General features: G+C 34.5%; 2 protein-coding genes across 3 annotated transcripts; one reads left to right on the top strand and one right to left on the bottom strand.

Moving 5' to 3' along the window:
• The first annotated feature begins 57,100 nt into the window (after positions 1-57,100).
• On the top strand, positions 57,101-59,066 carry LOC133294904 (transcription factor TCP4-like). 2 transcript variants are annotated; one of them, XM_061493669.1, is made up of 2 exons: positions 57,101-58,643; positions 58,725-59,066. In XM_061493669.1, the coding sequence occupies exon 1, from the start codon at positions 57,588-57,590 to the stop codon at positions 58,596-58,598; it is 1,011 nt and encodes a 336-aa protein (XP_061349653.1). In that variant the 5' UTR covers positions 57,101-57,587; the 3' UTR covers positions 58,599-58,643; positions 58,725-59,066. The 2 variants fall into 2 exon arrangements, with proteins under 2 accessions (XP_061349653.1, XP_061349652.1); XM_061493668.1 differs by having other exon boundaries at positions 58,715-59,066.
• Positions 59,067-60,888: 1,822 nt separating this feature from the next.
• On the bottom strand, positions 60,889-62,899 carry LOC133294902 (protein IQ-DOMAIN 10-like). The gene is made up of 5 exons (XM_061493666.1): positions 62,825-62,899; positions 62,372-62,542; positions 61,546-61,773; positions 61,265-61,378; positions 60,889-61,188 (listed from the first exon to the last, which is right to left on the bottom strand). The coding sequence occupies exons 1-5, from the start codon at positions 62,897-62,899 to the stop codon at positions 60,889-60,891; spliced, it is 888 nt and encodes a 295-aa protein (XP_061349650.1).
• Positions 62,900-72,089: the final 9,190 nt, after the last annotated feature.

Here is a 72,089-nt window from a genome sequence, read left to right as displayed (position 1 = left end):
TGATTTGTCTATTAATGATTAAAAACCCGTCACATAATCTCGTTGTGTGAAATGATAGGAGATAATCTATTTCCATAAAATGGTAAACAAACAACTAATTCTCACATAACTACTAACTACTAACAAACAATCACAAGACACTCTGCAAGTTGGTTTCAAGGCACGCAGTTTAAATTAATCGAAGATCTTTGTACTCACGTCCTGTAAAGTGAAAATCATTGAATGGAGTGCAGAACTATAAAATTTTAGGTTTAGGATAACACAGTAGAATTTTGAAAAAGGTTAGATTTAACCTTTATAACGGTATTACCTAAAGAATTAGAATTTTTTTGTTTTGGTGCCCCCATTCCATAATATAGATACGCCTAAGAGTGAACGTTTTGAATACATTCATAATTGGTTATTTGATCATATAATTAAATGACATTAGTTTGGTCTTTTTATGGACAAATTTAATGTTGTTTCAATGACTGATTTGAAGACAATAGTTGAATTCTCCAAAAGAAAAAGAAAAAAGATAAAGACAATAGCTGACATTGATGTATAGTAGTTAATTGCGCCGCAATTGCGCTGAGAGCCGTGCGGTATGGGAGTTGTGGGGCGGAATGCAATAGCGACCATTGCGATTGCATTTGCGGCCAAATCGTAGCCATATTGTTGTCATAAGGCAAAATATTAATTTTGTCCTAAATTTAAAGGTTTAACAGAAAATTTTTAAGGATTTTTTAGTCTATCTGCGTCTTTCTCTGTCACTTCTTCTATCTCAACCTTTAAAAAATATTTTTGTTGTCATTATTTTTTGTCAGATATCCTGCTATTTTCGCAACCACAACCCGCTATAGCATTTTTCGGAGTTGGCCGTGACTTGTCGCAATCCGCATTTGATTTTGCATTGATGAATTATTTTGATGTATTTATAAAGAGGGGTCTTTTGACTCTTCTAGTATAAGACTACAAAGTCTTGCTTTCCATTTTAACCGATGATTTCCGTTAATTTGAAACGGAAATCAACGACTGAGATAGATAGAGAGTAAGACTTTTTTTACTTTTACACCGGAGTCAAAAAAATCCCTCCTTATTTATAAATATAATATCAACTAACGACACATATTTTGAAGACTAAAATGGACATTTGTTAAAAATACTAGAAGCTTTATTCTTTCTGAGATAAAGAGAAATAATCTTATCGAGATTATTTCATTTAAGAAAAAAAAAAACCAAAGTAACTAATCAATAATCATCTCACTCTAAGATAAAGAGCAATATAAAGATTAGTCACTTCAGTCAAATTTCCCTCTAGCATAGTAACACTAGTGATGTTGAGGATCTGGCCCTGCAGGTTGTATTCTCTCCAGTGTTCCACCCAGCATTGACCTCTCACGGAGATACTCTCTATTTGGTACATTGCTGACCAAGTCACGTAAAAGTACTTCACTGTTAATCTTTTTATTCATCATGGTTGAGAACTTAGGGAAAATTCTTGCCTCTGAACTCACAACAAGTAATGGAAGAATAATTAGGAAGAAAAAAAACACTCTTGACATCATTGAAGTAGCCATGGTCTTACAAGAACTCAAATGGCAAGAAAACAAGTAGCTCAAATGCTAAGTATATATATCTATATATCACTGTGAGTGTAGTAACTCAGAAGATAACAAGGGCAACCTATTTATACACATTCATGAGTTTAATTTGAAGAATTCTATTGGAAGGTCGTGTAAGCATGTTAATATAATATCAAAGCAACATAAAATATCTTATATCTCTTTTGGGTTCATTGTGCATCTCTATCAAGATCATTTTGTTTCTATAAGTCACGAATGTACATTTTTCTTTTTTTTATTTGTTTTGGCTAAAACAAATGTACAATGTTTTGGCCATATTGGATTAAGATAATTTAATTGGTTCTTCCTCTCATTAAACATAAATGAAAGTCTAAGCCGACCAAGCCCATTCATATTAGATTGTCCTTTTTCACACTAAACCTTAAATTATGGACTAGATTAATTAGATTGAGTCAACAAAGCATTAGTAAAGGCAAAATTCCCTCTAGTCCACCCCAAATCCTTTGCATCATTGTGTAGGTCATGAAAGCGTTTATGCTCCACGAACAATCACATGGCCACACTTTTATCCAATAAGGAAGATCACATGGCCGCGACAGAAATGGCTCTCACCTACAAGATGTTTATTTGGCTTAAATGTCGTCTTTCCCTTATTGGAATACAAATGTCGTTCGGCATATTTCATAGGATTTGTTTAAGACATAATTCATCTTGGATCAGTTTTGGAAGAAAAATCATTCGATCCAATCTCTTCAGTTTGATGATGTAATTATTCATTTGGTTTGGATTTTTTTTTTTTAAATCCGATTCAATTTTTTTCGGTTTGAATTTGATTGGTTTTCGGTTTTTGAAAAAAGTCTAAAATTTGTTTCATGATTATTGTGTAAATAACATATCTTTTGTATATATTGATTTTGTAATTTTTTTTTTTGAAATACAGAAGTATCATTAAACGATAATATAATTTTGTTGGGACAATGAGGTATGAAACTCTACACAGATAATTTTGCAGATGGGATGAGACTAGGATTTTCTTGAGTTTAGTTGATGGGTTAACGAGTCTTGAGTTTAGAATTTTTTGGACAATGATTGGGGAAATGCCTAAACAGGTAGAGGAGAATTAATATATTGGATCGGTTTTCATTAACCAAACTGAAATCCAATCCAATCCAATTAAAATTTGCGATTTTTTTTTGTTTTTGAATTTTTGATTTATTCGATTATTGATTTTTCAGTTCGGTCACCGCGATTGATTCGGTCAACGAACATCTCTAATAAAAAGCATGGCCCATAAAAAAAAAAAATATTCCCTTTGTTTTTGTTCATGGCATTCATCCCTCGTGTTTTCTAATTAGTGGACAATGGGATGCGGTCCAATGATTAAAAAAACTTAAAATTTGACCTCTTAAGATGTCACACGTAAGCTTTCAACGAAGACAACGGATTTCATAGAATAATTTATTGAAATTCCTTTATTTGAATCTTTCCACTTCTATGTGAGACTTGACATGTTCTTTGATTCAGTTCTTCTGATCCTTATCACCGCACTCAACTTCTTGTCTTATATGTTCTTTTTGTTTTTGGGTTTCTTTTGTGGTGTCCAATTATTTTACGACAACACCGTTTCGGGATTTTTTTATTTTTTTTAATAACCAAAAACCAGATCTAAAGCTGTATTTTCTATAAAGGATTACGAAAATGAGATAAGGTTGCTGAAAAAGAGAGAGATGAGAATATTTGTATTCCATAAATAAATATTGGAATTTAAGTATAACTTATGAAGAATTAAGTTTCATATTTGTTGCTTACCAAAAAAAAACAAGTTTCATATTTGTTAGAAATGGCTAAATAAAGATTACATAAATGGAAGAATTAATAAATTTAATACCTTAAAATTTTGGATTAAAATTTGTCATTACCTAACAATAAATATTAATGGCTATGCATATGTATTTAACTAAAGTATTGTAAAATCTAACATATAATTGAGTGATGAAAAAGATAGTTATTGGTCATATTGCAAATATTGCAGAGCGATGCACGTAATTGATTTAGATGGAATTAGTCTCTCCTACATGAGCAATAAGCAATATATTTAGGTCATTGATTGAGTGATATTGACAAGAATTACCTAACAATAAATATTAGTGGCGATGCATATGTATTTAACTAAAGTATTGTAAAATCTAACATATAATTGAGTGATGAAAAAGATAGTTATTGGTCATATTGCAAATATTGCAGAGCGATGTACGTAAGGGTGTGTTTGGTATAAGGTATTTTTGAAGATGACTGGTAAAGCTATATTGGTAAACGTGAATTGCCATGTTTGGTATAAGTTAACAACATGCCTTTTTCGGGTACCTTCGTTTACCGGTAATCAAATTTACAAAGAAAACTAAAATTTCAAATTACCAAAATATATGTGGTAACTGAGGAATCCAACACCAGGTAAAGTTGAAAAGCATATTGGGAGACAAAAATACACCAGCTCACATCAAAACTTAGGTTTGGTGTTTTGAAAAGTTAAAGGTTAATTTCGTAAGTTCATCATATATTACCAGTAATATTTTACTATTAACCAAACACATACTCAGTAAAATTATTCAATATTTCCAGTAATATTTACGTCTACCAAACAATTTTTTTATACCATTCCCAGTAAACTCAATTCCTCATTATATTACTGAAAATCATGATTCCTGGACACTAAAAAATTTCTCTTGTACCAAACACACCCTAATTGATTTAGATGGAATTAGTCTCTTCTACATGAGCAATAAGAAATATATTTAGGTCATTGATTGAGTGATGTTGACAAGAATTAAGATCACAGAGATGTGTTTTATTATGAGTTTGCAAAAAAATCGAAAGAACTAAACTCCTTTAAGAACCAAGCCGAACCTCATCAAAAGATGTAGGAGCAAAAGAAAACGTAAGAGATCATTGCAGCTTGGAATACAATAAATCATCATAGTTTTTTTTTGTCAGGAATATACCTCTTCTAGCACGGACATTGAGATCCCTTTTGCCCGGTGTTGTGATTCCTTGCAAATGCGACTCCTTGTAGGAAACAACCACAGTGGAATCTCCTCGTAACACAGTGAAATCTCCTTGTTGAAGATGTCTAAGAGATGATAGTATTTTCTAGACTATTCTCATGAAAGGGGAAAGGGAAGAGTGTGTGGGTACTCTAAGCTTTCAATTTTCTGATATGATTGTAATTGTCTTTGACAAGTCATGACTAAAGTAAGATTATTTATATGGGTACCAAGAAAATCCTAACCCTAAGTTTCTCAGGCTCTTCTCATACACTCAAACCTAAATGAGCTTTTGGTAAAAGTGAAACCCCCAACAATCTCCCACTTTCTCTTGAGTACAAACTTGAGCCCAAAATCCAAGACCAAGTAATTCACTAGTCATCGTAAACTAAAATTACATCACCCTTTATCTCAAGCTAACCTAAGGATCTACAATCTATTATTAATCAAGGCTTTTAAAAATAAAAAATAATTATCCAATTCGACACTACTCCACTAAAAGCTTATAGTGGAACTCCAAGATTAATAATACTAATGATATGAATATATATATTCCTCCTTCGTAAAATATCCATAACCAATTGATAAGTTTTCTGTCAACCAATCAATTTTTTATTTTCTTAACTTTAATAGTTTCTCTAAAGAATTATATGCATTAGTAAATGTTTTTAATATCCAAATATCAAAACATATCAAGAGGATATTTCATATTGTTTATCTCACAAATACCGATAATTAACCAAATAATCTCACTCTTGAAATACTGAGTTATTGGCTATTGAATAAAAACTAATTAATTACCTGTTCATAATATACTTAAGATTGAGAGCAATAATCTCACTCTTGTAAACTCACACTGATATTTTACAATGATCCGAACAAATCATCTTATAAAATATTGCATCCTAAATAAAGCGCCTAATTTTATTTAACAGTTGTGAACCTATTCGTCAATTGTAAGAACTTATGATAATTTCATTCATGATATTATCCAAATGACCATATACTCTACAATTTATCTAGACCTTAATGTTTTGTGAAACAATGTGCATATGAACAATGAATACCTCATTTATAAAATTCAAAAAATGATTATATTTATTACATTGTCTTGTTTCAATAGCACAATTAAAATAATATCTCTCACTCAGCATAATGCAAGTTTGTGAATCTTCTAAGACCAAAAGAAGTAACATGCCTCTTGAACACAAGTTCAGGTAAAATCTTAGTGAAAATGTTATAAAAGTTTTACCTCTGATGATATCTTGGTTTAGTATAAATTTCATAGTTCAAGGTCAATTTTCTTGAGTCAATATCTTCTCGGAAAGTTGATTTTACATAACTTATAGTTTCAAGACTCCAACTAGAATATACTAGCATATGATCTCTCATTCTCCGAAGATACTTGACTATGTAACAATTATCTAGTGTACTTCTCCAACGTTGGATTGGTACCGGCTCACTGTTGCGCTAACAACAAGTGCATCGGTCGTACAAGTAATATAATGTTTTAAGTAAGAGATCGTTCCTACGAGGATTAAAGTTCAATCACTAGTTCACTATTTCGACTTAAGTTAGACAATCGAAATTTGATTTGTAACAGGATTTGAATTGAAATTTAAATATTTAAACTAATTAATAGTAAGAATAAAAATAAGAAATTAAAGATTTGAATTTACTTAATAGAAAATAACATAGCTAGGGTTTCGATTTCCTTCAATCTCTCTTTTACGTTTGAGTTCATTCTTTAAATTAATCGTCCTTAATATCAATCCAATCAATTCTTTATAATGTAATTAGGATTCAATCCCTTGACACACCAAGTCTTTACAATCTTGCAAGAACCCTAGTTCCCCGGTTATTCTCCAAGAAAGTAAGCATTGCGTTCAAGAATCTTAAGACTGCGCAAAACCCTATGTCTATCCCCAGAATTATAAAGATTACGATGAAATTGTCAGGTAAGGATCATGCACCAACATTCCTATTGTCATACAATTACCTAGGATCAATCTACAAAATTCAAGCTCATTAGAAGGCATTAATAAAAGACAATTTCATTCATGATAAAAAGGAAAATTAATGTAAAGAATTATTCAAAGCATAATAAAGAAATTGAATTCCATCTAACCCTAACTACTATGAAATATAGCCGGACATAGCAAAATCAAGAAAGAAAGAAAATATAAAAGCTTCCCCAAACTCCATAGTTGATTGGTGAATCTTCAATATTTCCAGTGCATACTCAATCATGAACTAATGTTTCCTCCGCTTTCCTTCTGCCTCCAAGTGCCAAGATTGATCCAAGAATGTAAAAAAGTTACTAATTCTGCCCCAAAATGTGTTTTTATTCATAAGAAATTCGTGCCCTAGGTGGATACATTAAATGGGCCTAAGTTGGGTTTCTGGGGCGCTTAAGCGCACTGTGGGGCGCTTAAGCCTCCTAAGATTTGCATGAATTTTCCACGTAGCGCGCTTAAGCACGCTGATGGGCACTTAAGCGCGCCCTTCGAATCATAACTTCTACTCTTGGTCGCGCTTAAGCCCTGAGTTGGAAGCTTAAGCACCCTCAGGCAGTGGGTATTTGCTCATAATTGGAATTTCTGAAGTATTTGGGGGCTTAAGCCCCAGATTGGAGGCTTAAGCCTCCTCTTCAAGAACTTGATTTTCTTCACGTGGGATCTTCACTTCTTTTGGTTTTGATCTCTATCTATCCAAGCTTGATATTTCCTTCCATTTATCATCAAATTCCTTCAAAATAGCAAATATATATTATGGGAAATATCTATCCAAACTAGGTGGGTCTTCTTTTATATGAGGTAGCTTATCTCATTTTCTCTCACTTTGATTTCTGCACCTCACTTTTTTTTTCTTTTTCTTTTTTCTTGTAATGGTAGGACCCACCTAGTTTCTCTCTACAATATAAGATACCTATCTTATGTAAAAGGAGATTAATAAAACCCATATATTATTTAATCCATAATTCAAAAAGTTCATGCTTTTAAGTCAATAAACCTTAGTTTTCACCTATTTAACTTGATTTTACTTGTAATGTTAGTCTATAAAACAAGATAAACTAAAAGTTTATCAAAAAATTATCAGATTTGAACCTGATTAATCGTAAGATATCAGGGTATTCGGGTTTAAAGACAATGACACATCAAGTTCAATCAAACATTCACAACTCACTAGTCATAGAATCATAACATGAGTTCTCAAAATAAAGAGTAATATCATTCAAATCCACACACCCTTTCACTGGGATTTTTGTTTATTCACTCACACTCAAGTGTTTGAGGGTATATGTCTCACTCTTACTTCACTGAATTAACACTACCATAGGCTTGTTTATATTCTCACTTTCCACAGTCTAATAAGTATATAAAGTTAATCAAGAGGTCTTTATCAAGGTTGTAACGTGGCTTAGGTAAAAGGGAAAGAATCATCTGGATAAGTGGCTTACTGATCAGAATTCAATTTCAAAGAGGAATCAGTATAATTATTCAACATATAGCAAACATATTTTCTTATTTGCTTTCTCCTCTTTTCTTCTTCCACTTACTCATATAACATGAGTCTTTTCTTTTCCTTTCCTTTTCCTTTCTTTTTCTTTTTCTTTTCTGTACAGATACACATTTCAACCTTTTTCTTTTCTACCCTTTTGGCTTTTTTCTCTTTTCACCTTTTCTTTTATACACTAGAGTTTGATTTCTCTATTTGTGTTTCAATTATGCTCAGTTCCTCATTTAAATTTGAAAGTCCATTAGTTACGGTGATGATGTATATGGAATGGTTATTCTCAATTTGCTGTCAACGAATAAACAGGCCTAGGCTCAAAGGGTTTAATCTAAGGATGAACATCCAGGGTGGCTATTTGGCTTTCTGGCTTTTAGAAAGAACTGCCTCTATCATCTCAACAATTGTATACAACAGACCATCTCAAGGAGAAACAAAACAAGTTATAGAGTGATTCAAACAGTAAAGTTCACACACAAAATAAATTCTCTGTTTAGGCTCAAAAGCTTACGGCTAAGGGTGTGAGACTTATTTTCCACTCTTTATCTGATCACTCTAGTTATTCTTCTCTTATTCCAGTGAATTATTAAGCATGCTTGACTGACGCTCATTTATGTATGAAAATAAATTTACATCATCATACTCCTAATCTTAGAAATAAACAATCTCCTGTAATTATTCATTTATGCATACATATCAAGCACAATGGAAATATAAAAAAAAATTCACCATCTTTTGATTTTCACTAAAAATTTAGTGACTGGGGATGGGTGGAGAATTAAAACTAAATTGAAATTTTTTAAAATTTAAAGTAAACTAATATAATTAAAAATCTAATTTAAACTAATACGAAATCAAAATAAAATAAACTAAAATAATATGAAATAATATTGAGAAATCTTCCCTGAATCATTGCATTTGCATATTGGATAATTTCTGTGTAATCATGAATTCCTTCCTTTTGACCATGTGAAATTTGTGGTCTGATGTATCACGTGGTACCTATTCTCAGATTTAAATATTGTTGTCCTCAGCAATTAATTTAAATTTAAAAGAATCCTTAGCGAGAAATCAGAAAAATATAATACTGTATTCTGCACACATGTCAGAAATGAACTACGTCAACATGTCATATATCCAAAAAATACCATGTCAGGATCAGTCTCAATATACATCCCATATCAACATGAACGAACATCAACAAAAATATACATCAAAATAACGAAACAAAATATAGAAGTCTATAAACTGATATGAGGGTCAATCCTCCTCCATATCAGTAGTAGGTGTTGTGTCCTCCTCAGCAGCATCCTGAGGGTCATCAGCTGGGTCCTGTATATCATCAGCAGTAGCATCAGTAGCAAGAATATCAGCAGCAACTCGTGTAGTGTCTGCAGTCATATCAGCATCAACAGTATCTGCATTAGCAGCAGCCCATGTAGAGGCCACGAATGTATCCTCCTCATCTTATCCGGAATACGCTGGATGCTCGAATGACGGTGCAATGATATCTCTCTGCTGACATAAATTCGCCATCCTCGCACATATGTAGTCTTGGAAGGCTATCTGTATGTGCTGTGTGTAACGAGATCTCCTCTGGATGAATCCCTGCTGACGCTGTAAGGTCTGTACTGCGTCCCACAGAGCAGGGATCTCTGACTGTCTCGCCTGCTGAACAGGCTCTGCTGGTGCTGTAGGAGGTGGTGGTGGGCCACCTAAATGATAGATGATGAACGTAACATCTATCTTGGGGCAGACCTGTACAGGCTTAGCCTCTATCGGTATCTAAACCCCTGTCTGTACACACATATACTGAATAAAAGAGCTATGTGCGAGAGTGGCCTTCTGAGATTTGGCATGAGCAAAGTCATAAATGTTATCTGCTAAGATCTCAGGAAGGTCCGTTGAACCTCCATCCATGATGGTGTGAATGAGTGCTGCCCTCTTCACCTGTCATTTCATATGTGTGGGAAGTGGGCATGATGTTACTGATGATGAAGTAAAACCATATTTTAGCCACTGTATTCAGTTGGCTAAGCTGCAGTAGCTTAGGATGGATGTGGTCAGCAGTGGGCTTCCAAGTCTCCCCTGGAAGTGCAATCGTCTCTAGGATAGGGGATGCCTCCTCCATCGGGTCCCAAGTCGCATACTCTGGATCTCGTCTCGTAGGTTCGTGCTCAATGTCCCAAAGCATTTGTCTGTAATCACACCTAACTGGAAGTGTATGGTGTGTTGTCCTGAGGAGCTCCTGTATAGTGTCAGAATCATAATCAATCTCCTTTCCTATGACATAACTCTTGTACTCCCTCCTTGCTCCTTGCTCCAGTGTGTAGGCATTTGCATAAAACTCCTTGCAAATTGCCTCAGAACTATCTGTCTGTAGTAATCCGTATGCTTTCCATCCTCTCCAGACTACGTTGTTGTAGAAGTTTGGATGTTCCCCTTCCTGCAGTTCAAGTTTTCTCTCCCTTACTATCAGTTTAGCTGCAATTATTTTGATGAATCTCTCCTCATGTTCAGAAGATCTGAACCTATGAGTGTCAAAAGTTTGGGAGCTAGATGAAGCTCCTGCAGTTTTTTTTTTCTAGGTCTCTTCCCTGTATTCTTGTCCTTGGGTGCCATGTCCTTGTTTACCGCGAGAGGGAAGAAGATGTGGTTGATTTCGGTGGAGCCGTTGTTCACCGGAGAGGTGTATTGTGGGTACACGGTTCAGAGGAAAAGAACTTCTGGTTCTTGGGAAATTTTGAGTGTAAGGGAAGAGAGGGAAAATTTGGGGTTTTAAAATAAACATTTCTGATAGGGGTGCCCTTAAGCGCCATAATTCGTGCTTAAGTGCGGCCTTCGAATGGAATTTTTTATCATGTTGGGAGCGCTTAAGCTCTATCTAGCGTGCTTTAGCGCGAAAAGGCAGTGAAGAATTGCGTATTTATTTTACCTTCAGCACTTAAGCCCAATATTGGGAGCTTAAGCGCGCACTGCGTATGGAAAATTTTTACTTTTGAAGCGCGCTTAAGCACGAATGAGCGTGCTTAGGCAGTGAGGAATAAGCTAAATTTTTTATTAGGGCGCTTAAGCCTCCCTTTGGGAGCTTAAGCGCGACCATCGAATCCTAATTTTTATTTTTCAGCGCGCTTAAGCGCTGACAGGCACGCTTAAGTTCCCTGTTGCAGTGAGGAATTACCCATTTTTTTTTCAGCGCACTTAAGCCCCATTTTGGGCGCTTAATCGTGCATTTCGAATGCAATTTTTTAACTGTAGAGCGCGCTTAAGCACAAGCGCACTGAGGCAGTGAGGAATGTGATTTTTATAAATTCAGGCGGCTTAAGCTCTCACATGGAAGCTTAAGCCCTCTATACTAAGAAATGTTTTTCTATATTTTTCTATTCCCTGCACTCATCTCACAAGATACTCCCTATGCTCTAAAGTTTTATCATACCAAACTTCGTACCCAAAATAGTAATCAATTAAATTTGCGTACCTGTGTATTTTGTCTTCAAATATATCTGTCAAATTCCCCTCAAAACAACTGATCATCAGCTTCAGTGTTTCTATATTTTTATATTTTATGTAACTTAAAATAACTAAATTAAACTAAATACTGAAAACTTAACATAATGAAAACTAAAAATTGTCGGGTTGCTTACCACAAGTGTTTGTTTTACGTCACGAGTCTGACGTACCTCATTTAAGTCTCTATAAAGGCAATAGTGGTTGTTCCCCTGTCAATTTCTCCTCCAAGATACAGTTTCAATCTTTGCCCGTTAACCTTGAAACTTCTGTCAGAATCAAGTGGGCTGATTTCTACTGTGCCATACGGACGGATCTCCTTAACTAGAAATGGTCCTGACCATCTTGATTTGAGCTTTCCTAGGAAAAGTCTCAACCGGGAATTATATAACAGAACTTGTTGTCCTACCTTGAAATCTCTAGCCGAAATCTTTCTGTCATGCCACTTCTTAGTTTTCTCCTTATAGAGACTCGCGCTCTCATACACGGATAGTCTGAATTCATCCAATTCATCTAGCTGTAAGAGTCTCTTTTCGCTGCCTGCTTTTGTGTCAAAATTTAAGAACTTGACAGCCCACAAAGCCTTGTGTTCCATCTCTACTGGTAAGTGACAAGCTTTCCTAAACAGCATTTGAAATGGGGACATACCTATCGGTGTCTTGAAAGCTATCATGTATGCCCACAGTGCATCATCAAGCTTGCAAGCCCAGTCCTTCTGAGAACTTCCCACTGTTTTCTCAAGGATATTCTTCAACTTTCGGTTTGATATCTCCACTTTTCCACTGGTTTGTGGATGATATGGTGTGGCTATACGATGTTTGACTCCATACTTTGCAAGAACATAATCAACCTGTTTGTTGGAGAAATGTGTGCCTCCATCACTGATCATTGCTCTTGATACTCCATACCTCACAAATAGGTTCTTCTTGATGAAGGTGATTACAACTCTAGCATCATTGGTTGGTAGAGCAGTTGCTTCCACCCACTTAGAGACATAATCCACTGCCACTAAGATATATTTATTCCCGTATGAAGTGGAGAAAGGCCCCATGAAGTCAGTTACCCAAACGTCAAAGATTTCAACTTCTATAATATTGTTCAGCAGCATTTCATGTCTCCGGGATATATTCCCCGTTCTTTGGCAGCGATCGCAGGACTCTACAAATTTGCTTGCATCTTTATATAGAGTAGGCCAATAGAATCCACTCATTAACACTTTTGCATTTGTTCTTTCTCCTGCGAAGTGGCCTCCATAATCAGAACCGTGACAATGCCATAAGACATCTTGCATCTCTTGTTCCAGAATTCATCTTCTTATAACTCCGTCAGAACACTTGTAGAAAAGAAAAGGTTCATCCCACAGATACCTCTTCACATCATGTAGGAACTTTTTCTGTTGTTGCCACGAGAAGTCTTTAGGAATTGTTCCAGCCGCTTTGAAATTTGCAAACCATGGTGGAGTGTCAATAGTAAGAGCTTGCTTGTTCAGAAACCATGGCAATGTGTTGACTGATAAGACTTGCTCATCCAGAAATTCATCTCTGATTATCAACTCTGAACTATCTTGAAGTTCCTTCTCTTGAAGTCTAGAGAGATGATCTGCTACCCGATTTTCTACCCCGTTCTTGTCTCTGATTTCCAGCTCAAACTCTTGGAGTAGAAGCATCCACCTAAGTAATCTTGGCTTAGCATCCTGTTTAGTCAATAAGTATTTCAAAGCTGCGAGATCAGTATACACAATAACTTTATAACCTAACAAGTATGGTCTAAACTTATCAAAAGCATATATAACAGCTAGCAATTCTTTTTCAGTAGTGGTGTAATTCATCTATTCTTCATTAAGAATTTTACTAGCATAATATATAATATGCAACAATTTATCTTTTCTTTGACCTAAGACTACACCTATATCATAATCACTAGCATCACACATCAATTCAAAAGGCAATTCAAAATTTGGTGAAGTGATAATAGGTGTTGTAGTTAATTTCTCTTTTAAAAGATTAAAAGCAAACAAACAGTCATTGTCAAAGTCGAACTCTTCTTCTTTGACAAATAGCTTGCAGAGAGGCTTGGCAATCTTCGAGAAATCCTTGATGAAGCGCCAATAGAACCCTGCATATCCAAGAAAACTACGCACACCATACACATTAGAGGGAGGGGGAAGTTTCTCTATCAATGAAATTTTTACTCTATTAACCTCAATTCCTTTCTCATAAATTTTGTGGCCTAAAACTATGACATCTCTTACCATAAAGTGACATTTTTCCTAGTTGAGTACTAAGTTACTCTCCTGGCATCTCTGCAAAACACAAGCCAGATTAGTTAAGCAAATATCAAAAAATGAATCGAAGACAAAAAAATCATCCATAAATATCTCAATAAAATTTTCAATCATTTCAGAGAAAATGGATAGCATACACCTTTAAGTGGCGGGTGCATTGCACAACCCAAAGGGCATACGTCTGTAAGCAAACACACCGTAAGGGCAGGTGAAAGCTGTCTTCTCTTGATCTTCTGGAGCAACCACTATCTTATTATATATGAAATAGCCGTCAAGGAAATAATAGTATGAATGTCTCGCTAGTCTCTCTAACATTTGATCTAAGAATGGTAGAGGAAAGTGATCTTTTCTCGTAGCGGTATTAAGTCTCCTGTAGTCGACGCACATTCTCCAGCCGGTAATTATTCTTGTGGGAATCATTTCATTATTTTCATTACGTATCACTGTGATCCCACCTTTCTTTGGAACTATTTGTATCAGACTCACCCATGCACTGTCAGAAATTGGATAGATCATGCCAGCATCCAAGAGCTTCACAACTTCTTTCCTCACAACTTCTTTCATAGTTGGATTGAGTCTTCTCTGTGGTTGTCTGACTGGCTTCACATCATTCTCCATCAATATTTTATGAGTGCAAAAGGATGAGTTTATTCCTTTCAAGTCTGTAAGGATGAGTGCAAAAGGATGGGTTCCAATGGTTGACAGATTCACATTGATGATTATTGGGTATGTCTTGCTATCTCCAAGAAATGAAATCTTCAAGGTAGGAGGAAGCTCTTTCAATTAAACCTTAGATGCTCCCTGAGTAACATCATCAACTTTCTTTTCTAATTCTTCAACCACTTGTTCTTCTTCAGTTGCTTCAGTTGTATCATGCAATAGCTCTTCTTCTAATGACTCCAATTCTATCAATGGTTGGAGTATTTCATCAACTGTTTCTAACACCGCATCCTGAATCACATCAATCTTGAAGCAATCTCCTCCGTCAGTAGGGTGTTTCATAGATTCAAGAACATCAATTGTTACAGTTTCTTCATTAACCCGTAACATCAGCTTTCCTTGCTCAACATCAATCATAGCCCTTGCAGTGGCTAAGAAATTTCTTCCCAAGAGTAATGGAATTTCAGCATCCTCTTTCATGTCTAAGATGACAAAATTCGCAGGGAAGATAAACTTATCTATCTTCACCAAGACATCTTCAATTACTCCGTCTGGCCTTCTAATATATCTATCAGCTAACTGTAGTGAGACTTTACCCCAGAGCTTTGCAGATGGAGAGAGGCATTAAATTAATGCTGGCTCCCAAATCACATAGTGCCTTTCCCACATCAATGTTGCCAATTTCTATGGAATGCTAAAGCTTCCAGGATCTTTGAGTTTCAGAGGAAACTTCTTATGCACTCCTCTGTCAGAGTTACTATCTCACATTCTTTCAGCTTACGCATTTTTGAAAGTAGATCTTTCATAAACTTCGCGTAATTTGGCATGTTCTCCAAGGCTTCAGTAAACAGAATATTAATTTGCAACTTCTTGAAAATATCAAAGAACCTGGAGTACTACTGCTTTTGAATTTCTTGTCTAAGCCTCTGTGGATATGGAATTTTTGCATAAGGTGAGAGCTCTAATGGCTTTTCTCTCTTTTCTTGAGCTTTTTTTTTCTCCCATTTGAACTCCTTCTTTTCATGAACCATTTTTTCTGCAGTAGTTTCTTTAGCAATCTCGTTTTCTTTTTCTCCAATATCAGTATTGGTATGAACATCAACTTCAGTTTCCTTCCTTTCCTCATTCTTTTTCTTCTCCACTGGTTGAATCATTATTCCGCTTCTAGTTGTAATGGCTTTGCAATGCTCTTTAGGATTTGGAATAGTATTACTTGGAAAGGTGCCTTGAACTTTTTTAGAAATTTGCCTGGATAGTTTCCCGATATGAGTTTCAAGATTTCTGATTGATGCTTCTTGATTCCTCATTACTGTTCGGGTTTCTTGCATGAATAAAGTTGTCTTATTTTTGAAAGTTTCTGAACCTTGGATGCAATCATTAGTTGTTTTTGAGAGTTGCGTCAGTGCTTTCTCCAACTCAGAAGGACTACCTTGTGAAGGTTGTGGCTATGGAAGAATAGGTGGGTTGAGCTGGTGCTGAGTTGATTTATAATTGAATCCAGGGTAATTTTTTCCACCTTGAATTATATGTATCACCATATGGATTTCCTTGATTTCTCTGAAAGTTTCATGAATTCCTCTGATCATGTCAGATTCCATTCACTAGGGCTGCTTCAGTTCCTCCAAGAGCTCCACAGTTGCTGCTCTCATGCTCCCCTCCACAAAATTCACAAACTGGTGGAGGTGGTTGTGTCTGAATTGTAGATGCTTGAAATTTTTCAAACATGGTTGTGAGGGATGACAATTGTTGAGACATCGCCTTCTGTGTAGCCAACATATCATCATTGCTTTCCAACTGATATATTCCTTTCTTCGGCTGTGTCAGAACACTTGCATTCTCTAGAGAAGCCATAGATCCAACACTTTCTGGAGTATTTGGGGGCTTAAGCCCCAGATTGGAGGTTTAAGCCTCCTCTTCAAGTACTTGATTTTCTTGATTTTCTTCACTTGGGATGTTCACATCTTTTGGTTTTGATATCTATCTATCCAAGCTTGATATTTGCTTCCATTTTTCCTCAAATTCCTTCAAAATAGCAAATACATATTATTTAATCCATAATTCCAAAAGTTCATGCTTTTAAGTCAATAAACTCTAGTTTTCACCTATTTAACTTGATTTTACATGTAATTTTAGTCTATAAAACAAGATAAACTAAATGTTTATCACTCGCTACTCGCACTATGTGATAGATATTTGTGTTGATGCATAACATGACATATATGAGACTACCTATTGCTGAATTATAAGGTATCCTACACATGTATTATTTCTGCTCAGGAGTCTTCAGAGATTACTTCTTAGAAAATGAAATCCATGTCTGAAGAGTATGATTCTCCTTTTAGAATTTCTTATGTTAAATTTTGCAAAAGTTTTGCATTGTAAGAAGCTTGAGATAATGTCAATAACTTATTCTTCCGGTCAAGTAAGAATTCTATACCAATAATATAATCGATTTCTCTTAGGTTCTTCATATCAAAATGCTCACTTGGCCAACTCTTTATGCCTAAGAATATCTCCAATTTTTTTTTTTAATAAGGAGTATATTAACAACATAAAATATGAGAAAAATTATAACCTGATCAAACCTGATATACCATGACTTGTATGCTTGCTTTGAGTTCATGAACTTTTGCAGCTTGAATACCAAGTGTTCATGCCTTCTTTGCTATAAACTCTTGTGGATGCTACATATAAATATCATCTTCTAAGTTCGTTTGCATTTAAAAAAACTGTTTTGATATCCATTTGTCAAATCTTATAATTTAGATTTGCTACAACAACTACTAAGAGAACTTGTATAGACATGACAATTTGTTATTATCAAAAGAAGTATCAAGTCATAAGAAAAATGACCGCTTCAGAATTAGAGATGCTTAAAAAAAATGATATTCATTAATTTGCACATAAAAAAATTTACATAACTTTCTTTTAAGATAAAAAAATTTAGAAAAACACATTTCAACGCACATTCCCTTTACCTATATTTTTTCAAACAAGTAAATGATATAAAGATTTTAAGTATATAAATAGTATTTTAGAAAAAAGAAAAAGAAAAGCATGCAGTAAATCATCATGAGAAAGCTAACTGCCACCTATCTTTCAAGAATCAAAGTGACTTTAACTCAATCTTTTAGGGAGCTGGATGTTTATTATTCTTAAAAAAAATTAGCCTTAGAAAAAAATAATAATAAAGAGGCTTCAAATTTAAATGCAAAATAAATTTACACACACAAATATATTGGTAGGTGAAAAGAAAAACATATGGATTCCCTATAGCAAAATAATGACGATCCTTGTGAGCAAATGAGCGAATTCAATTAGAATACCATTAGGGGGCGTTTGGTTGAGGAAATTTTTTTTGAATACTAGGGAAATGTAATTGATAGGGAAATGGTTGGAAAATGAGTTTGGTAGGAAAATGTAAAAAAAATTGTTTGGTTGGAAAAAATTTTACTGGACAAATTAAGTAAGATTTATAAAGTCTATGTTTGGTTTGAGGTAAAATATAGATGGGGAAATAAGTGACAATTACGAAAATATCCCTGTTTTAAAATTTTTTTGAATCAACGTTTACCTTTTGTTTATTTTTTTTACTAACCCCTCTAATATAAAAATTAAGGAAGTTGCTGGAGAAATATAATATAAATATCCTTTACCTAAAAGTTTAATCTTAACAATGTTCCACATTTTCCAAACTTAGAAAGACGCATAATCAGTATCTTGTAAGCATCCATTGACATCAAACACACCCTAATTTTCTTGTCTTCTTGTAAATCATCAAAGCAGCATATGGTGGACCATAGCTACATAAATATTTGATGAATTGAATTATAGTCCCCGTAGAAGGCACAACTCCAGAACTCCTTGCCTTAACATCTCATCAAACATCAGAAGCGTATCTGCCACTTTCTGGGCTCTGGGAAAAGCAGTAGGTGTATCAAGATTAGGTTTACAATTATCACTCAACATCCCATTATAATACTTCATACATTCATCAAAATCTCCAACTGATATGAAATTGAAAATCATTGCATTATAGGCAGCAGTATCTGGCTGGCAAGTTTTCTCCTTCATATTACAGAAAACCTCAACACCTTCTTCCAATCTACCTGCTCTGCCCAAACCCTCAAGAAAGAAACTAAAAATCGTGCAATCAGGACGAAAGGCATCAACTTCCATTTCCTCCATAATCCTCTCAATCTCATTCACTCTTCCAAACTTAGACCAACCACCAGAAACAGCATTGTATGTAGTAACATTTAAAAGGTATCTTGCCTTTCATTGAATTAAAAATAGAACTTGCAGTGCGAGCGAATGAAGACTTACCAGAGGGTATCAGAGGGTATATTTGGGATGATATGTTGTGGGCCCATGTGACATAGATGGGTTTCTTCAAAAAACCACCCCCTCCTTTGCTTTTCAAACAGTGCCGATGCATAGCTAAATGGGGAAATCGGTGGAATGATATGCATTGTGTTTCCCTGGGCATTGAGGAAGATCTCCTTCAACCAAACGCATGCTTCCCATAATCCTTGATTCATTTGCATGGGGTAATCCAAAAACCCCCCAACCAAACACCACCTTATTTCCACAAAAGCAGAAAGGCACCGTCGCATTGCCCTTATCTGATTTCTGTAGTTGCCATTTCGAGTAAAAAAGATGAAAGACCTAATTATGCATATCTCTTGTAATTTTCAAACAAATATGCTCTTTAATTAAGGATAAAAGCACGATTGTTATGTAAAGATTATGTGTAAAAGCACAGGTTAACGTAAACCTTACATTTGTCATGCTTTTCTCATGTTCATAGATGAAGAAAAGCTTTATAAAAAGAAATAGTGATAGAATCGAATTGTAGGATGGCAATTCGGCACAAACACCAAAGTGTTTTCATTTTGGTAAAATATATGTCAATATATCATATTTTGAAAAGTTTTTTTTTCTGTCACGTTTCATTCTTGCATCGTTTAATCCTATGTGAACCAATAAAACTTAAACGTGACATATATAAATAAAAAAATCGAAAGTGTATTAGGATATCGTTTTTCAAATCAAAGGCTGCATTTTAATTTTTGTGACTGAGAATTCAATTCTTATAAATAAACTCTTAGAGAAGATAAATGGAAGCTAAAATAAGTTAACCGTTCGATATTGGCATTGTTATTTCTATGATTAGAAATAGGATGAGATCATCTTTTCCTGTTTATCCCAAAAAAAAAAAGGATGAGATCTAAACTTGTATGGTTTATGTGAAAAGAGTTATGCTTTATGTTGGTAACAAAAAATATTAATTATTTAATTACATATTTATTATTATCTATTTTTTGAAAATAACATGCAAATTTGGCATGATTCATATTTATGATTACATTTTTTTTAGAATCAGTATTAGTAATAGAGTTTACGATATATATACACACAAAATTTCATTTTTTTATTTAGTCGGTAAGTTTTAAACTAATTTCTAAAAACAAAAAAACCCATAATGATTCATATTTATGGTTTGAGTGGTACATCCATGTAGATCAAATATTCTTATCGAATAGGAATAGCTCACTTGATAATACAGGCTGAGTAGGTGAGTTGACAGTATAGACTGAGTAGGTGAGTCAGTGTATAATAAATGCTGAGTATGTGAGTTGACAATACAGACTAAGTAAGTAGGTGAGGAGAGAACTTGTTTTCGATTTTCATCAAATACATATTAATTTAGGAGGGACAATGAGCTTTAACGATGACTATAAACTCTGATTCAAAATTAGTCTTAAAATGGACTCAAAAATTTAAAGTTTATAAGAATATTAGGATTAACTCGTCTCAAATAAATAATTAGAGTCGATATTTAAAAAAATAAAAATTCTTAGCTGAATTCCTAAAAGACAAATCTAGACTTCACTTCAGTTTATCTAGAATAAAGACGACATTACACAACAAGCATGACGGGAGGCTCATACGCAACTATACTATCTTGAAAATGATGATGGCGAAAGTATAATATAACAGGTGACGGTGTAAGATTCTAATGAATGTTCACATTTCTTAAAGAAAAATAACCTACCCATTGTTACCTTTTAATTTTTTAACGCCCATAAGGTTTGTCATTAATGTTATTCTTACTTACGCCGTCATGGAATAAAAATATAGTTTCCTTTCAATAAAGAATGGATAACAGTTGAAGTTTGATGTATACTAAACAGACTATCTACATAAGAAGAAAAAAAGGCTATCTATTTTCTATAAGGTAGAGTACCCCTAGTTTGGAGCACTATTCCTAAGAGGCGTTTTTTTTAAGAAAAAAATTTTGACGGAAAAGAAAAAAGTGTCCTTCATGTGATAAGTTTTCTGATAACCGACCCACAACTGTTCCCCTCATAATAATAATAATAAAAGACTATCTATTTTCTATAAGGTAGAGTACCCTTAGTTTGGAGCACTATTCCTAAGAGGCATTCTTTTTAAGGAAAATAATTCTGACGGAAAAGAAAAAAGTGTCCTTCATGTGCTAAGTTTTCTGATAACCGACCCACAATGTGCCCCTCATCCTTTTGAGTTATAAAATGATCTGAACTACCTAAATTATTAGCTGACTTTGTTATCCAATTATTAGATTAAGCATATATTTTACGATTTGTTTAATAAATCTTATCCATGGCTTAACTTACCAATCTCTCCCAAGGTTGTCATTTTGTAAAAATGTTCCGGGACTTCAAAGATTAATGTATCCAAAGTAGGGATAAATAATGTCATGCATGACATATGTATCTATACAAGAAGGGCATAGTTCAACTCGAATGAGTTTTTTTAACTTAACTGAATAGTTTAAATCAATTCGGTTTATTTTATCCGAACTAATTTTGTTCTATTCGATGGATAGAGGTGTCCAATTAATGATTATTGAATTGATTTTGGATCTAAGGCTCTCTCAGGTGCTTATGAGAGAAATATATTTGAGGTGAAAAATCATTGTGCACAGAGTTACAGCATTGCCAAAGAGAGTGGTTTGTGCGCACAGCGACAACAAATATGAGAGAGAGAAAGTCCATACCTATAGGCATTATCTCTTATTTATAGAGCTTATCTCTAGATAATGGAATTTTAGACCTTTAATGGCTCTTCGGAGAGCCTGATACTAGGTTCATAGCTGTCGCACTAGGATTAATATCATTTAAATATTCTTTCCTTAATTCTTCTTAATTTTCTCTTTCTCTTGCTCTTTCTTAGGCCTTCTAGAATATGGGTCCGTAACAGTTACCTCCAGCCCGGTAATCTGAGTGTCCGGGCTATCGGGTGTATATTATGTAGTGCTTATAATTATGGGCTTGGCCTTTGTATCCTGGCTTCAGGTGTCGAGTTCTAATTCGGACTGGTCGCGTTTGAAGTTACCTTTATTGTGTTCGATATTACGAACTCGGTCATGTCCTTGGTCTAAGCCTTTGTGTCTGTGGCGTGAGTTTTTGAATCTCCACCTTGGGTATCCTCCTTCGTCCAGATACTTTGGCTGAGGTCTCTGATAACAAAGTGCTGGTTTTAGTGGCTTTGGTCAGCATTTCTTTTTCTAGTCTATCTCTGTTCTAAGATTTGTAGTCAGGGATCATAATTTGGTATCTTTATGCCTTCGCGCTTGGTGCACATTTATTGCAGGTGTCAGGGCATCTTTTCAACTGTCTTATCTCCCTTGATTTGACATTTTTACCCTTGCCTTTTTCAATTCGTCTCTAAACCATTTGATTTTATATGTCTTCCTTCCTTTCTTGACACTTCATTTTCTTCTCTTCGTCTCTCGGGTCTCTGTATTTCTTCAAAGTGTTTATTCTTCTTTGTTTTTAGGTTTTTTTTTCTTGGGTTAGCAGTTTATTTCCCTCGAAGCTTTGTAGTTCGTGAGGGCCACGTTCGTCTGTGCTTCATTTTCCTGTGTTTAGGCAGCTTACCAGTCTTCATTTCTTCTCTAAACAGGTAATCCCTTGGACCCTTTTCTTCTGTCATCGAGCTCTTCATATTTTTATTTTTTCCTGCTTTATGTTCTTCTGAAATCACGTTTTTTAGAGGCGATAACATCTTTTATGGTCTTTAGTGCGTTTCCTGGTATTTTGTATATGAAGTTTTTCATTTCTAGGTTTTGCTATTATTTTGCGTTTCTGGATAGTTTTTTCCTATAAGGGTACGTAATTCATAATATTCTCCCCCTTCTAAAAAAAATCTTCTAAACAAATGTGAGTTACTGAGAGATGAGTATGAGAGGTGCGAGTAGATGAGGTGAAACGTGCAATCAAAGAGGTTTCGACCGTGGTGACGAGGGGGACGAGGATAAGGCCGAGTTTGTACGAAGTCTTGCTCCCAGGCCTAGGTTTTAGCTCTGATGCGTAGACTGGACCGAGGAAGAAAAACAAGCGACTTTGCTCTGTGTTTATCATAGCGGAGGTAGCAAAAAAAAGTCTGTGGTGCTCCCTATTGGCAGATGTCGTGGTTCATATCTCTTGGGCCGAGATACTAGGTTTGCATCTCAGGGTTTACCGATTGCGGCTTCTTCAGCGCGTGTTTCTTCTCCGCCAAATGTATCAGAGTTTGTGGTCCCTTCGAGCTATGTCTCCCTTGATATTACAATGAAGTCCCCAGCTACTCCTTTAGGGCAAGGTCCCCAATCATTGCCTTCCATTTCAGACTCCATAAAAATGAGAAAGGGAACCCGATTCTGGAGACTTCCCTGCTTGCACATTTTTAAGTGTCAAACTTTCTGAGTGCAACTTGAGTTCTCTGCTTCAGTCAACTCTAGTTGATTACATTCACCAGTTAAGACCCTTGAAGCGGGGTTTGGGTCCGGGGGATGCTTCTCACCCTATTAAGATTTTGGATGGGGGTTCTAGTTCGTCCAATAGTAGTTCTTTAAATTCAGGTATATCTGTTGATTTAACTGATCCTGACTCTCCTTGTTCTAGTCGTTGATCGATCTTCCTTCTGCCGGCTTGGTAGCTCGGTTTCCCTAGGTTACTCATGAAGTCCTAACCACTAGGTCAAAGTTGAATTCGTAAGATGTGGCCGGACTTGCAGTTGATAACATAGATGGATACAATATTCTTCCTCTTGCTGAGGACGTGCCCCTTTGTTCAAGGCGAAACTCGGATGAGCCTTCTTTTTTCTTTTTTTATCGAGATCTAGTCACAAAGGTCCGTATTTGGTTCCCCTAACTGATTTTCAGATGGGTGTGATAACTCATCTCCGTATAGCTCCAACTCAACTTTATCTCAATGAGTGGGGTTTTGTTAAGGCTTTCGAGCAGTTTTGTGCATATTTGACTCTACCCTTTGTTGTTTCTTTCATTGTGGCATTTTCCAGCTCTATTTTCTCCAACTCTAAGCACTTATTTGATCAAGCTCTGAATTCCTCTAGCGTTGTCACTAGATTTTTATAAATGGATCTCGCCATCTGAGATGCACCATCCAGTTCAGCTACTACTAGGTGCAAGTGCACACTTTCTTTCAAGCCCGGGACTTACAGTGATGCGTCCTTGAATGACCCAAATATTTCTGGAGATTTTCCCCTTACTTCTGCTTAACAGCTCCTAATGTAAACTCTAACATGATATGTTTCTAGCTAGTAGAGGAATTTTTCTGCAAACTTTTCAATTGATCCAATCGAGTTTGGAGAGATCCTCGAAAACCACGTCATTGCGGCTCTCGTCAGAGTTGATGCAAAGATTCAGGAAATGATTGGCTCGTCAATCCCCTTCACGCACATGTCTACGTTGAAAGCGTCGAGGTTAACCTCGGAATCCTGTATCACGTCATATTTCGGCAAATGTGTCGAGTTCCATCCCTCTGGGTATGGTGCATTCACGATATTGCCAGTGAACGAGCTGTTGTTGTACTGCCCTCTGCGGTACTTTCTTCTATATGCACATCCTTCACCTCGGCCTTGATTTTCCATATCTCGATTGCGCTCCACGTTCTAGACTCCGCCATCCACTCCATCGCGGCCATGGTTGGTACCTCGACCTCAACTACTTTCTATATTTCTGTTTTTGCCGCCGATGTCTCCATTTCTAGCGTGATCTATATCCCATCCATCTTCTCTTCTCTTGTTCCCTTCGCCTCAAACTCGTCTTCTCCTTGCTTCAGGTTACTCCTTTGGAGTAGGCGCTCCTTCAAATCTCGGATTCTTTGGGCGTCCATCTGCCTCTAAGATCTGGTTACAATTCTCGATCTCCTTCATTCACTGTAGAATTGCATTCAGGGTGGTCTGCATTATACTGTGGTCAACATCCGTCGCTGGTGGTGGCTGCACCAGTCTGGGCTGAATAGGAGGGTTCGGTGCTAGTGTGAATGACGTGTCCGAGATGGCATCATTGACATGGACGACGTCGTAGTTGACAACTAGTCTGTTGTTTGGGTTAGGCTCGTGGCAGGTTGCTCCATCAAAATGGGATGGGCAAGTGGTGGCAGAGGTGATGGCATCGATAGTTGCTGATGGCTATTGCTTCTCGTGTTCACTATGTTGGTAGTGAGAATAGGAGTTTACCAATTCCCCACAGACGACACCAATGTTCTGTCCATCAACGACTCATGAATTAATCTTGGATCTAAGTCACTCTCAGGTATCTATGAGGAAGATACCATTGAGGTGACAGATCACTGTGCTCAGAGTAATGGCGTTGCCAAATGGGGTGATGTGTGTGTACAGTGACAACATATATGAGAGAGTAAGTCCATATCTGTAGGTATTACCTCTTATTTATAGAGTTTACCTGTGGATAATGAAATTTTGGATCTTTAGTGACTCTTATGGGGGCTCGATGCTAGGTTCATAGTTGTCGCACTAAGATTAGTATCATTTAAGGATTTTTTTCCCCCTTAATTATTCTTAATTTTCTCTTTCTGTTATTCTTTCTTGGACTTTCTAATATAGGTCCCTAATATGGACCCGTAACAAATTTTATTATTCTCAAATCAATTTTGAATTAGTTCGGAACCTGTTCATAGTTCAAAACTAGTTTTATTTATAATCGATTTCGAACCAGTTTGGTTGTGCATGACAATTTTTCTGGAATCAATTCTTTTTTAATTTCTATTCCCCGGAACATAAATGGATAGGAAACTCGTTTGGTAAAAATGGTTTATTTTTTTGTTCCCGGGATGAACCGGTTTAATTTTTGTGTTGGGGAACAGAAAAAAGAATCAGAAAATTTCTGCTTTTTTGTTCCCGGGCACAAAATGAGAAACACTTATCTCTCTCAATCACTCTCCACGTCTACCATCATCATCACCACCACCATCATCCAGACACGATTGCTGCCACCATCGTCGCTGCTACTATCGTACCATTAGTGCCGTCGTCACCACCACGATGCCACCGCCACCCATCACTACCACCATGTCACTGTTGCCACCACCACTATCATCGTCACCACCACCGCCATCAACCACCACCACCATCATCGCAACCATTGTCGTCACCGCTACCATCACCATCACACGCCACTACCACCCCCCCATCGCCACCACTACCACCACCACGACGCCACCACTACTATCACCACCATTGTCACAACCACCAGCTACCATTGCCGCAGCCACTACCGCAGTCGTCGCTGCCACCAACCACCACCACCATCGTCACAGCCATTAGCACAACCATCGCCACCATTACACCACTCCCTCCACTACCATCACCACATCATCGCCACCACTACCACCACTGCCACCATCACCACCACCATTGTCACCTACCAGCACTACCACCGCCGCAGCCACTACCACCACCACCACCATGATGCCTTCACAACCGCTACCACCATGCCACTGCTATCATTGTTGTCGCCACCAACCACCATACCCTCCACCATTGTGGCAACCACTGCCGTCACCTCCACCACCACCATCCCCACCACTACCACCGCCACCGCCACCGCCACCATTACCACCGCTATCGCTGCAACCACTGCCATAACAACCACCACCATTATCTTCACCACGTCACTGCCACCACCACTACCGTATCGCCGCCGCCGCCACCACAACCACACCATATGGAAAGGAAAGTGATGATCCGAAATTTTTTTATATTTAATAAGGATTATTTTTTATTATATTATTTGTTCTGTTATCAAACACAATTCTCATTCTCGGAATAAAAATAGAACATGTTATCAAACACATTTTTTTTCTCAGAAACTGTTCCAAGGCACAGAAATAGAAAAGAATGTTTCATTTCAGAAACAGTGCTTGGGAATAGAATGGTTGTCATGCACACCCTTTATGTATGGAAATCAATTTTGAACGGTTTCGAATCGATTTTGAAATTCTTTCAGTTTTTCAAATTAGTTCTTTTGCTTTGATTAAATTTTTAAAATGATTTATAAAACTAATTCAATTTTAAAAGTTGGTTTAGAAAAATATAATTATGTTTGGTTCGATTCAATTCGATTATGTTATTTTGCATAATCCTATAAAAAAACATGTTGACCTTCAGAAAAATTAATGATGATTATTGACTAATTGGCCATAAAGTCGAATATATCCATAATACCACTAATGTAAACAGTAGAGTAAACATAATTTATTGATTAATAAACAATGTCACAAACACAATGTCAATCTCATTCTTTATCTCCCAAGCTTTTGTTGATAAAAGGGTCATCTTCCTCTCAGACCCCACGAGGCACTCAGTAATCCAAAGGAATCATTGTTAAAGTTCTCTTTTTAAAAGGAAAACAAATGTATTAGTGGAATTCAACTAAGAGAGCAAAGGGGATCAACTTTAAAGAATTTCATTCGTAATTAATTTTTTGATTCATTCACAGGAAAAGAAATAAACTAGTTTCATTTGAAAACGCACCTGTAGAGAACATGGGAATGGTACAAATGACGGATAAGGCAAAAAGCAAAAAGGGAAAAAAAGAATAGAAAAAAAGATCCAATCAAGGGAGAGAGACAATGAGAGAGGAGGAGGGGGAATCAGAGAAGAATATGAGGAGTAAAAAAAATGTAAAGTATTTATATTATAAAATTTTCACTTTTCTACTCTTCACCTACTCAACACTCAAGACACATAGTGCATATATAAAATTTAGTACATTACAATCCTTTTTTTTTTAAGAAAAAAGAAAAAGAAAAAACCTCATTAACAACAAAATAATCTATTACTAAGGAAATCCCCTGAATTATTATAATTTATTACCCTAAGTACACTCATGAGTCCAATGCACTCTGCCACAGTGCTCCATTTCCTTACCATCACTAATCTCCCACTCACACACGAAAAATTTGAAAATGCATACACAGAGAATCTAGGATCACTCAACACAGCCCTTGTTCTGATTCATCTAATCATCTCAATATAGCCTTGCATGAAAATGGTACATACATGAATAACACACAAAAACATGAATTTTTGTGAGGATTTATGGATCATAATCCTAAAAGAATGCCCATCTAGCTAGGTATAGGTAGCAAGAGCCTAAGAATTTCAGTTTTCTTTTTCTTTTTTTCTTTTTCTTTTTCCTGTTTCTTCATTTTCATATTTTCACGTAAGAGAGGAAGCCTAGTGATGGTGGGGATCTGGACCACCAGGACTCAAACGATTGCTCTCATATTTTGTTCCTGGCAACTGCTTCCTTCTTATGATTTCCTTCAACACTTGTTTGGCACTCTCCGTAAATGCATGGTTTTCTTTACTCCTTGAGTGAGGGGAAGGAAGAGGACGAGCATCATGGCAGAACAAAATTGATGTAAAGAGAAGGACAAAGCATAACATCTTCCAGCTTCCCATAGGAATTGATTTTAACTAATCAATATAAGTCAAAAAGGGTGTAGAGACTATAATCAGTGTTAGTTGAATATATATAGAGGCACTTAGTTTGTCGTTATATTTCAATTGACATATGTAGGAAATAATATATAGTCAAATACTCTTCATTGTGATAAGAAATTGCTTCTTGTGAGAAAGTGCATACATTTTTTTTTTTTTTAGAAATATTCCAATCGGTTCATTGCTTCGTAATTAATCCGATTCGGGGCGAGTCCAGGATTAAGGCTTTAAACTTCTCCCAAAAGTAGTACTGAAGAGATTCGAACACATGCTCTCACCCCCACCTGCTTAGCTCCAAAGTGCATACATATATATACATGTAACCATTGAAAAGTCAATCACTAATAAGTGCTAATTTTTTAAAACCATTGTCATAGCAGAAAGCATTCGTCTCTATAAGGAAAAGAAGAAAATGGCCGTCTCCCTCTGCATAGTTATCCATTTGTCACATTTTCTGCCGCCATAGTTTGACTTTAAGCAAAGTCTCACCGGCCACTCATTGTATCCCATAATTAGTAAGGGATCCCTTGAATGTGAAGAAAAGAATTATTCATAGTTTTTAGGGGATGTTTGCCTAGTGTGACCTTATCATTCCTTGATGTTGAGATACTTAGTTATATATATTCTAATACCATATTATGAACCAACTAAGTTTGATCTATTAAGTGATACATGAATGATTTTATATTAAATTTCTAACAATCATGTTAGATAGCAACTCTGTTGAGGAAATTTATATTGCCAAGCACATTAAACTATTTTTTTTTTTTTTATATATACATACAAGAACATTAAACTTAATTGTGCGAATTTCATATTTTTACACTGTTATTTTTAGCTCACTTTCTTGTTCTTTTTTAATTTCTTAGTTATTGCTATTTTTTTTACTATTATACCTTATTGTCGTATATTAGATGATCTTTGTGATATAATGGTTTTGTGTTGCCTTTGTTATGTTGGGGAATGGGTTGTTTCTGGGATTGTTGTATTAAATTATTGGTATCCCTTCTGGCTCATACATTTTTGGGCCTTATAACAAGGCTTCGAATGTTTAAGATTCATAAAGGGTTTTGACAATGTTATTCATGGACACTTGTTGACTCTCTCGCTTGGTTACTAAATCCGTGGTTTGCCATATTATGACTTGTGTCCCTGTGATAATGTTCTTAGAATTGGTTCCTCATTTTCTTAATGGAGGCAACCTTGATCCTTTAGCTTTTATAAGTCTGGATTCAACTTAAATAACTATGCACTGTAAATTCATCTTAAGGGCTTGTTTGGTACAAGAGAAATTTTTTGATGACCAGGAATCATGATTAATGGGAATTCAGTAGAAATTGAGTTTACTTGCAATCTTACGAAAGATGTGTTTGGTTCGCCAAAATATTACCGGGAATATTGGGTAAAAATTACTTATTTCATATTTGGTTTAGAACGAAATATGACTTGGAATATGAGGTTATTTTACAAAAATAACCCCAAACAATTTTTATTTTTGTAATTGATAGATTGGGTCTAGATTTTTATGTGTATTGGAGTATTTTTGTCTCAAAATTTATTGTTGTGCTTTCCCTTTACTTGGTATTCTGATTGGTATTCCGAATTACCATATTATTTTTGGTAATCTGAATAGTGATTTTTCTTTATAAATCAAATTACCGGTAATCCTTGGATATCCGGGAATCGTAATTTATTCCTTCTATCAAACGTGGTAATTACATTTACCAAAGAAAGATTACCGGTAATCCTCTCCAAAAACTTGAACCAAACACCCCCTAAAGGTTATCCAAAATAGGAATGCATTGTTGTGTTTAATAGAAATACAATTTTCCAAATTTAGAATAACTTTTAGTTGGGAAAAAACTAACAGGCTTGAGTTATTTTTTGCTTTTTTAGTGTTCTATTTCAACAAATTAAAAATTAAAAATACTTTGAAACTGTAAATAATTTTGATTTCTTTATATTTCTTCCAATAATTGCTTTATTTTTAAATTGCGTCCACAGTTTTCATAGTTCGTCACGCTCACTCTCTCTCTCTCTAATAACAATTTGTATTTTCTTTTCAAAAAAATTCATTTTTTTACATTAGTACATGTATTCTTAAAAAAAAGAGAAATAATTTTCTTATGTTGTAGGGAAATAGTTATCTTATGTAATAGAAATAAGATCAAGTGGGACCCATTGATAAGAGGAGAGAAAAAAAAAGTGGGACTCACCTATCTTTTGTGTGTTGGATATTTAGTTATCTCATACAAAATGAGATAAATATAACCTTCTTAAAAAGGGAAAACAATTTGCATATTTACAATACTTGCATTCTTTTAAAAATAAAAAATCATTTGCATAATGTGTCTTTTCCCACTTCTATCCTTTAATTCTTTTCATGAATAATTTTATAAAAAAAAAAATACTTTAAAATATTATTTTCGCTTGCATTCTTTTTAAATGAATAATTGAGAGGCCTTGAGTTAGCATTTTCCTTGACTAATATTTTTAAAAAAATATATATATTAGATTTCACCTTGTACCATAACACAAGTTTGTTCCCATCCTAAATTTAATCTCATTACCCAAACCCTTTGGCATAGTTGGGTATGGAAAAAAAGGATTGGGTAGAGCCGCCCCCGCAAGGGTCCTACGGTGCTCGGTTTGAGATTAGTCTCACCTCCGAAGGGGGTAGGGATACCTTTCAGTTTACTGAAAAAAAAAAAAAAATTAATCTCATTCTCTTTCACTCCATTAGTCATTTCCTGTTCATTTGTACTCATTTGATCTCCCAATCTAGCTCGATAAAGTGATTCTATAAAGTTCGTTGTTCAATATTAATACAAATAAGTTTCATCCATACATACTTGCAAAGCTAGAAAGACACAATTTTTTCTCATTCGCTGTTTAGAAGAGTATAAAATAATATTCTCAAAAAAAAAAAACGAGTATAAAATAAGAAAATTGGTAACACTAATGAACAGAGAGTTAGGTAGTTGCTAATATATTTTAGAGAAAAGTGTCTACTTTGAAAGGGCATATACTTTGATCATTTTAGGAAAGAGATAAATACAAAAAGATAGGATCCATATTTTTATTTTTATTTTTTTGAATACGATCCGCACTTCTTTGTGTTTATCTCTCTCCTAAAATGACCTAAGTATGTGTAGGACACACATTTTTTCCTATATTTTATGTTAACTGCAATTTTTTTCATTTCATGTGAGATTATCGATTGTGATTGACTTTTAAGCAATTGGGCGAGAGGAACACCAACTGAAAATTTTATAAATCACCTACACTTTCCATTGAATGCGTCAGTCGTGACGCCAGAAGAAAAAAATAGAAGGGAAAAGAAGACAGCATAAAGGAATATATAAACCTTGTAAAGGATGAAGTATTCTATCTTTAATGTTTAAAGCCTATTAAACACCTTGTCCATGTCCTAGAATACAAACTGCCAAATCTAAGCACTTTTAGAACAAGAAGGGCAATATAAAATATATAAGATATGTAGCATTGCCACAAGATCAAATTGTCCCCTTTATTTTATTTTATTTTAAATGCTATCTGAGCATGGCTTCCATTGGTATTGTATAATTGTGACTGTTACTTTTGAATTCATTCAAATGGATCATCATGAGATTGAATGGAGAACATCACAAGCATATACTACTATATTGCAAATCGGTGATTGAGAGCCTTACCAACTCTTGTTCATTTCCTGTAGTCATCTGAAGGATCAGTAACAAGTTAGGATCATAGACTAGTGAATTGGGTGATTACTGATTAGTTAGCCGGTTCAATCAGGAAACTATTAAAGTAAATTAAATTTAGCAGCTTAAATTCCTGTTTCAAGTTGCTTCTTTCTATTCTGTTTGCAATATATGTGTAATTGCTCGGTGCCAACAACTATCCAGCAATGTTTATGTGCATTAGTGTATAATATTGTTATGTTCACTGTTTTTTTTTTTTTTTTTTTTTTTATAATCCACAGATATATTCTAGGGGAAGCAATCATATTTGAGTCGGGAATAAATATATCACAGTGGGACTAGCTCTCCCAAAATAAAAATTTTGTATTCACAAAAACTTAAATCCAATACCTTACTTAAGTAGAATCAAATATATACCACTTGAATCAATCATCTTTGATTGTCATGTTCACTGTTGTATATTAACAATGTGTAGAAATTTTATCTGCATAAGACACCAAAGCACACTAGTTTTATACAAAAATCTTTCATTCTTGTACCAAGGGACTTTGGTTTGGATAAAAACATTTTGCTCTTTTACATCATATTCTTTAATCTGCCACCCCCACTTAAAAGATAAAACATCTTTTTATCCCCACTTCCCCTCCACAAATAAACTTCCATGACTACATGACTGACAGAGTGACAGGTCATTCAGGATGACATGTCATCCTTTAGCTGAGTCAGCTGCACACTACATCTTACTTTCCTCTTGTTTCTTTGTCTTGTTGCTGTGAGACTCACTTTGTATAACCATTTGATCACGGTGCAGACGTGAATGTAGTTATATACATAGTTCAGTGCTTCAGAATCAGGATAAGTACCTTCACACTCGAAGAAAGGTTTGTCTGTCATGCTTGAGGGGCCCGATACCGGGTCATTATTACACGTATTCTCAATTTTGGTGCTACGCATTCTTGTTTTTCTTTCCCCCTTAAATAAGATTAAATCATTGAGATCTATCCCTACTCTTAGGTTCTCTCATAAAGTCTTGACTTCGAGTGTGCAATAAGTGATGTGGTTGACACCACACCAAAAATTCATATTTGAGTCTACCAGTTTTCAAATTTGTATAGTGTTTGTGTTGTAAAAAATTGATACGAAAAAATTCATGTCATCTCATGTGTCGATTTGCAAACCTAAAATTGACCTACATTAATCTTCTTATATGTTATTCGTGTTGTGTTGTATCCTAAACAGGTTATTCATGTCTTATCTTGTCGTATCAACCCCCATAATAAACAGCATATTTTGAACTTGTGGTTATTTGTGTGTCGTGTCAACCCGTAAAATAAGAGGGTCGTGTTTGTGTTGAAGATTTTAACTCGATTTCGAATTCAAGTTGTGCTCATGTTAAGTGTATTCATATTCATATTGTATTTGTGTCGAATTTGTGTCGTGTAATTTCAAGTTTCAAATATTGATATATAGTATGATAGAGAGATATAATATAAAATCAATGATGAACATTCACTTAACAACTCAAATATTTGGGATGCATTGATTCTTTACATGATATTGGAGCCTTCATAACCAAAGATTTCTTAGCATAGGTAGAAGGGACTTGTACATTGTTCTCCCTTCAAGCCTAATGGACTTTTGTATGAGGGGCATGTTAGAGAAATATAAAACAATTGATGGGTCTTCACTTAACAACATACACTTTTGGGTAAAATGGTTCTTTACATGGTACCAGAGCCTCTATGACTAAGTGATCACAAGTTTGATCCTCAACACCACCTATTCTATTAATAAATAATTAATATTATGGAATATGTTAGCATAGGTACAAAGGACTTGTGCATTGTCCACCCTTCAAACCCAATGAACTATTATATAAAAAGGTGTGCTATAAACCTCCAGGGGTAGCTCAGTTGATAACTGAGCTTCCAAGGATTTGCTTGAGTCAGGGGTTCAAACCCTGTCTCAAGTAAATTCTTGGGAAATCTTTGGGGGCCAGAGGAAGTGCCTCTCTCCTCGAATGGGGTAGCGAAGCTCAATGCACCCGATGTTTCAATGAGGGGTCGTACCCCGAGGGCAAGGTGACCGAAAGAGGTTGAATGGGGATACCTCCAAGTTATACTAAAAAAAAAAAAAAAAAAAAAAGATGTGCTATAGAGATAATATAAAACCCTTAAAAAAATGGGAAGAGCTATGTAATGAGAGTTTTTTTTTTCCAACAAAAGTAATGTGTGTTTTTTATATTAAAGGATCAACCCTCTCCATGTGTGTGTAAGGTGTACTACCCCTATTCTACTTGAGTATGTGCTACCCGAAGGACATAGTGTAGTTTATAAACAAAAATTTGTAAGTATTTTTTTTGGATAAAAAGGAAATAAAACAATAAAACTAGAACCAAAAGTTTGTAAATATAATCTACCCTCTTTTTGTTACCAAAAAAAATAAAATAAAAATTGTTGTTCTTTTTTCTTCAGATTTTACACAATATATATACAGAAAAATATTTTTACAGTTAATGCATATAAGTTATTTGTATTTACTCCCAAAACCACGTTGTTTTGGTGTTGGAATATTAAAAAATTATAATTATAAAGACTATTATAGTGCTAAAATAAATTAAAATCATAAAAATACCTTAATTTTCGTCCAAAATAATATTATTTTAAGCTCAACGCAAATAATTTATCTGTATTTACTGAAGAAAAAAAGAATAATTTATACAAAAGTACTCTCTTATTTTTCCCTATCTTAGGCCCACCGTCCTTGGAGGTGTAGCCATTAGAACCTCAAATGGTCCTCCAAATTAGTGCATGCCGACTATTATCCAAGTGATGATAAGAAACTTATAGTGAAAGGTTAATGGGATAAATAATCTCGTCGCACCAACTCCCTGAAATCTTGATCAACTTTGATGCCTTTTTTTTCTTCTTCAAAAAAGCCTATCTAATTATCTTTAAATAATTATTTTTTAATTAAAAAGCGATTTTTTTTTCTATTGAAAAACATAAACAAATGGGTCTATTACTATTATTTATTTGTTTGCTTCGTCCTTACCTAAAATATAATAATGTTCCACATAGAAAGGGATAATTCGTACCTATAATTTGCAACAAACAAATAAAAAATGCTATCAAGATAAGTATTTCAAACTGATAGAATCCAAATTAGTTGTGCACTTTGCACAATGTCCTGGTGCGTATCCTTCTTCTCTAACTAATAAAAAATGTTTTCTTGAGATTTTACATGATCTTCTGAATTAAAATAGAAATTATTAATTAAAAAGTACAAGTATTTAGTATTTTGAAAATTCAAAAAATGTTTTGTATTTTTTTAAGTAATTAAAATAATTTGGAAAAAAAATCAATACTTAACTTTTGTCTTTACAAAACCCCATAACTTTATTTTTATTTTTATTTTAATATGTTATTTTATGTAACAAACACTATATTATCTTTTCTATAAGATGGTTTCATGAGGAGTTATACATGTCAGAGTTTAGTTTCACAACAATGTCTATAGAGATGCGTTAATTAAAATTCCTAAAATTATTTAGTTTTGTGTCAACAATTTTAGTCATCTTAGCCATACTTCCTAATTAAATTTGTTATGTTTGTAGGTTATATATAACTACTAATATTGAAGTTTCCACTAAGTTTCATGACATGTCTTTAAGGTTAGGGTGAACACAAACAAGCCAGGGAAAGTAATTGCATCAAATGAGTTAAGTACAGAACTATATCAGTCGGCCAAGTATCATATTTTGGACAAAATATCGACATTAAGTTTATATATAAGTCTTTCTATTTATAAGATTATCATTTTACCCCTTTGTTTTAATATAAAACTTTGGGTTTTATTAATCATTTTACCCCTTTGTTTTAATATAAAACTTTGGGTTTTATTAATCTCATGTTAAAGGAGATAAGTTATTTCATGTCATAGAGATAAACTTGTGGGCTCCACTACCTGAAAAAATAAAAAAAATAAAAAATAAAAAGATGACAAAGTTATCGAAAGGTATATAGGAAAAAAAACTTATCTAGCATAAAAATAGTTTTTTCCTAAAACTTTTTCACTCATATCTCACACACATGCAATTGAATTTTCAACAATATAATCTTCGCACCTCTTGAACTTTTTTTAAAACTAGAAAAATAGAAAATCTAGTGTAGTGAGATCGTTTTATGGAATTTTGTGTGGTTATCAAAAAGGGATTCCTCATAAAGGAAACGGAAATGGAAAGAAATCTTCACCAATATTCCGCAATTTTTATCCTTACAAGTAACAATAGACTCGACGACAATGTTGTAGCTCGTTCATTTAGTACAAATGAAGATACAAATTAGAATCTATTTTTTAGCAAAACGAAAGATAAATCAATATACTGTTCATCTATTTATATTTTCTTTTTTCTTTTGTTACTGGTTAACATAAAAGCTTAGCCAGCATCTTGAGCAGAAGCCTCATTTGAAACTAACTGACTGAAAAGCCCACAGACCCAACCCTGTCAGTCCAAAATAATAGATGTAAGCCCAAGTTAAACAAATATCTTTGTTTGGACCCAAAATATTAATGTTAAATAATAATAATAAATGAAAAATGTTTGTACTTTTAAAGACATAAACATAAATTCTTTTAAGAAAGAAATAGACACAGAGAGTTAAGACCTACATTTTTATTTTTTTATTTTTTTTAATGAGACCGACACATCTTTGTGTCTGTCTCTCTCATAAAAGGAGATAAGTTTCTGTCCTTTAAGAGTACATACATTTCCCCCTAATAATAATAATAATAAACAATATTTCCTTGTGGATTTGTGAGACGTTTTAAACATGAAGTGAAAATTACGTATTTATTTTTTAAAAACATGTTGTCAGTAATTAGATATTTCGGAAAAAGGATAAGTTCTCTACGTCTATGCAGAAAGCTGAATTTATTTTTATATGGGCATGAACGTTTTAGGCATGGAATGTATATACATATGTTCTTTAGAATTTGGGACAGAACAGAATATAATTTATTAAATATCTAATATTTTTATGCATCGTATATTTTCATATTTTTCACAAGAGTCAGTTGTTCAAGAATATGAATATGAATACTAAAAGAAAATTCTCTGAAAAAAATAAATATCTACGTAACATCACCTATGACTAATGATAGCTGGTGGGTTATGACTTATCTCTCGATATTTTAGGAGAATCAATCAAAGAAAATGAAGAGATACTTTAGTGAAGAGTACTTCTGCCATATAATAATATCATGCATAGATAAAATCGGATGACAAAATGAATGTGTTTGACAAAGCTTAAATTACATGAAGTGGTTATTTTTTTATAACTCTCTTACAAAGTTAAAATATATATATTTCTAGTGGGATACTCTCGACTCGAGCAAGATTATTTTCGATTGAGGACATTTGTGGTCTATCCAATATATATATATATATATATATATATATATATATATATATATATATATATATATATATATATATAAATTAATCCAAATATCTAAAATATAACAGACCACTGTTGATGCTAGTGTACCAAAAATAGATAAATAACATCATAAGAATCCATCAACTAACAAGGAGTACTGTATAAAGTGCAAACTCAAGTTAATTGAACAGATCGATCTCTAAGAAATCTCAAAAACATAAATGCATGTGGAATAAGGACTCCAGCACATGACAAGGAAGGACCAATAAGCTTTTTTGGTTAATTTTGGTATGACCCGCATGCCCTTTATGACTATGTCCTTGTATCATGTCCAAAAAAAAGTTGCATTTGCAAGCATGCAGTGCTTTAGGAATCACCATAATTAGGGTGAAAGTGGACTGAGTTGGACCAAATTTTGTTCCGAAAAGTTCAAGTATACGTCAAAAATTTTCAATTTGACCTGACCCAAGTCTAGTAGGAGTCTAACTGTTAGTCTGACTTGGTCTGTTTATAAAAAAAATGGCCTGGCCTAGTCCGTTAGCCTGCTAATTTTTAACTTCCAAGCAGAACCATGAATCAACTTTACAAAATACTCAAATTCTGTTGTTAAACCAAAAATCATAATTTCAACGTCCAAACAGAATCATGAATCACAACAAACGCCTCATGTTGCTTGTAATAAGTATAATCTCTCCCAAAAACCTTTTAATATATTCATAAATACAATGTAACATGCTGAGATGTTGGTTCCTCCTACATAAAGTCAGATTTCTATTAAAATATAATCAAATATAATTAAGTTATAAATAATTGCAATTGATTAAATTTATATCTTTTATTTTTTCTTCAAGGCATATTTTATTTTATTCAAAAGAAATAGTATAATATAGGCCGGCCTGTAGGCTTATAGGCCAGGCCTTGTGAAAGAGAGCATACGGCCTTTTTATTAAACAAGTTTTTTCAAGGTCCATGCCCGACCTATTTTACAAAGTATATTAGGTCAGGTCTGGCTTGACGTCGGCCGAGCCATAGACCCCTGTAGGCCGATCCGGCCCAATTTCACCCCTAACCACCACCACACAGGCTCATCCAACCCAAACCCCACTAATACCTTAAATTGGATCTTAATTTCAACTAAAATGGGACCCCATTTGGTTCAATAACTTACATGCCACGCACATAAGCCTGATTTTGATGCCTTCAAATAGCATCACCACAATTTGATGTTGATCTCACTTACTCGACGTATAATCAACGTTGTTCTTCAATTTCAGACATAGGTTGTCGAAATTGAGTTATCAGTTGAGACATATATGTATAAATACTTCTCCCTAGCTAGTCGTTCTCTCGACGGAATGAAAATTGGTTACAGGCCAATGAACTTTAAATTAGAGTACATATATGTATCTACTCGTTTTTCAACTTTTAACGTGTGTTTTGGGGACATGATGAATTAAATTTCTAGCTAGTATTCGCAATTGTACAAAAGTAAGTTTAACCTAAGGACAAAAAGGATTGCATTAAATGCTCCATCAACATCATGCTTTAAAGCGTGATTATTGTGGTTTGGCCTGTATGCAACTGCAAGCAATGTTTTTCTAGTGAGAAAAAACTGAAAGAGAAATAAAGGAATAGATACATTCATACATATCCTTGGTAAAGATATAGATGAAAATGAAACCAAAGTAAATCTGTTTTTAGATCATTATGACTGCATTTGGTGCTTTGAATTTAGACTTGGAAAGGAAAATTGTGTATTAATTTGATGTCCTTGATACGAGCATATATTGGATATTATGAGACTACGTACTCCTTTATTAAAAATAAAAAATTATTGAACTTAGAGGAGAATAATCATAAAAAAAAAGTGAATAAAATAGAAAAGTTTATTATATTACTTTTTTTTCAAATTTAATAAAGGATATACTAAATTTTCAGTACTAAAAATATTGTCCCTTGATACTAATTTAGAGAACGGGGGATTAGAAAAATATAAATATATTATTTTAACAATTATAAAAAAACATAAATCAAAAGAAAAAATATTTAAGAAAAAAATGTAAATACTTATTTTGTTATAGACCGATCTCGTTAGCCCAATTTACTAGGCCAACTATTAAGGTTCATATAAGAGATTATATCCTTGTATTTTTAAAGTGAGATTTTCATACTCATCATAGAGGATATCACTCTCCTGCATAACACACTTTATATCTCACGCATAAGATGGATGTACTTGTCTCATATATAATGTGACTCATAAGGAAAAGAACAGTTATAACTCATCCCAAAGAAATTTTCTCATATGTATATATCCATCTTCGGCTATTTGAAGAGACATTTTACACATCATTTCTAGAATTGTTACTCTACGGAGGCGTTTGGTACGTGGGCAAAAAAAATTGCCCAGGAAATGCGGGTAGGTGAAACCAGACGGCCACGTTTGGTAGGAGGATAACGAAAATGGAGTGTGGGAAATTTTTTTGTCAGTGATTAGCTTTTACACATGGGGTGGGTGAAAATTTTGATTCTCGATGGGTGGAATACATTGTTTCCCTCGTGCTGGCAAATAATTCATGATTTTGTAAGACAAAAATGCCCTCAAATTTTGTACGATTGAAAACCTCAGCTTAGTAGCCCTAGGTTAGTAATTACCATATGTGTTTTGCAGTAGAGACCGTTCACAATCAGTCTGCTCTATCGTCCGCTTGATTGTTGACGGTGTGGGTTAAGGGGTTGGTAAAGGAAGCTCTCATATACCTAACCACCACCTGATTTTTTGTTATTAGTTAATCCTGACCTGTATTCTCACTTCACAGGTTGAAGGAAGACGACAAGCTTAGTAGCTGGTTCAGACGTGTGAAAGACATACCCTTTTGTTTCTTTGAGGTACCATGTCTTTCTTGTGCTTATTATATGTGTCGGTCATTATCTGCTTTCTGTTTACGCATCTTCGTGCCTGCAAATGTCTGTGATGACAGTGGTGCACATGCAGATGGAGATCCTTACATATTGCCCCTTTTTTGTTAACTTGTTGCATGTCCTTTTAACATTCAAAGATGTGTACTCTTCTTTCTGCAATCCGAAAGTTTTTCCGTGTACTATCCAGACGGAGATCCTTATTAATTTTTTATTTTATTTTTTCCACTGGTTTATTACAAATCTGATATATTGATTTCGTATTTTAATAAAAAAATAATTTTTTAATTTTCCTTCATTATAAATAGCAAAAATTTGATATATTGATTTCGTATTTTCCATAAGGTAGTGCTTTATTACAAATATGATATATTGATTTCGTATTTTTAAATTTTAATTTTCCACTGGTTTATTTTTTTCATTTCATTATAAATAGCAAAAATTTCTTTGCAGATTTGTTGGATATATATATATGGGATGATTCTTCCATAAACATTGTTGGTATCTAGCATGTTTGTGTGTTAAAGTTAACTATATACATGTATTTGTTGATGTTGATGTAAAAAGGTAAATGTATTTGTTTATTTTAGATTGAATGCTTAAGCATGCTCTTCTTGCATATCCTTGTTCCATTGTTTATGAAGGAAGACTTTTGTCTTCATTGTATAACACACTTGGAAGCTAGGTAAGAGATACTGTCAAAACATCGACACTTGTATCAACTAAGGCCATATATGCTTTTGTGAACCTATGTTACATTTTTGCATTTGTGTAAGTTTTTAAAGTGTTCCAATTTACAATTCGGAATTCTATGTATAATAAAGAATCAAAACGACATATTCTGTGGAACAAAATGGGATTTCGGCTTTTCCATATTGAAGTATGTCTGGCATTTTTTTTTAAACCGATTTCTATTTTGTTATATAGTTTTACGGATAAATCATTTCTGCTTGGGTGGCACAAGACATAGCAAGGAATGGGCCCATCATTGTTGTCAGTTTTGTTCAAATGTTTATTAGTATTGCTTATAATATAATCCTTAACATCTTGTGCTTTGTCTCATGCATTTTCGTTGAGACACTGACTTTGAGACGTATTCATAAAATTGCTATGGTTTTACATGTGAGGAGTACATGTAGCATTAACAAAGTAATAGCATCCATCTCAAGTGTGGGGTATTAAGCTGAAAAATATGGTTACGGTTTACGCAAAATGAAGGTGCTTTTAATTATTTATGGGGTTTCGCTTAACTAAACCCAACGGGTCGTGTAAATAAAAATCTGTTGTGAATTGGTAAAGGACATAGTAAACTAATAATTTAGTAACACTATAACAGAAGACGATTATTGTTCTTTGGTCTGTGTCTGTCATATTGAATTTTTTTGGGTCCCTTGCACTTACAATAGTGATATGAATATGACGCAAAAAAAACTGATGTTACTATTTTTAGCTTGTAGATACTGAAACTGCCACTGACAAAGATGAATGAAATGAAGTGCAGTGTCATTGTTCTAGTTATTGCTTATTTGGACAATTTGCATGAACTTACTAAGATGTTTATTGCTATGTGTGCTTTGTTATTAGTTGATCTCGAAAGAAGGAGAAATGCTAGGAGGAGAGTTAAATGGAATTGTTTTAGAAGGTCGACGTTAAAGACTATTAATTTCTATAGAATAGTTTACATTAGTGATACTGCTTGTATTGAGAATACAAGGATGGACATGAGGTCTTTTTTTAAATTGTGTGAATTGCTGAAAGGTATTGGGGGGCTTCATCCAACGAAGCACATGGGTGTGGAAGAACTCGTCGCAATATTTCTGCACATTTTGGCTCATGACGTGAAGAATAGGATAATTAAAAGATAATTCATGAGGTCTGGTGAAACAATCAGTAGACAGTTTGCGAAGGTATTGTTGGCTGTGTTACAATGTCATATAGTTTTATTGAAACAACCAGAACTAGTCCCTGCAAATTCAACTGATGAGAGGTGGAAATGGTTCAAGGTAACATAGTAGTACAAATAATGTTATATTTAGTGGTTTAGCAAAAATAAACATTCCTTTGAACCATGTGTCTTGATTACTATGTTCGTGTTTTTGAATTATAGAATTGTCTAGGAGCGTTGGATGGGACACACGTCAAGGTTAATCCCCTGCAAGCTGGTAAGGCTAGATATCGAACTAGGAAAGGTGAAATTGCAACAAATGTGTTAGGAGTCTGTTCGCAAGATTGTCAAATTATTTATGTACTGCTTGGATGGGAGGGATCAGCTGCAGATTCATTGGTCTTGAGAGATGCTATATCCCGTACCAATGGATTAAGGGTGCCAAAAGGTAGCCGAGCATAATCATTATTTGCTCTTTTTCCATGTAGTTAACTTGCGAAATTAGTTCAAACCTTTTGCACAGTTGTGGTTTATCTTTTTTTAGGGTACTACTATTTGTGTGGTGCTGGTTACATGAATGGGGAAAGATTCCTTACACCTTACCGAGGTCAAAGATATCATCTTAGTGAGTGGAGACAAGGAGCACAACCAACAACACCGCAAGAATTTTTTAATTTGAAACACTCATATGCTAGAAATGTGATAGAGCGACGTTTTGGGATGCTTAAGGGGAGTTGGGCCATTTTAAGAGGGAAATCATTTTATCCGGTTAAAACGCAGACCAAGATTATAACTGCATGTTGCTTGCTTCATAACCATATACGGAGAGAAATGGCAGTTGACCCTATAGAAGATGAGGCAGTGGATTTCCAAGTGCCCTGCGATGAGTTCGCAGCAAACGCTATGATAACTCATGTCGAGGCATCAAATGCTTGGACAACACAACGGGAGGCTTTGGCGCATGAAATGTTTAACACGTGGAAGGGACTTGTTTGATTTAGTTTGAGGCTCATTATAGTTCTGCGTGTATTTACATCTATATTATTATTGTATTCCGTTTGACAAAGTACATTATGCTGGTATTTGTGTTTCATGTAATATTTACTTCCAGACAATTTACGGCATTATGTTCATGACATTATCTGTTTGGTTTGTTATTCAAGATGTGCTAACTTACAATATTGTCTCTTTGTGTTATACATTGCATATATAATTTTGATGCTCATCATTAGATGGCAGAGGATAGTCAACAGTCCAAGAAACGTAGTAATCATACATGGACAACGCAAGAGGATAAAGCACTTGTGGAATGTCTTCTTGAGATCGAGTTATCATGAAAAGGAGATAATGGCTTTAGACCAGGATTTACAATTCATTTAGAGAATATGATACAAGCAAAGATTCCCGGTTGCACATTGAAAGGGTCACCTCATATAACATCGAGAATTAAGTATCTAAAAAAACACTACAACACAATATGTGAAATGACAGGACCTAATGGTGGATCTGGCTTCGACTGGAACGACAAAGAGAAGATGATTGTTGTCGAAAAGGAAATATACAACAATTGGGTTAAGGTGAAATTTTTAGTTACATTATGTCTTCATGTTTCTACTTTTATTTAATTTTCATACTATATATGCTTGTACTAATAATACGGATTTGCTACATTTCAGACCCATCCCAATGCTAAAGGGCTTTTCAAAAAGTCATTCCCTTTCTTTGATGAATTAGCACCAATATTCGGCAAGGACGTAGCTACCGGAGAAGGTGCCGAGGGTCCTGACGATACTGTCCAAGAAATGGAAAAAGATGCTGATGTGTTTGATGACACTGGGAATATTGCAGATGACTTCTATGAAGTAATGGAAGACAATTGTGAACCACCACTTAATTATGTTCCAATTATGGACCCTCCAGCTGCAGAAACTGTGGACCCTTCCATGGCATCTACTTTTGTTGCCAAAAGGTGCAAGAAACGAGCAAGGAATTAGGACATAATCATTGGAGTGGTCTCTGACACTTGGACAAGCTTACATAGTCTCACAATAGGACTGGTGACAAAATAGACAACTTAGTTTCATGTTTCAAACATAAGTCAGAGGGAAGGGAGCTAAGAATGTCAATTCATGAGGAATTAAAAAAATTTGAAGGTCTGACAATGGCTCAAAAGGTGAAAGTTGCTATGATCATGGGGAAGGATCATGATTTAATCGATGTTTTCATGAGTGGAGGTTATGAGGAGAGAGTCTTGGCTGTGGCTTCTCTTTTGGAAAATGCTCGGTAATTGTGTACTCGACTCTTTTAGAACCCTACGGACATATATGGGTGTTTATGGTAACCTTTTTGGGTCTTACATGAGTAGGTGTACATAGTAAAGATATGCTGAAGATAATCATTTTGGAAGTATGTCTTCAATATTTGACTAATGCACTTTATGGAAGCATTTTGTTGTACATACCTGTTTATGGACACCGTTTTGCTTTTTTTGAGGACTACGTGTACATGGTTGTGGAAATGGTAATCACTAATATTGGTACTGATTTTATGTTAATCAATTGTTCAGGGATTTTCTTTTGGAGTTGGTTTCTCAAGTGTCTCATAACTTGGTATGATATCAAGCCTTACATGGCAGACAGAACTACTTAGACCTGGTATGTTGTTATTCTTAATCTATACAGCCATATTGTACAAATGATGGTAAAATTACAGTAAAACATATTGTGTCTGTTCAAATCCATAAGTAAATAAAGGAATTAGTTTATGTGATTTATAATTTTTATTGACATTTATCGTGGTGCATTAACAGTGTAACTAGTAAGATGTGCACTTGTAACCAAGATAACCATTTTTATTGGCCTTCATGTTCATTTCATAGATTGTTCATGAAGAATTGTGTCTCCAGCCTCTGTCATTTGTCTGTCATGTGCTTGGTACTCATCTGAGTTATGGTTGTCTGAACCTCCCAGTTAAGGTATTGGTTAATAGCTTACTTGGCATTCACAACTATAGTCAGGGACTTATTTACACATTCAAATAGGTTTGCCATATTTGCTGTGCTAAAATTGCTAATTCAGAAATGTTGATTGACTTATTTAGGTTCTGGCAGAGGCATATGAAGGATTGGCTGGTATTGACACTGCATGCATGACGTGAAGTGTTTGTCGTGATTGGCCTTCACGTGATGATACAGCATTTGGAATGTGGACCTTTCTATATAGAGTCCATATTTCCAATATGAGGATATAATTAGGCATTTGTGTAAGGACCTTTATTTGTAGACTTATGCTATGTTGGACAAAAGTCTGTTGAAGGTGAAACTTATTTCCATTATTGACATTTGCTTTCCAGTGTAGTATTATACGTCTATGTCGAAGGTCTGTTAATATATTACAATATAACCAGTACAACGTTGTTGATGTGTAACATTTATGTTTATCAGTTGGCAGTTTCACAGTTAATATAACCATTTGGTTGGCTTCACTCCATAAGTCCTTCATTCAGACAATTGTCATTGCTAACTAGTCTTATATATCAATGCACAAAGACAACATCTCTTAATAAATAACCCAAATGTTATTGTGGTTGATGGTTCATGAGCATGAATAAATATTAAACCAAATCTTTAAACCGTAGTGTGCAGCCTTGAACGCTTGCCAGACCAAATCATTTTGAGTAAGAGCATTTTTCAAGCTCCTAATATATTTTAATGTGCATATTCAGTCCTTTATATATTTGGTCAACACGAAATTACAATGCATATTTTTTAAAGCAAGTATTGGAAAAAATTAAAATAAGAAGGATGCAAGCTTATTAATAAAGACATCTATATTATCATCATCCACTTGTATACATGCTGCAATATCCAAATTCTTTATGATTGGAAAAATAATAACCCAACCCTATACATTCTAACTCATAGAACTTGTGTAATCACTCTTGTAATCAGAGAACTAAGGTTTTGATTACATGTATAAGCAGCAACCTCTTCCTCCGTTATAGAGGGAGTGGAACTAATTGAAGCAATTGATTGTGATCGATCAACTTGGATGTGATGCTGCTTAAAGTATATGCCTTGTCAGCCTTGAATGTATGTAATGTTGCATCAACTCCTGCATTTTTGCCCTTGCGAAATCACATCCTACACAAATTTATGGTTTTAAAATTGTGTTAGCTTCAAGCTTAATTACTTGTTTATCCCATAACTCTAAAAGTCACGACATAAATCACACCCATGATGACCAAATTCATTGATCGCTGAAACCAACATGAAAAAAATTTGATATATTATAGGTTTCAAAAGATGGCATACGGATAATCAGATGAATGATCAGATATTAAAGTAACAAACAAGTAGTTAAAATTTTTACGCGCAAGTAAACATTTTACATAACTTAAGATAATAAGTGGTGAGTTTACATCAAACTTACAATATTGCAAAACAGGTTCCAATAAAAACAACAAAGAGAGTTCATTGTTCTAAGAATTATATGGTATCATATCAGACACACATAAGGATTAGCTTCTGGCATGAACATGCAAAAACCACAAGTGCACTCTAACAAGGGCTCAAGAAGAAAACTTCTTACTTTCAGAGCTCCTTGATTTAATAATTAAATATCTTTAGATAGAACATACAATTAAAGCTATATATAAACCTCATCGCTAACATATATCATCTTCGCTAACATATGATGGAGGCAAAGCTTATAAGAAGAGAATATCCCTAAACAAATTAATTCTAAATTTTCAGAATAAAAGAAAAAAAAAAGAAAAAAGCTATCTCAGGTCTCGAAACAAATCATATTGACATCATTTTGCTGGATGCATGAAAAAGAATGGTGCAAAAATAAAATAAAGAAAGACGAGTAAAGATCAAGAGGAGAAGTTGATACATTAGCTTAAAAAATGGAGGGAATTGTTCAGATAGTGTTGAGTTCTATCATCCTTAAAAAAAATTGATGCCTCATATTTCTAAAAAAAACACAAGTTATTTACTTGATATTTGGGGAGTTAGGAAGAAGGGGGACTGCATCATTGGAATAAATAAACTCATGTAAAAAAAAAAACAAGAGTTATTTACTTGATCGTATGAAAACAGAGCATTCCATTTAGAAATCCCAAAGCTGGACAGACTAGATAGCATAGCTGGCACCAAATGTAATTACAGAGCATTCAAGGTTGATTACCTCCAATAAAGTTTGTTATTTGATGATGTTCACGAGTTCAAAATAGGCCTTATTGAATATTCATCTCCTTCCATGGGATCAATACATAGCATTCATTAAACTTATCCTGTTGTAACTTTTATTTAATGTGAATCGAACATACTAGAACAAGTCACCAAAGAAAAAACAATATAAATTTTCTTCATACGAGAATTTCAAGATAATCAACAAGAATCATTAAGAGAGTTATTATAGAAGCCAAAGAACCAAGAACAATCTATATTAAGTATAAAATTATCATTTGAAAATTTGAAAATATAATATTCTCATGTTTTTTTTAGCTTTCTCTATCCACTTGGGCACTGGTCCAGTTAGTAAATTTCCTGTTAAATATCTAGAAAAATAAAAAAAACCAATGCAAAAGAGGTGTCAATCAAACAAAATGAATAATAGAAAAATATACAAATTGAAGCAAACTAAACATATTGAAAACAAAAGCAAATAAGCACTTACAAGATTTGAAGTCCGTTGAAGTTTGTCTTGTTTTGAAGATACTGAGGTAGTGTGTCATTAATAAGGCATCTCCTTAATATCCTGTGAAACAATCAATTTTGTGAATTCTACAACAAAACTAGGTCAATATATCTTCATTCTCAATAGGATTCATTAAGCAGGTTGAATAAACCATTCTTCCACCAACTTTAAGTAAAGATACACCTGAGAAAATCAAAATAGCAGTTGAGTTTGCCAAAATTATCTTCCAAGCTAAGTTTGATTAACCCTAGTTCATTTAAATTCAGCTAAGACAATAAATAGCAGCATTTTGATCCCAGTACCATCTTTAAAATTTTTAGAACAAGGCAACAAGAGCCAATCAGTTTGAACTAAAAAATACCAAATAATTGATGAGAATACACAATTTAAATTGAAAAAGAAAAAAGACCTAGATGAAATTTCAAAGTTAAAGGGCAAAAACCCCATGATAGCATATGAAGCAAGCAATTGAAACGATAATTCAGCAAAGAATTACACAAAATGGTGTAGTTTAGATCAAGCTGGTTGTTAAGTAAATCTAAAAGCCTTAAAGTTACAAACCTGGTAACCATCCATGATACCATAAACTCTAAGATAATTCTTCTCTATAACTAGCTTATGTCCATCATAACATAAGCAAAATTGTCCCCGTACATGCGGCCTTCACAACCCAATGTACATAAGCATGGGAGCATGTTAGCCAGCATCATGTTGATTTCTAATGATGCAATATTGGAAACAATCCATAAGCCATTTGACATGGTAATCAATCTTGGTAGTGCTTTAACAATCTGCATAAAGAATTGGAGTTGACACCATAGTAACACTACAAGCGGACAAAATACATGATATAACTAACTTGATGCAAATACATAAAGAAAGCTTCTTTACCTGTCAACCTTTCCATCAAACCAAATTACCTTCCATCTCTGTTAATAGACAACTTGAAGGATGCCAGCAACACCTTTCCTCTCAGGACACTTAAAACCCAAAGTGACAAAATAATGAAGAACATATTCACGGGGTCCTTGGTAGACAATTTCACCACCTATATAAGAATAAAAGCAAGTAACAAGTTCTATAGACAAATAAAAGCAGGTAATAAGTTTTATAGACCTTCCATTCATAGTGATATCAAATGGTACATCATAAACACACAGAGTAGACAAAATATTACATACTACCCATATGGTTCTACATCATTACAACTTCGTGTGTTATGCATAATAGTCAACATTACAATGCCATTACAAATCAACAACACTTATTCATTATATACACTATAATCCCAAATACAAATACACCTACAATATGCAAAATCATAGAAAATTTCAAGAAATAGCAATTTTGTATGCAGTTACGGAATGCGGGTTCATCAACCCACTCAAAAAAATTACACCTCTGACTTGTATTGAAATTGGGACATCCGAAGAACTTTCTCCCTGGGTTCCTAGAGGTCCAACTCTTGCGTAGCACAGCCGTCACTCCGCAGTTGCACATCTTGAGGATCGATGACGACAAACATGAAGATTGCCCGAAAAATCGACTTTGACACCCATCTCCACCCATTCTACTGTCGACCGGAAAATAGAGACACACAACAGTATAAGCTACAACAAATGCCTTATTTGGAAGTTACTACAAAACCACATATACAAGGTCAAAATTAGATGAACTACAAAAAGACTCCAATTAATAAAGTCAAAAATTGAAAATGACTGCTTAAAAATTTTGTCGAGGGATTCCACAATCAGAAATTCCCACTGTTGAATATAACTTATGCAGAGACAAATATTTCCACAATCACAAATTCCACAATGTAAAAATTATAAACGAGGTCTGTCAAAAATGAACTACAAAAATATGAAACATAAAAACGAAATCAAACCTATGTAGGGAGAAATGCAACTTCCACCGTCGTCCGCAGTGTTCGCTGCAAAATGCCCTCAATCGTTTAGGTCGGGAGTGAGTTCCTATGTCTGACTTCCCTTCGTAGTGGACGGGCAGCAGTGGGTGTTGATGCACGTACCAAACGCCTGCAACTAATGTTCTTGCCGGTGTTGATCAGATCACTCCAACCGTAATACTGGATAGACAGATAAATGGACATTTTGTGAGAGAAGAGAACGAAACGAAATTTCGTAGATGGAGAGATAATGCATATCTGAAATAACGTCTTTATCACAAAGACATTCAAATTTGAAAAATTTAATTAACTTTCTCATCAATATTTTACAATCATCCAAACACAACATCAGTAAGGGGCGGTTTGGTATAAGGGTTTTTTTAGAATTCCCGAGAAACTGAAAGTGGTAATCTTACTTATCCACGTTTGGTACAAGATTTTTAAAATTTTCCCGGAATTTTATTTTGTGTTAAATTTTTTCGAAAAAATCATCAAGGAATACAATCCAGGAGGTGGTATTTTAGGATTTCTATAGCAAGGGAAAATTTAATACAACTAAACATAGTACCAAGAAAATTAACCCAATATTTATGGAAATATGTTAGTCTACCAAACAGTTTTTTGGTAACATTTCCAGAAAACTAATTTTCTCATCATATTCTTGAAAATTGTGATTCCCAGATTAAAAAAAACAAAAAAATTCCTCTACCAAACACCCCCTAAAATTCACCAAATTTTCCTCGCAAAATATTGACCTACCAAACATATTTTTTTAACTTACCTGGCAACTAATTCTTCCCACCATGACCCAAGCAATTTTTTCTCAACTAAAAAAAAATTTCTCGAATAACAAACACATTTTACAAGATTACCAGCATAAAGTCATCTTGCCCTTCACATTTCCCTTCCAGGCTCCATCCACAATAAATCTCCATTAAACTTGGGTCGATATCAGTGCCTCATAAATCACTATTATATTAAGATACTACACTTCATCAAACCAAAGATATCCTAGTCCAACACTCAAACAATTCAGGTTTTACTTTAAAAGTTATTTTGGAAAAAACAAAAAGCATTTGGTTCTTAATTTTAAAGTTTTGCATGACGCGTCAGTTTTGGAATCATATCAATTTCCTGGCACATTAACCGTACACGTTCAAATCTATACATCTACGGTCAATGTATCCAATTCTCTTTGGATCACGCGACTACTTGCGTATAATGTAATCTACGGATATTTAGTGGGGTCCAATCATGTAATTGCATCAAGTTTTGTGGGGATTTGAATTGATTGACTCGATTATGTTACAAATTTAACTATAATGATCCTAACGGAGTCTCACTGATTGATAATGAAATAATTAAAAACTATATAAGTAAGTGGAGTTATAAATCCAATATATATATATATATATATATATATATATATATATATATATATATATATATATTGTTACAATTAATATAACTTAATTCATTTATGATAGTTTTTTAAAATAAAATAAAAAAAATCAAATCTAAGTACAGAAAAATTGAAAACGCATAAACGAATATATATGTATAAGAATATTCTAGTTGCCCATACAAATAGAGAAATAAACAATTAGGGAGCGTTTGGTTGAGGAGAAATTTCATGAATAATAAGAAAATGTTATGCATAGGGAAATAGTTGGAGAATTATGTTTGGTAGGAAAATGTAAAAAATGTTGTTTGGTTGAAAAAAATTTAAATGGAAAAATCAGGTAACTTTTAAAAAGTCTATGTTTGGGTGTAGATAAAATATAGATGGAAAAAAAGTTACAATTACAAAAATAACCCTATTTTGTACAAATATAACACAATCAGGGGGTATGCTCGTCAGAAAGCTATTACACGATAATCTCATTTAGGTAGATAATGGACAATACCACGTGTCAAGTGGAAACGTGTTAGCCGGCTATTTCCTTCCAATAGACGTGTAACCATAAGTTGCTGACAATCAGCTTTATGTAAGCAAATTGGGAAACCCTTTAAACCAAACATGGTGATCTTATAAACCCACTTCTCATTTACCTATCAAACTCATCAAAATCCTCAAACCATACACACTCATCAAAATCCTCAAACCCTTTAAGGTAGGCTTCGGATCTATCATCTAAAAAACAAAATTAAGGAGATGATAATACATTTACGTTGACTTTGCCACTGATTATAAGCTAAGGGAGACTATATCATAACATGTGGAAAGTAATTTTCATACTTGTAACCCTGACAAAATGAACAATAATTATATATCTAGAGAATATTGATAACCATCATGTTCATGTTCTAAAAAATTTATTAATGCTTTCCACTCTAATAGTTGCATTATTTATATGTAGCTTTGGAGGTTGATCAGCAATTAATGTCGTTTCTCAGTAACTTTTTCCTGCATCAGCCTCATACTTGCAAAACTAGACTCCCAAAAAGATGTACTATGTATACCCAAAAAAGGAAAAAGTACTGTAGACGAAATCTTTTCCATTTAATTTATAAATATAAAATCTGATTCAATTCAAGCTTCATTATTAATTACATGCAAATGTACGTACTATTCAGTTATTTTTCTTTGGTTAACAAAAGTACCTTTTAGTATTATGTCGCAAATATTGACAGCTGAAAAGTTAATCATCGACTTTTTTTCTTCTAAAATATATTTTTCCAGCACTTTTTTGCCCTTTTGGAGTCTTTCATCTGTAGTGTATCAGCGTATCCGTATATTTAAATATTTGGCCAAATTATATTTTTACTTTCTTTTAATTTGACTCGAAATCACTTTGTTCTTTGTGGTTAAAATACAGGGATTAATCAAATAATGAGAGGTAAGTTTGATGTATAAGAACTCAGCGAGGTAGGGATGAGAGCATGTATTTGATCCTCCTCAGTATCATATTTGGAAGAGATTTAAAGTGTATATATATATATATATATATATATATATATATATATATATATATATATATATATATATGAGATCATTTGACTTCTAGAGTAAGAATTATAAGTCTTACTCTTTATCTCAGCCATTGATTTCTATCCATCTAACAGTTATAGTTTATGAAGTCATATTAATTACATTACAAATGACAACCGTTGATTTCCTTTTATTAATGGCTAAGATGAGGAGTAAGACTTACAAATCTTATTCTGAAGACAAAAGAATCCTCCCCATATATATATATAGGGATTACTCGAATTATAGGAGCTAATTGTATTTTCTATACACACATAAAAATGTATGAGATCCATATTGTCCAATGTGAAGAGTGATGAACCAACTCGTTTGAGGCCCATTGTTTGTTGCCTTCTGTATCCGGTTGTTGTGGCTGGTGTTTAAGTAACATAGCCAAAACGTAGTTGTTTTGGTCTGTGATGGTTCAATACACCAAGTCACCACCTCATTGGTCATACGTGGCATTTGTGATACATTAAATGAAAATATCTCTCTCTTATACTCTCTGAATTCTCTTTGGAACCTTCAAGGTTAGGGTTTGTGTGGGTGAGTCTTTGACAAAAATCACTGTGATTGAGTGAGTTTTGATTTCGGTCCTTTGGAGAACCTTGAAGAGCTTATCAAGGTGCATTTGTTGATTGAGGAACAGTGATCAAAGTCTTATCCGTTGGCAAAAATTTTATCCAAATATCACGCGAACAATATTTTTTACTAGATTGTCATATGTTATAATTCGTTACCATTGATAGCGAATTTCGTGGCCAATAATTTTGTGACACGTGACCATATTGCAAACCAAATTCGCTACCACTTGAAGTGAATTATAACACGTCAGCTCTTTCCTGCGAAAGTGTGCCACATGTCATAAAATTATTGGCGAACGTAATTCGCTATCAGTCGTAGCGAATTAAGCCTACGTGACATTTGGATAAAATTTTTGCCAAAAGATGACATTTTGGTCACTGTTCCGTTGATTGGTCCACTTTTCAGTTTGGAGCTAATTAGTGAAGGAGGTGTTTCGTGAAGTAAGAAAATATTTAACATGAGATAAATAATTTTCTTACACACACTCAATAGTGAGAGCTATTTATATTTCTCTCTTTTGTATAAGTGAGTGTATAAAAATGAGTTTATTTCATCTTAAACATGAAATAAACAATTCCTGTAGTTTATATATGATTTAATTGTCCTACACGTTGTTTTTCTTTAATACTATTTAAATAACATCTTTTAAAATTTATGTCCTACACGTTGTTTTTCTTTAATACTATTTAAATAACATCTTTTTAATCCCATTCATGCATGCTTGTTTTGCAAATGAGAAATTAGATCAAATTTTATTATTATTTTTCTCTTTTTATAATCCTGAGAATATGAGTTAGTATCTCAAGACGATAGTCTTGAAATTAGAAATGGACTACACGTTTAACAAGGACGAACGATCGAGGTGCAAAGCTAAAATCCAATTGTTTTTCCTTTTAAAAAGGTTCTAAAATTCTTGTGCACATGAATCTTCTTGTTTTATGTGAGGGTCATTTTCGGGAATATGAACAGAATATCTGTAATACTTACTAAATAAATTACAAATTGTTATACCTATTTATCTCCTGATTACTTTTTGAATATAATTCTTCTCATTTTATTTTTTTTCGTTTTCTATATTCTTTATACTTAACTTTTTATAAAAAATATAATTTTATCTGTAGAATTTACAAAATTTATATTCCTGATTAATATATTTATTTAATATTACCAAAAACTTACAATAATTTATACTAAATCATAAAATTTAATTTTAAAAAAAATTAAAAATTGGTTTAATAATCACATATTTTCCATATATGTATGTGGAAATTCTTTTGTAAATTAAATTTTCAAATTTTTTAAAAGTATTTTAAAATTTTGTTTTTATAATATATTTTTTCCATACTTTCAAATGTAAAACCAATCTTTACTTAATATGAGACTATCTCTTCCGATAAAGTGTTTTCTTTGCTGCGCTTTCGAACTTTTTAGCAATGAAAAAGTCTTAACTTAAATTTAAGATTCTCAAAGTGAACCAAATTATCTTTTAATCTCCAACTAGTATTAAATTCAAAAAACAAAAAAAAATGTTGCTAGGGTATAGAAGTAACTAGGCTTTCTTTCATGTATATATATATATAAAAAAAAAAACTAGGCTTTCTTTGGAAAAGGACAGGCATGGAAAAACAACAGACACAACACAATCTTGTTCCAAAAAAGAAAGAAAAAAAGGAGGCCCTCGAGATGCCATCTACAGTAATCTCACGGCCCAGAAAGAAGAAAAAAGAAAAAAGAAAAAAAGAGAGTGGGTTGGGATAAGTAAATTTAGGCATCGATGATACATGGTGTTGTTTCTTTCAAGTGAAACAATAAAGAGTGGGAAAGAAAAACCATAAAAAGCTGTGAGGGTGTCCCTTTCAAAAGGTTTGGTGGTGCCATGTAAAGGATCAATCTATCAAAAGAGCATCCACACACACAATGCCTAGAGATATATAACCAACGGTTCTAACTTCTAACCAGCAAGTAAAAAAATATAACCATATATATAAAAAACCAAGACCAGAGCTGGCAAAGTGGGAGGGCAATTAGCCCCTCAAAAAATAAGCGAGTTTGTCCTGTCTTGTTTGGTGGATTGAACGGATTGGCTGGTCAGTCCGAGCTATTTTATACTGATCCATCTCGGTCTGTTTATGTTCGTCATCAATTCACCAAAAAATAAGTTTGTCCCGCATCATCTTGCTTTTGAGATTGGTTGAAAAACTCAACTCGCCCTGCTCTATTTAGCGGATGGGGCGGGTTGGCCCGCCGAGCCAAACCTCAACTGTTCTAACTCATATCCACCATAAGCATATGGATTAATTCTTAAGCATTATTACAATCAATTTAATTAGTAATATTGAATTCAGTTTTTCAAAATATAATTGTGTTAAAATTTGATAGAGAATAGTTTATTGCTGAAATGATTTTATTCGGCTTGAATCGATTAATAGAGTCATCATGAACCAATAAACAATATAAAAAAAAAATTTGTACCCACCTAGCACATAAATAAACACATAGTATATAAATAAGAGTAAAAAATCAAACAGCGAATTAGAAAAGGGTGAAGGACGGGTGATTGAATGAATTTTTGGATGGGATTTGGTGGTGGATAGGGGTGTTGAAAGAGCTTAGGGCTTTCAAGGCCTTTCGCTTAACTTGTGTAGATTTGGCTTAACTTGTGTAGATTTGGCTTGAACCATTTATTTTAGTCATTGGATAAAATTTTAACTTGTATAAAAGCTTATGTAATAAAAAAGTATCGTGCTTCGATTCAAAGCCTAGCTAGCTTTAGAGTCTATCAGATTGATCTGATATACTAACTCTTATTTTTATTTTATTATTTTTTATACTACTCATTTATATCTTATGATATTATAATTGAATGAAAAGTAATCTGATTTTTTTTATATGCAGAAGGAGACAACAACGCAGTATATTAAATTGTTGATATGAGTATATTAAATTGCTTACACACAATTTGTAGTATTTATTCTTTTGGATATGTAGAATTTTGTACTACTTTTTTTTTTATAAACAATTTTGTACTACTTTAATTTATTAGTTAAGCAGATTTTTTGAAAATTTTTATTCTATATTATGCTGTTTGGATAAATATTAAATTTATGAATTTTTATAAAATTTTTAGTAGTGTTGATCGTATATTTTGTTTGAATAAATTTTTGTTGTCTTATTTTTTTAACAGTCTAATAAGCTAAGTCAGACTTTTTTTTTTTAAATAAGTTAGGTCATAGACTAATAATTATATTCATAACAGGTTACAAATTAAGTTAGTCTGACACATTTAATCACATGTTTAACCTTTCAAGACTAAAATTAAGCAGAACCTAACCCATTAACACCTCTAGTTGTAGGTATTATACGAGCAAACTTTTAATACACCCGTTTATTAAAATGGATAATTTTTTTTTTTTCCATTTTAACCTTTTTTTTTTATGTATTTCTTCTCTTTATGTCCCTTTAAACTGTTCTCGTTTAGTAAAAAGGGATGTTTTAAAATTTTGATACACCAATAGTATTAAAAAAATATCCGTATTATCATGATGTGTATTGTGTAGTGTAGGGTAGTACAAGAATAGCAGTGATGAAATGAAATCACAGATCTTTTCACTTTCATTCGGACCAAACACTGTCACCTATATAGAGGGCCAGAATGAATTCATCTTCCTCTTCACTATACTCTCTTTTTTATTGTATTTTATTTACTGTTCGATGATAATTTTCCTAAAGATTTGTTTGTTTAACCAAACCAAATCAACCCAACCCAAATTGTACTTGTAATTTTTTGTATTTTTTTTTTAATTTTTCTTTTTCAAGTTTGGTATGGAAGTAGGGAAATTGAATGGCAAGAACTTTTTGGAGAAGCAGCAACAAGAAAAATTTTCAGAGTGGTGGAAGTTGCACGGACAACAACAAAACAAAAGCTTCCTGCTTCATTAAAAGCTGGAAGAGCAAATCAGAGAAAAGTCTCTGACTCTGGATCCTCAGCATCAAAACGCTGTCGTTTTTAACTCTAAGAAACGCTCTTCTTCTTCTTCTTCTCCTTCTCCTTCTTCTTTTTCACACGAGCATGCTGCAACGACGTCGTCGAGGCAAGGGAAGATAAAGATGAGGGGAGGAGGAGGTGGTGGTGAGATAGTGGAGGTTCAAGGTGGTCACATTGTGAGGTCCACCGGAAGGAAGGACCGTCACAGCAAGGTTTGCACGGCGAAAGGGCCGAGGGACCGCCGTGTGCGACTCTCGGCCCATACCGCGATCCAATTCTACGATGTGCAAGATCGATTGGGCTACGACCGGCCCAGTAAGGCCGTGGACTGGCTCATTAATAAGGCCAAGTCCGCTATCGACCAGCTAGATGAGCTTCCACCGTGGAAACCCACCGTCGCAGTAGTTGAAAATGTTCAAAACGACGACGACGCAGCAGAGAACGAAACGACGACGCTCCGTGATGAACAAGTGGGAACTGGTTTTCTTCCGTTGGAGACTGATACTGATATCGCTGATACTATTAGGTCTTTCTTTCCGACTACAACGACGTCGTCGCCGATTCAGTTTCATAACTACCCGCCGGATTTGCTTTCCAGAACGAGCAGCCAGGACCTAAGGCTCTCGCTTCACCAGGCCCAGGCCCAGGCCCAAGCCCAAGCCCAGCACGGGCTTTTCAACGGAACCGCTACGCTTGGGTTTGATGGAATGGTAGCTTGGAATGCTGCTGATACTGGTAATGGTAATGGTAATGGTAATGGTGGTGGTGGGTTTGTCTTCAACGCCGCTCCTTTTCCGTCGCCGTCGGTGTTGCCGGCGGTGATTGGCCATGGCCAGTATGTTTCTCAGAGGGGACCCCTTCAGTCCAGTAACACTCCTTCGATTCGTGCTTGGATTGACGCGCCGTCATCGTCGTCGTCGTTCGTCGCCGATCATCGTTATCATCATCCTCATCAGTATCTTTCGCCGGCGATGATGGTGCGTCAGTCTTCTTCTTCTTCGGCTGCGTCGGGGATCGGATTCGCCTCAGGCGGCTTCTCCGGTTTCCGCGTGCCGGCACGGATTCGGGGTGAGGAGGAGCACGACGGCGTTTCTGACAAGCCGTCCTCTGCTTCCTCTGATTCTCGCCGTTGAACGCCGACCTCCAAAATTCTCGAATTTTCCTTCTCCTTCAATAAGGTACGTTATCTGCTTCTTCAGCTATGTTGTTTTGTCCCTTCAGAATTCGTGATTCCCTTCAGAACCTGCAGTGATTTTCAGCTACAATTGGGAAATCAAGAACCAGGGTTAGGAGTTGGAGTTGGAGTTGGATTTGGAATGGTTCGGTTCAATGGCGTAAATGCGTGGGGAATGAAGAAAATCTGGGGTTGAATTTCCAGGTTTTCCAATCCCCCTCCAGTTTCGTTCTGTTAATTTTATGTTTTCATGTTTTGATTAGAGAGACTTTTAAGTCCGAGTGCTATGTTTGTTTCTTTTTCGTCTTTGTTGGATTGCTATGTTATGTTTGATGTTTACTTCGTTAAAATTTGTAGTGGTTGTCTCCTATCTACTTTGATATTAGTTTTTTAGTTTTGTTCTTAGAACATGCACGTAAAAATCATCACAGCTAGTTTGCTCCATTTATCTTATATTTTCCATCTTAGTGCGGAGCCAGATTCAAAGTGAGGATTTATCTCCATTGCAAAACAGGGCAAAATCCCAAATAACACCAATTAGTAGTGTGTGGTGCTAAAGGTTCAAGTTGGTTGTTACTGTCTTGTTTCAATTGATGGAAAGAGACGGGTATTTTCCTTCCCGTTTGGAAAATGCCCTATGTTTTCAAAGAGATGGATCAGGGTTTTCTCTGTATGAGAAATGATTGTTTTGATACTTCTTACTGCTTTTTAGTGCCATCCCTCTATAGCTTCCTAATGTTGCTAGAAAGAATTGAAAGATGAATGTACAGTTTTATTGTCTCTATGATCTATCTCTTTCGTGCTTGAATTTTGGGAGCATTTGGCTGAGAGAAGTCATTGTCCATGAAACTGTAGAAACTATTTTACAAAAGAAAGGAGTTGTGTGAGAGTTGATCCCGAGCTTGTTAAAAGGGAAATGTTCCTAAATTCAGTATGGTTTTCTGCTTTTCCTTTCCCATGTCATATTCGTAGTTCCTCTTTAGCCTGTTTAGTATGTCATGATGCATGATAGTGACTGAAGGGATGATTAGGAGGAATCAAAATTTACATGATAAAGGAAGGGAGGCAACCCAAGTCATCTTGATGGCGGCTTACCTACTTACCCAGCTAGTGTAAAGTATAGTACAAAGGAAAGCTTTGGCTTCTGGTAAAGTGGTTTCTATTTCTATCATTGGGTTTGGAACCTGATCTTCCCTTTCGGAACCAAAATATCATTTTTTTTATTATTGTTAAATTTAGGTTATCAACCTCACTGCAGTAAGATGAGATATTGAGTAGTGGGGGAATCTGTAAGTCGCAGTCCATACTCCTGAACCAATAACTTGGGTAGATAAATCCTAGTAGGTAGAACAAGTGGGGTAAGTGGAAAAGGGAAAGGGATGAGCACAACGAAGCTCAATTATGAAAGAATTCACAGACACAGGTGCCACCAAAGTGTGGTTCTTGTCCATCCGTCGATGGTCCCCTACCCCGAAAATCTCATTGCCTTAAAAAAAGTTTGTAATGTCCAGCTGGAAATTGCTTTATTGAAGGGGGATAATGAAAATAAAGAAAAAGAAAAACCATTGGCCTTTATTGAGATGGTAGTAATTGTTTTTTAGGTTGTTGGTGCTGCTAGTTGGTTGATAAATAACATTACTCGAAAAAGTTGAATTGGTCATTATACAGCACACAATTCTGGGTTGCCATATCTGCAAAAATCTGGCAATAATTAATGACGGTGTTACCATAATGAGTCCGACCTTCCTGTGTCTTACTTTTTCTATATGAAGCCATTCACTGACTGCAGGATAATTTATTACAGAACAAGCTGAATTATATAACCATAGCCCCAGTTTTCATTGGAAGGGAAGACCTTATTTTTATTGTTTCTTTATTGGAGGGTTGGTGGTAATGATGGAGAATAAAATATAGCCGGTGTGCTTTATTTTATTTTCCTTGCTTCTTTGCAATTCTAACGAAACTATTTGATCTCTCATAATACGTGTGATGAAGATTTCAATCACTACTCCTGAAATAAAGGGGATAGTAGACCATTCTATAGTTTCAACCAAAACTAGGGAATTTCATAATCATGCATGATCATGCAAAAACAGATAACAAAAGTAAGTCTCCTAATTTAATATGCACACCAAATGGTAGATTCTCACCAAGCCAAATATGGAAAATAAACTCTAAAAGAAGAAGCCATGAACCATCAAATTGGCTGCTTCAGTGTTATCCCAAGATGATACAGATGATAGCATGGGCTATATGGATACATCGTTCTTTGACAGCCCTGAAGTGCTGTTTTCCTTTCCTTTCCCAGTCTCCTTCCCATTAGACACAGCAGGTTTAGCCAAGGGCATTTTGCTTTCACTATGGTTCATCTTATCTGCTTTGGTTTTCTGCTGCTGGCCATTGAGTTTCTTTGTTTTGGGGGACTGAACTAGAGCCCGCACTTCCCAAGGACGTGCTGCAACCCAACGCTCCGTCCAGCTCCAACCCCAACTTTCTTTACCAAGGCTATAAGATGCCTGACCAAAATACTGGCTACAGTTTGGCCTCCACTGCAATATCATATTCATACAAGTGGTCAAATTTTGATTTTTGGTAAGGATAAAGCAATTAGAACAAGTTCTGCACCTGATGAGAGAACGCATATGCCATTGCTCGCTCTCGTTTAATTGCTGCTTCTTCTCGTTGATGTATCCTGGAAAGTATCTCTTCCATTGTTTCAGAACCACTGCACCATTCAACCTGACATACATTTACCAAAAGAAAATGCATGTTTTGTTAATATTGAATGGATAGCCAAAAGATCTTTAAATTGCAAGAAACGAAAGAGAAATCGACCACTATATTGGTGATAGCACTTAAAAAACGGCTGAATTCAAGCCATCACAGGCAAATGGTAATAACACTACCTCGAGTTCATTAATCTTTGCCTCAAGTTTTAACTGGTTTTCCAATTTCTTTTGCTTAATCCTGGCTTCTGTTATCATACAGATTCTGCGAGTTCTAATTTGATCTTGTATTCTGCTCCATGAATGTATATAGCTAAGTGCAGTTGCTGTTTGCTCTCTGGCCAAGTGATCTTGAATTAGAGCTTCGAATTTCACTGCTCCCCTTAGATGGTTCAATGTTCTTCTTGCCTGCATAGGTATGGGGGGCAGCAGGGGGAAAAGTTCACTCAAGTCACCAAGTCAGTGTGATAAATTGCTTAATATTTGAGAAAAAGCCTCAAATCAATATCTCTAGAAGATAGGAAAGTACAAAATTAGCTGCCATTTTGGGGTATTTAAAATTAAGCTGTCAGTCACTAGAAGATACTAATCTTCAAAACAGGATTTGTAGTTAAGCAGCTAAGTATAACAAACAGATGGTAGAAAACAGTAGATGAAGATGACGCAAATCGTTGATTCACAGAAGTAAAATGCTTTCCCAACTGCTGTTAAAAAGAGAGTAAGAACTGCATAAATAACAGATATTGTTCTCTATATCCCTAGGACAAAGCTCCCCATCCAGGGTCAGAGCACGGTCTGAGCTTTATTGCTTAAATTTGATTCTTTTCAATATACATGAGTAATATCTAATTCCAAATTCATTGCTTTTCGTAATAAATTACTAAAATCCTCTGATTTCTCTCTGTTAAATGCAACATGAAATACAGCATTATAGGCATAAATGCAATGAAAATTGGGACAACATGTAACGGAATAAATGGTGTCCAGCACCACACAGATATTGTACCATAAATGAACGAAATGCATTTTGAATCCGAGTAGCAGCAATATCATCAATCATCCTCGAGGGAACTGTCCGGTCCATCATCAAACTTTCATTCGGATTACTATTATACTCTTCATGAGTGGTTTGCTTCGAATTGGAGGATTCATTTGATTTTTCAGCAGTAGATTGTACCTATTCAAAGAGTGGGGAGAGAACAAACAGCTGCCATGGATGTGCTAAGTCATGGTAAAAATATCTTGCTTGTAATGAGTTTGCATATCAAATTATCAACTGCGGATTTTTCCTGAACTCTTAACGTTTATTTAAAAAAATATGTATTTAACTCAAAAAGCAAATGATACATCAAAAGTCAAGAGAACAAGAAAAACAAGTAAATTTCACAAATATTCTTCAACTGCTCCTTGGCCAGCTAGTCCTTGAAGATTTACTGAAAAGAGAAAGAAAAGAAATAACCTTATCTTGTTTGGATTTATCTTCCTTCCGTTTCTTCAGTTTGATTATTATCTTAAACCATTTCTTTGGACCCATTCCTATTTCTCAAGAAGGTAAGAACAGGATAACAGCCAACAAGAAACCTGCATAGCCATATTCGAAACCGATATGTTGTAAAGGAGGAGAGAGCATAGAAGATCATAGACTCCATAAATGTTTATAATGTAAACAGTAAAATGGAAAGATTAGTCAAATTTCCTAGATGGGCAAAAGCAAACAGGACATTTCTCTTCCTATCAACCAAATGAACAAATAAGCAAAAAAAAATATATATATATATATATATATCAAATTGAAGAACAATTGCGAAATAATGCTCCATTACCCATTAATAATTTGATGTAAATCATCATCATCATATTATAGGAAGGAAATTCCCTCATATGGTGTCCCTTTTCTTTTAAAATCTCAAAACTCCATTTAAACTTTCATGGACTTTATTTTTTAGATTGTTCTAAATATATTACAGTTATTTAGTTTTCATGCAAAATTCCTATCATACAACCTATCTAAATTATAATTCTTAAGCCATGGGATATGGGTCTGAAATCTTTCAATCTCAAAGCCAGAACTTACTGAAATCTAGCCTAAACTAACATGATGCCAGTAACAAACATGAGGCCTATACTACCCTTGCAAAATGAAAGAAAACTTCTACCCCAAAATTAACTATGCAAACACATCATTATACATTTTGACTGAAAGCAAGTGGCACAACAAAATCATCACCACAAACATTATATGCCAAGGTTTTTGATATGCAGTACGGAGAACATGAAAGGAAGATGCAAAAGAATGGAAATGGGAAGTGGCACATACCAGGCTGAGAGAAGAAAAAGCAGGCACACAAGGAGTTTCCTTTGGATAGGATGATAAATGGTTGAGTAGTAATGGTAAGACGTGGTACATTGTAAGACAACCCATAAAAAGATCGAAAGAAAGAGAGTTCCATAATAGTGGAGTGACAACCCAACCACACTGAAGCAGATGTTTGATCTCTTGGAAGTTTAGGAGTCCAGAGAAAGGTGAGGGAAGGTAATAGTCATGTTCAGTTGTGTTATTGAAAATGAAATACTATACTTAAATCATTAAATGAAAATTGAGTGAGAGCCATTTGAATGCTTTTTTCTTTTCTCTCTCTCTCTCTCTCAAGCTTTCAAGGCTGCTTAAAAGAAATATTTTTGGCTATGAATGAGTGTTAACATATCAAATTTTTTAAAAAACAAGTAGAAATTAAAAAAAGACAAAAACCTTAGTTATTTTAAAAGATAAAACTCTGTGTCATTTTCATAATACTCTCTCCTTCTAATTTTGTGGAGGAAAGAGAAGGCAAAAAACTAATAAATATATATTAAAATTAAGGATGTTCATCAATCGATCCAAACCGATTAAAACAACGGTGACTGAATCAAAAAACAGAAAAAAAACTCCAAAAACCAGCATATTTTAATTGGATTGGATTGGTTTTCAGTTTGGTTGGTGAAAACCGATATAATGTATTATGTATTTATTATTTTCAAAAAATGGTGACTTGGAATCTTGTTGTTTTGTAGACTTTAAATCTTGGATGTTATTGATAGCAAACTATTTTGTTTTAATTTTTTATTGTCTATTAATCTATTTTAACTCTTCATGAGTCTTAAAACTTGTTTTAGTTTGAAGATTTGAATTTTCTTGAATACGATGGGATTAGATCGAATGATTTTTACTTTAAAATCGATCTAATCCAGACCGCGAACCACCCTAACCATAATAATGTTGTTTCATTTAGAATAACACAAAATTGTGTCTTTTAAAAATGACAAATGTTTTTCCTTTATTCTTGTTATTGTCTATCACTTTTTTCCCCATCAATTATTTAAAAAAAAAAAAAGGAATGCATAAACTGTTGCATAAAGAACCCTAATAATTGGGAGGAAATTAAGGTAGAGATCAAATTATGCTGGTTTGTATTTTTAGGCACACTTGGATGATAAATTAATCACAATGTAATAAAATTCAAAAGTGTTATTTGAAATTAACGGTGGGGTACGAGCGTTTTAAACATTAGAGACATAATTATTTAAAGTATTAGGAACATTATTAATTTTAAAAAAAGTTAGAATAACGTTGGGTATATTTATAAAAAATTTCCATGTATAAAAGCAAGGGTAAAGTGATCCCTCTAACCAAATACTTATATTTTTTCTTTTTCTTTTTCTTAACAAACTTCAAACAGTAATTTTTTAGTACAAGAAGTTACAACAGTATATCTCCCTAAATTTAAAAGTAGCTAACTTTTAGATGATTTAGCAGTTGACTAACTAATTTTAAGATAAAAAAATTTGGATCATTTATTTTAATTGCCTCCAAGATTAGGTCATCGGAGTTCTTTAGATTTCGTAGCTCTGTTCGTTCTAACGCTGGTCTTATAGTTGACCATTAATTTAAAGATTAAAAAATGGACCATTAATTTTAATTGACTCCCAGACTTGTAACATAAGGGAGTTCTTGACTTCTTGGGGTACTATTAGCTCGGTTGGTTAGAGCGTTGGTCTTATGGGATGAAGGGTGCGAATTAGAGTCTCGCCTATAAATATCCATATCCATGTACGATGTCTCTGCCTGTAGATAGGTAAATAAGTACTTTATAAAAAATTATATACTTATTCAAGTTAAAGTTATTTTTTTAAAATGATTTTAATTAATAAAAATATTTTAAATATTAAAATTAAAATGTATTTTTTAATTTGATGATAATGGTGATGAGCGTGATGACTGGTGGTGGGGTTGGTTAAAGTTAGAGATGGGAAATTTTATATTTTAAAAATTATTTGACTTTTAACTTTTATTTTTTACAAAAGAAATTTTAACTAAAAAAAATATTATTTTGATTATTTTAAAAAAATATCTATCATTTTAAAGAACACAACTTGTTATTTTAAATTAAACGACTATGTTTTAAAATATATTTGTTGGTCTTTTGCATTTTTTCTCATCCACGAAATTAGGAGTGGATAGAAAAAGAGAGTATAGAAGAGAGAATATAAAAAAGTAACAAGTATGCACTAAAACATAATTGTTTCTATGTCCAAAAAAAAAAAACATAATTGTTTCGCTTAAAATGACACAAAGTGATGTCCTTTAGAATACAAATTTTTTGAATACCACAAAAAAAATACAAACTTTTTTTCCTCCAAAGAATAAATATGGGGAATTAAGATGAACTTAAACAATAAAGAAAGCTCATCTATTATTATATAATATCAATACTGGTTAGCAGGGAATAAATATGGATTTTATAATACAAATGGATAATTTATATGCATAAGACATGAATTTATTGCATGCATGATACATGAATTTTGCATGCATGAAATATATATTTATGCAAAAAAAAATGTTGACTCATCTGTAAACCTTACATGTATGAATGTTGACCAAAAAGAAATTTATTTATTTAGATTTATAAGGAAACTTCTCTAATCTCAAATCAACAAATAAAAATAAGAAGAATTTAGATTAATCAAGTCAATATATATATATATATATATATATATATATATATATATATATATATATATATAAGCATCTGTCATTGTAAAGGATATAAACTTATATCATTTTAGATTATAACCGTTGATTTTCGTCTATCAACAGTTACAATTTATTGGATCAAAATAATTAATTAATTAATAATAAATTTGACCCATTAAGTTTGACCTAATAGATTATAACCGTTAATAGACGGAAATCAACGGTTAGGATCTAAAATGATATAAGGTTATATCCTTCAAAAGGATAGATATTTTTCCCTATATATACATATATATATATATATATATATATATATATATATATTATCACCTAATAATCTCAATTCAATAAATTATAAAAAGAATGTAATTAAGAATATCAATTACCTGGTAGCATGGTCATATTCTTCAATCTCCATGTGTTCAGGAACCTGAAGAGAGTATCAATTACCTTGGGGGGAAAAGAATGTAAAATCTGCTATAAAGGAGTCCTAATATATTTTTGGGGGGGGGGGGGGGGGGGGGTGATCGGAACAGGTTTTTACAACTGGGCCGATCATGTGATCTTCCTCTGCAGCCTGGAACCGTCTTGGGCCAGAGCATCTTGCAGTTGGGTCGCTTTATCCCATGGGTCTTCTATGGAACGAGATGTGGGGTGTACCTGCAAGACACTCTGACGCTCAAGTCAGTTATGGTTCAAGCAGGTTTTATTATGCAAGAGAAGATGATGTACCTTAATGTTGATACATGTATTTATAGTAGAGTGATGTGTGCTTGGAAGATGCCTTTCTTCATGTGAAGGCAAAGGTTCCTTGGTGCCAAAGTAGTATGGATGTCATGATTAAATGTTGAGGAGCTTGCTGTCATGGTGTCTTTAAGGTTGAGGAGCTTGCTGGTTGTCATAAGCTTGCTGCTATAGAGGTGTCTTTGCTGTCATAAATATTGTTCAGCTTGGAGAGGTGGGTTGTGCAGCCTTCATTGACTATGAGCTTTCTTAGTAGTAAAGGCTTTTAGTTTGGGCCTTGTATTTGTATAATATTTATCCAGATCAGAAGCTCCCCAGCTCGTTGCTTATGCCGAAGGCATGAGGAGCGAGATGTATAGGTCTGAGGTGACTTGTCTATTTATCAACCTGGAAAATTCATTGCGCTTGTTCCTTTATCTGGAACTATCGTCTGTACTTTGTATGGGTGCTTGAGAGGTTCATGATTGTATTCTGCATTTTGATACAATTCATAATTCATAATGTATATATTTTGCATACCTGTTATCGCGCTAGAACTTGGAGTATCGCGCTTGAACTTGGAGGATCCTTTTGGGGGATCTTTGTAAATGGAGGATTCTTTTGGGGGATCCTTGTAGTTGGAGGATCCGAATGAGGGATCCTCGTACTTGGAGGATTCGTGTGAGAATCCTGTTATCTGATAGGATCCGTGAGAGGAATCCTTTTACTTGGAGGATTCTTGGGAGGACCCTGTTACTTGATAGGATCCGTGAGAGGAATCTTGTTACTTGGAGGATCCTTGGGAGGACTTTATTACTTGATAGGATCCTTGAGAGGAATCCTGTTATTTGGAGGATTCGTTGGGAGAATCCTGTTATTTGATAGGATCCGTGAGAGGAATCCTGTTATTTGAAGGATTCGTTGGGGGAGTCCTGTTATTTGATAGGATCCGTGAGAGGAATCCTGTTACTTGGAGGATTCGTTGGGGGAATCCTGTTACTTGATAGGATCCGTGAGAGGAATCCTGTTATTTGGAGGATCCTTGGGAGGACCCTGTTACTTGATAGGATCCTTGAGAGGAATCTTGTTATTTGGAGGATTCGTTTGGGGAATCCTGTTATTTGATAAGATCCGTGAGAGGAATCCTGTTAGTTGGAGGATTCGTTGGGGGAATCCTGTTATTTGATAGGATCCGTGAGAGGAATCTTGTTACTTGGAGGATTCGTGTGAGAATCCTGTTACTTGGAGGATCCTTGGGAGGACCCTGTTATGTTCTTCATTGCGCTTTGGCTTGGAGGACTTTTCTTCTGTTTGGTGAAACCTGCAATTTCCTAGATCTCACAGAATAATAACATTATATCATGGAGATGATAATTGTAACAAGATCATGTTAAAATAATAATGTTGCTGATAGAAAATGTAGCATTTGTTTCTGAGTTTGTCTGTGTTTCATGCGAAATTTTTGTCTTCGCCTTTTAGTAGTCATGGAGCCTTGCAATCTCTTATGGATTTCACAATAGAAGTAGTTAAGATACCTCAAGATAAGGGCATATAAATCAGATAAACTTTTCTAAGTCTATCTGCATTCTCAATGAGATTAATATCTTACCTATTCATCATTCATGGTCTCTGTAACTTTTATGAGTTTCATAACAGAGACATAAGATTTTCAAAATAAGTCGAATATGTCACAATTTGTATCGCGTGAGCATCTACAAGTTTATGTAATCTCACAAGAAGTATGATCTTCAATAGTGATTTAAGCATTCATGATATCTTCTGTCGATAAATGGTACTGATATGTACATCTCAGTGGTATGGAGTTTTATGCGAAAGCAGATGGCGATATATTGGCTTATGTCTTGGTCCCATCGCGCATTGATCAATATCGCGCCCTGTCATTTTGTAAGTAGTACCAATACTACAGGCATTATAATCAAATATATGCTGGGTCTCGCAAACTTTATGTAATCAAATATATTTGTAAGCAAAGTATATGTTGGCACGAGCACGATGCTACGAGGAGTCTTATGTCGTGAGTTGTCACCGTGGAAACAAAACTGTATAGACCGTAGTTCCAGATTGTTAAGTTAATATATGTAGCTTACATGCTTCAACCCTGTATCACGCGGACAAATACTTCCATAACCTTGGTTGTGATACATGTAAGGTCATCTACAAATCGTGCTATGGTACTTGAGTTGGGTAAAATATGCCTTCCTTTTCGAGGGAGTTCCTTGACAGGCTACAACAGTACTTGAGATATAAACCTTTTTGAGGTTTTAAAATTGTTTGGTTTGTTGCTCTCACAAGTCATAATCGCGCAACATCTGGGAATTATGCACACATATATGGGAGATGTAATGGTTTTGGTAAAGAATCATATGAACTTTTCCAACTGATATTTTCACATGAATTTTCCAGATGACAAGAGAAAGCAGCAACCGAAGCTCCATGATTCGAGTACGTGCACTGATAAGAGACGAAGATGAAAACGTATATGTGTAGCTATATTCATCTATGTATTATTCCTTCAATTCTCTAAGGAAGTCCACACACATGTTGTAGTTTCCAGAAGCCCAAGATAGTTATCTCTTTTTTAGATTTTTGCGCAGTGCTATTATAACTTACGCAAGAGTGTAACCAGCTCATAAAAATCATGTATCAAGTCGCATGATTAAGTACATACAACATGTATGCATGCGGGATATCATGGCGTCTTTGTTTGCCACGACGCGATACTCTCTACTTGGAAATAACCAACAAGAAATATAATGTTTAAGATTGAAGTCGGTGAAGCGGTGGTCTGATAAAGCATCTGTAACTGTAACCAAATGAATCTTTAACCTTTATGAAATAAGTGAACACGTGCTCGTGACATACCCTATCAACTTTTTTATTTTATCCTCTCATTTAGAAGCTGAGATGAGATATTGCTTATATCATTATTCTATATTTTAACCATGAAGATTCAAAAGTCTTCAAAAAGTCATCCCATGGAAGGCCATCACGCGAGCATTTAATTCTTCAAATTGTATAGGCCTGTGGGCATAATACCATCGCGTAATAATCATATATTGATAATGTCTTACACGCGACCATTGCTCAATGGTTTGAGAACCAGCTTTAGATACCTCTCGCTTCAACAGTAGTTAATCGCTTTAACACTCTAAGAATTTAGACATGTCAGAGTAGATACCCTAAGCTGCGCTTATTAAGATTAGTCATCCTTAAAGCTGATATATCTTTTTGCATAATCCTCTCTATACTTAAAAAAAAAATATATCCCCATGTCCCTTTATTGGAAGCAACACTCTAATCCATGCTTCTCTAAACTTAAGATCATATCCCACCTAGGGATCTTTGCTTTGACCATCTTTGAGATAGCAAGTCCTTAGTAGCATTCTCCACCAACGCGCGGAGACACTAAAATATTGGTAGCATCGCGCAAGGTCTCCAACATGATAGGTCCAGCATTGAAGAGATCCATTTTCATAATATCAGGAAAGATACTATTAATCATATTTTCATAATACGATTTCATCATCGCGCATTCTCCTATAACCATACGATTACTTCCCCCACAGGTTTTACCATGTAGTTTATGAAGAAGTAAGAAGTTTTATCATGACACGTGTAAGGAGTGAGAAACGGATAAGTAATTGGATAAGTTCGAATAAGATAATTGAAAGGTTGGTATATAGGTTCTTTTGGAGAACTGTGTCCTACTAAGGAACCAATGCTACCTTTATTACCTTCCTGAATCTTACACGTGATGAGTTTGAACCTTTGTCGGGCCAGACCGTTTCGCTGTTCCTTTAAAGGGGGTTGTGTACCATCGCGCTGGAAATGGCGAGAAGTTTTACCATGACACGTGCAAGGTTCTTCTGCGCGATGTGCAGCTTCCATGGCGGGATGGGTAGCTTCTTTTGCGCGATGTATAAACAAAGAATTAGATATTTTTCAAACATGTTAAGCTATACTGTAGAGAGAGATAACGATGAAAACCAGTATTTTAAAATAAAAAAAAATTAATGACCCAGATCGTGCCACTTGATCGTGGACTTGTCTTCAGTGCCATGCCACAAGACTTATATGTGGTTTTGGTGATATTCCTTCAACTTGATGTCATATATAAGCAAGATACCGTTAATCCATTTTGTGTAATACTGGCAACAGCGCGAGTAGTACCTCCCAGCATCGCGCACTACGTAAGGTTTTACTGGTATTGACTATACGTTGAACATATACTTCTTTTCATGACACTTTGGGATTATGACTTTAGGTCCTATATGCTGAACCTTGTGCGTTGGGATTATGGAAACCACAACTTATAAGGAAAATAATGAAGACTATGTAGACCAAATAAAAGTGCCATCGCGCACTTGGAGTGTGACATTAGGTTCTGCCCAATAGATAGCTTAAAAGTAATCTTGACATCGTTTGGTGTTCTGCTTACACGATGTGATATTGAAATTAATCAATGTAATGGAAAATCTTCCAAGAAAGCATGGCAACAAGGGATAAGCATCACGCCCCAAGGGATAAGCATCGGGCCACGATACTTAGATTCATAAGCCCCGTACGGGCATCACGCCATGATACTTTGGATGGGTATTATCATTACGGGATGACTAACATCTTTGCGAGATGATATAAATTAAATAACTACTGGTAAATAAAAAGTTCAAGGCAGATTACATGTACTTTTCGGGGTAGGAATTGAAGTTTACCTCTTCCCACAGACGGCGCCAATGATCGGAACAAGTTTTTACAATTGGACCGATCATGTGATCTTCCTCAGCACAACCTGGAACCGTCTTGGATCAGAGCATCTTGCAGTTGGGTCGCTTTATCCCATGGGTCTTCTATGGAACGAGATGGGGGGTGTACCTGCAAGACACTCCGACGCTCAAGTCAGTTATGGTTCAAGCAGATTTTATTATGCAGGAGAAGATGATGTACCTTAATGTTGATACATGTATTT

Source organism: Gastrolobium bilobum, unplaced genomic scaffold, assembly GCF_033153095.1.
Source record: "Gastrolobium bilobum isolate Gb01-03AN ecotype WA unplaced genomic scaffold, APGP_CSIRO_Gbil_v1 utg8462, whole genome shotgun sequence".
NCBI classification, from domain to species: Eukaryota; Viridiplantae; Streptophyta; class Magnoliopsida; order Fabales; family Fabaceae; genus Gastrolobium; species Gastrolobium bilobum.
This window is presented reverse-complemented; position numbering and strand designations above follow the sequence as displayed.

What these genes read in the sequence shown, in the direction of transcription:
- LOC133294904 (XM_061493669.1), top strand. Translation starts at nt 57,588, where the DNA reads ATGAGGGGAGGAGGAGGTGGTGGTGAGATAGTGGAGGTTCAAGGTGGT.
- LOC133294902 (XM_061493666.1), bottom strand. Translation starts at nt 62,899, where the DNA reads ATGGGTCCAAAGAAATGGTTTAAGATAATAATCAAACTGAAGAAACGG. An exon ending in ATAAATCCAAACAAGATAAG is followed by an intron (nt 62,543 to 62,824) that starts GTTATTTCTTTT and finishes CTCTTTGAATAG; the next exon opens with GTACAATCTACTGCTGAAAA. An exon ending in ATGCATTTCGTTCATTTATG is followed by an intron (nt 61,774 to 62,371) that starts GTACAATATCTG and finishes ATACCTATGCAG; the next exon opens with GCAAGAAGAACATTGAACCA.